The sequence below is a fragment of the Coregonus clupeaformis genome, unplaced genomic scaffold (genome assembly GCF_020615455.1).
Source record: "Coregonus clupeaformis isolate EN_2021a unplaced genomic scaffold, ASM2061545v1 scaf0647, whole genome shotgun sequence".
NCBI lineage: Eukaryota > Metazoa > Chordata > Actinopteri > Salmoniformes > Salmonidae > Coregonus > Coregonus clupeaformis.
In genome coordinates this window covers 172,612-244,700 of record NW_025534102.1, presented here as the reverse complement: position 1 = coordinate 244,700, position 72,089 = coordinate 172,612, and the positions used below count along the sequence as shown (strand labels likewise).

General features: G+C 42.0%; 1 long non-coding RNA gene and 1 pseudogene across 1 annotated transcript; both read right to left on the bottom strand.

Annotated features, from left to right (window-relative positions):
• Nucleotides 1–26,144: 26,144 nt before the first annotated feature.
• On the bottom strand, nt 26,145–27,927 carry LOC123485332 (annotated as a pseudogene).
• Nucleotides 27,928–28,394: 467 nt separating this feature from the next.
• Nucleotides 28,395–44,822, bottom strand: LOC121555258. The gene is made up of 4 exons (XR_006658960.1): nt 44,806–44,822; nt 42,966–43,085; nt 40,300–40,419; nt 28,395–28,423 (listed from the first exon to the last, which is right to left on the bottom strand). It is a non-coding gene; the product is annotated as an uncharacterized LOC121555258 (long non-coding RNA).
• Between the last annotated feature and the right edge of the window lie 27,267 nt (nt 44,823–72,089).

Here is a 72,089-nt window from a genome sequence, read left to right as displayed (position 1 = left end):
GATTCTCCTGGTAGGTCTGGCAGAGAAACCTTCACCTTTTCAAAAGAAAGTCTGCATAACATTGTTAGTTGAGACACAGCATGCTACTTCATCCTGTCTTCTTATCAGTCCTGATAAGCCTTTTAGATAGGAAGTGCACTTTCTTGCAGCTTGTTGCAGTCCACTCATGTTATAGAAAAGACCCCCTCTACATTCTTCCTTCTACCACCAATACATTTTCCCTTAAAACATTTCATCTAACCCATAACACATTACTTACTACTGCTCCTATACTTAATACAATATGCAAATATACCAATAAATCCTCATACCATCAATACTACCCCCTTTTTTGAACATGAGTCACAACGTGATTCATGCTTTCAAAAACAAAACACCAACATTGTTTATTAAACCCTATTAAAAATGAAATTAAAATGACAACATTTGATAATACCTTAACTTACTTCTATCCCGTAAAGTAATCCTAGATTAGTACAATTAAACTATCAACAGGTATCCCTCATCCAGGATAACTCCCTCTCTCTTTAGTTATTTTATGGTTCGATTCATATATATTATTACCAAATTATAAACTTCTTCACAATTATCCTTATCATAACTAACCCCAATTCAGCATGCCTCTAGGATTTACAGTGCGGGTGATCAAGTCACACTATAAAGCCAGTGTCAAGGTAGATGTAGGTGGGTGTGGTGGTGGAATCAGGCGCAGGACGCAGAACGTTAGTCCAAAAGACTTTAGTAGAGCACAACAAAACAATCACGAATAAATGCCCTGAGGCAAAACTCCGCACGTAGGTGAAAACGGGCGCACAAACAGGTGCGCCAAAACACTCCAAACAAATTGGAGAAAATGCTCAACCGAGCAAACAGTGGAAATACAGCCTACCGCACGAACAGTAAAACAATCACACACAACACTAGACAAACACAACGAGAACTTATAGGACACTAATTACACTAAACGATAACAGGTGATACAACAATCAGACAAAAGCAAACGAACATAGAAACATGCAACGGTGGCAGCTAGTATTCCAGAGACGACGCCGAAGCCTGCCCGAGCAAGGAAGAGAGGCAGCCTCGGCCCGAAACCGTGACAGCCACGACAGATTGCAGAGGTCATTGAAATCATTCAATGAAATGTTCCATCCACAGTATACTAATCATTACCAATATTGAAAACATTTCATAAATGTTGTGTATCCCAAATGTATCTTTAAATCCTCATGACAGTGATTCTCATAAGAAATCATGTATACCTAAAGCTCAGTCAAAAAATAAAAAACTTCATAAAATGCTCCTTTAAGACGTATCACCTTTGACCTGTTGAAACTCCTAACACTCAAAATAACAACCCTTTATAACATCATACTAGGTGTGTTGTGTTTTTATTTGAAAAACCCATTTGGAAAAAAACATTAAAAAAAAAAACATGGCCAGGCCTTAATTTGGTAGCTCCCTATTACAACCTAAAAATAACTACTTAATTTGACTAACTGTTCCACCCTAGCCCTGGGCAATATTCCAATGAGATAAGGAAATCCCTTGTTCCTGGAATAGAAATTATACATGTTGTTAACATTCAATTACAATCAATAATCCAAAAAAAAGTAAGTACAGTGAGGGAAAAAAGTATTTGATCCCCTGCTGATTTTGTACGTTTGCCAACTGACAAAGAAATGATCAGTCTATCATTTTATTTGAACAGTGAGAGACAGAATAACAACAACAAAATCCAGAAAAATGCATGTAAAAATTTTTATAAATTGATTTGCATTTTAATGAGGGAAATAAGTATTTGACCCCCTCTCAACCAGAAAGATTTCTGGCTCCCAGGTGTCTTTTATACAGGTAACGAGCTGAGATTAGGAGCACACTCTTAAAGGGAGTGCTCCTAATATCAGTTTGTTACCTGTATAAAAGACACCTGTCCACAGAAGCAATCAATCAATCAGATTCCAAACTCTCCACCATGGCCAAGACCAAAGAGCTCTCCAAGGATGTCAGGGACAAGATTGTAGACCTACACAAGGCTGGAATGGGCTACAAGACCATCGCCAAGCAGCTTGATGAGAAGGTGACAACAGTTGGTGCGATTATTCGCAAATGGAAGAAACACAAAAGAACTGTCAATCACAAAATCAGCAGGGGATCAAATACCTTTTTCCCTCACTGTATGTGTGTATGTATGTGTGTATATATGTATATATATGTATATATATATATATATATATATGTGTATATATATATATATATATATATATATATATATATATATATATATATATATATATATATATATATGTATATGTATGTGTATGTGTATTATCTCCCGAGTGGCGCAGTGGTCTACTAGAGATCCTGGTTCAAATCCAGGCTCTGTCGTAGCCGGCCGTGACCGGGAGACCCATGGGGCTGCTCACAACTGGCCCAGCGTCGTCCAGGGTAGGGGAGGGAATGGCCGGCAGGGATGTAGCTCAGTTGATAGAGCATGGCGTTTGCAACGCCAGGGTTGTGGGTTCGATTCCAACGGGAGGCCAGTATGGAGAAAAAAAATTAAACAATGTATGCACTCACTCACTCTGGATAAGAGTGTCTGTAAATGAGGTAAATGTAAATATGTGTATGTGTGTATATATATATATATATATATATATATATATATATATATATATATATATATATATATAAAACATGGGGGACTGGAAGTGATGCAGACAATTACATTGATGGAAGATACAATCTATCTGCAATATTAAGCTGATCTACCCCCTTAAAAAAAACTAATAAATAAAATAATATTAATTACCTGAAAATTGTATGTCACCCAGTCTTAAAATGTCTGCAAAACCAAATATTGAAATACTGTTCAATATTTTAAAAAACTATTGTTATACATTGAGTGAATTGTTATCCATTGAGAGAGGGATATAGAATAGTATACTAACGTGCTAGGTAATTTATTTCTACAACTGTGATGTAACTGAAAATCCACTAGGTGGAGCCAGTGGTCCACTCTTGATTAGACACTTCACATAAAATAGAAATTTGTTTGGTAAAAACAGTAGGATAAATACATATGTAGGTAGATATATAATATTATACTAACATTCTAGATACACACACACACACACACACTAATCAATTGACTAGTAATTTTTCTATAACTGTGATGTAACTGTATATCCACTAGGTGGAGCCAGTGGTCCACTCTTGAGTAGAGACTTGGTTTGGCATGCATTTTCATGGGTTCTGAGACACCTTGAGACATGTCACATAAAATTGACATTTGTTTGGTATAAACAGTAGGATATATACATATGTAGGTAGAGTCCATTCGTTTAAAAAAATCAATAACACAACATCTCATTAATTATATATTATATCATTTTATACAATACATTATTAAAAACATTCATTTATAATATACAACATAAATAATATATATATATATGCATAGTTAGATATAGAAGCCTTCATCATATTGAAAATTCAACTCACCTTCAAATGCTCCATGAGGAATAAATGATTCAAGGAGTCTCTTTAAGATGTATGTCTTCAGGCCTTCTGGTCCTCTGGGTCTTTTTTTCTTGGTTGACTGAGACATCCCACGTGACGCTCTTTTTTATGGGGTCAAATGGATCTGTTTAGGTCAGCAGTAAAACGGGACATCTTTAAGTATACAATTACCTTTTTGTTTTTAATTGACTGAGACATCCACTGGACATTCCATCCTCGGACGCCTCCCGGACATTCCCGGACCCCCTCCCGAGACTATTTTTTAAAAGGTTAAAGGATAAACAGGTTTAAAAAGTAGTTTCAAAGACACTTGGGGACCCCATGTACATACAGTTCCCTTGTGTGTGTGAAAATCTTCACTGTTGAATCGTCCGGTTGACCTCCACTCATATCAATCCCACCATTAAACAATCAGGTGCATCACAAAGAATGGCATCGATGGTTTTGTCCTTGTGGCCCAGACATGAAGGACACAACACACCTAGAATTGGTCTAGGATACGTGTTTTCTGGAGTTTTCTGTGGTTCATCTCTCTTGAGGTTTCTTGTCACTCGTAGTGTTCACAGGACAAGTCTAACACTTACTTTCTCAGGCAGACCTACCCAGAAATTACTTTTTCATTCTACAAGGGGTCACAAGCTCACTACACAGCAGCTCCATAAGTTCACTACAAAATTCCCAACTGTTTCACATTTTTCAAACAGTTCAAACTTTAAGTCAACTAGGTCAGTACCACGACACATCAATCACCAGGCCATTACTTTTTATTTCCAAACATGTTGTAGAGGGTTCTTTGCACAGTGCTGATATTCTCTTATTCTTAAACTAACTTTACACTTTAGAAAATGACACAGACAACGGCTTCTGTGTATATGTAAAATATCTTTAGTTATGCAATTGCAGGCAGAAGTTAATACAGAGTCAACAGGATTTGTATAGCTCTTCATAAGTTCTGCAAATTGTCCAAAACAATCTCTGCTTTTCATCCAAGCACGTGTCGTATCGGGTGAATGGTGGCAATTATTGCTGTCAACAAAGAGTCCGCTTATGCTGCACCAATGATTAGAGGCTTTTATTAATATCACAATGTTACAGCATAAGTTACAGACCCGCGTGTCCGGAGAACGACGTCCCAGATTGCATGGCTGCCCAACTTTCTTCTTCGTTTAACCCCTACTTATAAACAATGCAAAAATATGGGCTCCCTCTTCTGGCCAATCACCAGTCTCCCCTGTCTACAACACACTTCCTGTCTGTTGTATGTGGCGTTACACTAAAACATTCCCTTTTGATATTAACATAAACAACATTCCATTTCTTCATGAAAAACATTTAACAAAGACATAATCTTCATATACGATACACGCCCCTCCCTGGCAGATCAGGAGCCACCATGTTTTTCTTCTTGTGGCTGTGTGGAAGCAATCGAGAAATTGAAACAATCCAGGTCTACCTGTTCCTCCAGTTGATCTCTATCCCATGTCCTTGACTACACGCCCAGACCAGCTGCAGGGAGCTAGAGGGAACCATCCTTACCAAAAGCACAGCATTGGTAGTTCAGAAATGTCTCTACTATTGTTAATCATATTCATTGTTAACTATTAATATTTAACAAATCAGGTAAATATGTGCTCTTTCTCTCACAGCATAATAGATCATATATTCCCCATCAATGTGCTTTACTTCAAAGAAACAGCTGCACTATCAAGTTACATAAGCACACCCTAAATAGTGAAGAGAACGTCCGGACAGGATGTCCTTAAAAGGTCATAAACACAGGACACAGGAAAACTCACCAATCACTTTTTGACAGCAACCGTCTACTATATTCTCTCTCACAGGAGTCTGTGAAACAAGACAGTTGGAGATTGAAACATTGTATGTGTATTCCTTCCCCCAACTGCTCTGTTCACTCAGACAAACAAACCAGACTGCAGTTTCCCACGCAATAATTGACTTCAAATCCTAAATTAGTTGATATCTTTCAGAAATACATAATTTTCAAACATTTCTAGTGCATAATACTTATATTTGAACTATTGTATAGTTAACACTCTTACTATCAGATTTGATAAATAACAGATTATAACATGAAATGCTCAGTGTTGATTTTAAATATAAACATTAACAGTCCACAAAAAGGGTGTGTAAAACAGTATGTTGCCTTGGCTGAAAAAAAGGGTAGATTGAATTTCTCTTGGCAGTTGTGGCTCCCAGGTCTACAGCCAATCAAGGACTAGCTACCCATCCCCACTGCTGCTCTCACCCCCCACCCCCCCCACCCCATCCCCTGACATGCTGGACTCTCAGGTTCTGTTCAATAAAGTGCAGCACAGCACAGTACAGTACAACTTTATTAGTCCATGTTACAGGGAACAAAGGGAATTTGTCTTTCTGAAAGGGGTTGGTCACAGATCTGCCAGTTCAGATCAAATCCCACGTTTTGTTGTCTGGCTCAGGACTCAAACCAGTGACCTTTCAGTTACTGGACTAATTCTCTAACTTCCACCTCCTAACACTTCTAGCATGGGCTTCCTAGGCAAAGTTCCTTTTACACTATCCCATGTGTGTAGAAAACATGAGTCTGTCTCATGATCTGGTAATGAGGTAGTCCTGCCTTCAACTTCAAAATCAGTGTCACCCTCAGGTCAAGAGGGCATTACCTCTTGGTCTAATGGTCAAGACACTGGTTTTTCCCATGGGACACCTGGGTACAGATCCCGCCCATGAAATGTGCACACCTCTCCCAAGGCACCATTCCACTGCTTCCACCAATGTAGTGTTTTTTTGCAAACAGCAACGGTGTAATGCCCCTTTCGTCTCAAACCCGGGTCTCCTGCCCGTAGGCAAACAAATATATTGTAGTGAATTCAGGGGTAGCCCCAAACGGGTTTTGAACCTGTGTCCATCAACTGTCAAGCCAACACCTTAAGCGTGTTAGGTTCTAAATGAACCTAGTAAAACTCAGGGGACGTTTAGTAAAGCTCAAACCAAGTTTATTCACCCATTGGATCATACAGCTGCATAAGACAAAGAACATATTCACACAAGCACTGGTATTTAACCCTTTCTCCTATGCTGAGCCCCCTCCTTCCACATCTGAACAGCCAACACACCTCTGTTGCTATCCAGAAGATTAGTGATATACAGTATGTTCTTCTCACTTCATCTAACCTGACCTCTGCCCAAATTGCTCACTCCTCCCCAACTCACGGCTGTCATGTTGACTTGTACCAGACTGTGTCTCTTCTCCTCCAATAGGATCCCTGATGGCTAACAATAGCATATCCTGACAGAAAGGAAACGTTATACATTCCCCTCTCTCCCTCAGTGACATGAATAAGTCTATTTCATGTTTAGAAGTCAGAACCCAACAAGCGCTACGCCAACAGGTCCGAACCTTTCGATGATGTCGCTAGGTGTTGGATTAAGGTCGCTACATTACCCCCTTCCTTGGGGAGAGCATGCCCCCACACTTCTTTATAGCAAGTCTCTACGTGTACGCGCCTCTTTGATGGCCTCACAGGTACTATCCCACTTCTGACACCAATGTAACGATTAAGGGATAGCTCCAACCGGGACTCGAACCCGGTCCAGTGACTATCAAGCCAACACCTTATCCATTACACCAAGAGATCAGAAGGTGTAATTGGTAGGTGTTGGGTTCAGCTTGCTACAGTATATACTTATATAGGGCAATGTGTGATCTGGGAGCGGCAGCACTACCACTAGTGCTCCTGACACAGCCTAACACAATCTTACCTTCTGAACCTTAAAAACTGACCTAAAGTCAGATACATTTAGACAAACCACCATGTGAGCAGCAAGTGTAGGGGTTAATGGAGTGAAGTGGGGGATGGGTAGACCACCAGTATCAACTATATGTCTATGAATGCACTACTATTAATGCAGTACTAAAACGGATGGATGCTCTTCATCAACACCATCTCACCTGTGAAACTAGATATCAGCAATCAATCAACAAGACTAATGAAATGGAGCAAATGAAGACATTAGAACTGCTAAAGGTCAGATATTATATTCTGACACCAATTTCCTACTGGTAGATTTTGTACATGATCTGTCAATCCTGAGAGCAACGCTCTCTCTCCTCCTCTTCCCCCATCTCTCTTTGCTGGGGTGAAGTTTCCCCTAGATACAGATCTAGGATCAGCTTCCCTCCCCCAAACCTAACAAGGATCATTAGTGGGAGGAATTTAAACCTGATCCAAAGCCAGTGTCTATTAGGGAAACTTGTCCCCTCCCCCACAACTCTACATGTGGATGCGGCTTCCTCCATCTCACCATGTTCACAAAGAAAACGGCAGTGTATTTTAGCTGTAAGTATTTTTAAGTGACTAGCTATATTATTTGAATTGAATCGACCTAGCTTCATTATTATTCAACAATAACTGGGCCAATGTAGCCGTAGCAGCAGTGGTGGTTCTAGAACATTCCCAGTGGGAGGGCCAGGCTGGGGCCAGTTGTACTGTTAGAGGGGCCAGTTACATCACACATTATTGTTGTCATGTCGTTTTCTTCACTGCATTGCAGGCATCAATAGACAAATGACCATGTTTATAATCATTCAACTATTTATTATTTGCATTTACATTACATTTTTTACATTTGCATTACATATTCAGTATCAGTTACATCAACTGTATTCTACGATTTTTGTGTTTTCTTGCAAAAAGATCCGCCAATTCATCTGGATTCAAGGCCTTTGCCCTCCTTGACTCAATACTTAATACACCTAAATTGCTTAATCTCTCATCTGACATTGTGGACCTAAGATACGTTTTCACCAGCTTTAGTGCAGAAAAACTCTGTTCACAAGAAGCGGTACTAACAGGGATTGAAACAGCTATTCTGCATAGTTTAAAGAGCTGAAAGAAAACTTCTTTATAAGGCTGAATGAATAATGCTATCTCTACTACACTGGAGGGTCTCTGCATGCCACTCTGGATTTTCCTTTGTAAAATTATTCTGAACTGATGTAGTTCATGCCCCAAGTCCTCAATATTTGATTCATACATTCTAGCAAATGGAAACAGGGACTTCTCTTTGAGAAATGCATCACTTTTGGGGTTTAGAGTTTGGACGCCATTCATTATGTCACAGTTTCTGCTAGAGAACCGTCTGTTGAGCTCATTGAGCATCTGATCTAAGACAGGGTAGAAAAAGGTTGTACGACAACTGTCTTTAATCTATTTCTGGATCTGACCTCTGACCTACTGTACTGAGTAGACAGTCTCCATTAAATTGAGAGCTTAGCTTTTTTGGTGGTTTTGCAGGGGGCTGTATTGCAGTATCACATTGCTCAGCTGTGTTCAACACTTCATTCCATTGGTCATCAGAAAATGACTCATCCCTGCAGTCATTCAAAGTTTGAACTAAGGCTTCAACTAAATCAACAGCCTTTGACAGGTCAAGTGATGAAGACTGTAGCATATCTGAATGAAATGTTGCTTCTCCAAAAACTTTATGGAGTGGAACAAGGAACACAATGAATTGTAAATCTATCTGTGCAAGCAGACCTCGTGCCTCAACAGATCTGTCACCGTTGTGTTCTTGGACTATGTCTTGCAGGACTCGCTTAACGGCAGGCAATCTATCCATAATAGTGTGTAGAGCCATATATCGACATGCCCAGCGAGTGTCACTTAGTCTCTGAAGCTCTCTAGGTGCACCTGGGTACATCTCTCTTTGTACGCTAAGCCATTTTTGATGCACATTTATGACCCAGATGTGAAGACATACAGTCTTTCTAGTAAGGAGAAGAACTGTCCTACCTCAGGGACAGCTTTGACTGTATCCACTAAAACTAAGTTTAGACAGTGTGCACTGCAGTGGAGGTAAAAGGCTTTGCTTGTTCTTTAATGCGTTGCCTGGACGCCTGAATGCTTGCCACTCATAACTGAAGCACCGTCATATGCTTGGCCTACTAGGTTGGTTTTGTATTCAAGACCATGACTTTCTAATATGTGTATGATTTAGTCAGTAAGCCCTGCTGCATCTAGTGGATCAGCCAATTCAAAGTGGAGACAGCTCTCATGGACAGCTCCACTGAAATAGTACCTGAGTACTGGAGATATCTGATCCTTTTGTTTTTAACATCTTTGTTTTCCGTCTGCCATTATGCTGAAGACCTCACTGTCTTCCACTTCTTCTATCATCTCTGTTGGAACCATGTCTGCCAAACAACTCAGAACCTCATTCTGAATCCCTTTGCTTGTGTATTTTGCATTATGAATGGAAGTCAACCTTTTTTCCACAGTTGTGTCATGCTTAGCTATTGTTTCTAGGATTGCCATGAAGTTCCCTTTGTTATCAGACTCTGCAGACTCATCGTGTCCTCTTTGTGCAATGTTTTGTGTGGCTGTAAGTAGTAGTACTTCTCCTATTGTTTTAATATAGTCCCCATTTTCTTGAACCTGTTTGTTGTGTTCCTTGTTTAGGGCATTTACCAGTGTTGCATTACTTTTTACAGCTTTCTGATAGACTCTCCATGTAATCATTGCTTGTTTGTGCCGCTCAGCCCTTGCAATCTCCCCGTCTTTGTAAGTTGCCTTCTTCCAGTTGTTAAAACCCCATTTTGAATCAAATACAGTCTCTGAGACAGGCGTAACAAAACACAGAGTCTGGATTTGTTTGAATATTGAAGCCAGGGGGTGGATGTGGTACCAGGCCGCCTTGAAGCTCCTCCTCCTGTCCCCCATCAGAGTTCTTGGGTCCATGTTCATCACTGGCTGCACCGGTGGCTCCTCCCGGGATTGGCTGACATCACTCTCAGTCTCTCCAATGGTCTTCCTGCTGTCTCTCTCTCTGCTCTCTCTTGCTCTCTCCACACCTGAACCCTCTCGGTCTGTCTGACTTTCTGCCTTGTCCTTTCTTTGGAAGAAACATGAAGTCCTTTTTTCTCTTCATGTTGGTGACAACTATAGAGCAAAAGCAATGGGGACCAAGCTTATTCATTCATTTACTGAACATAAATGACTTGCTAGGCAGCTAGCTTTCATGTATGCAACATGCGTTTTTGATCAAATATTATATCCTTTTTCATATTGCCATACATTTTCAATGACTGACTGTTAGAATTAGCTACAAAACTAAACCAAAAACAGTGCAAACAAATACATAGCCCAGGATTCAAGCCAATTCCTTCATTAATTCACAAAGAAAATAACAAACGGACAGGTTAACATTAGCTGATCTAACGTTACACTTCTGTAATGCATTTAATAGTTAACGATGTTACAAATACAACATATTCAACATGTTGCTCACCTCTCATTATTTTCTTCTTCTTGCTTGAACGATATTATTCGCGGCAAATTTCTTTCAACTTCTGAATAGAAAAAAACTTGCAGATCCATGTGGTACGATACTGTTGTGTTCCGCCTAAAGGAGTCCCACTAGAAAATGTGTTGGGTTACTTTAGTGTTCCGATTTGCCACTGTCAAATAACGGATGTAAAAAAAAAAAAAACTATATAATTAATTCTGTGATAATATTTCAGACTCCGCATTTAGGGGGGCCACAAGGGGGTCCAAGCTTGTTGTCACAGGGGCACTGCCCCCCAGAACCGCTAGTGTCTCACAGCCCTTCTTCGGCCTCGGCGGATGCTAGCTCGGAAGAAGCACCAGCATGGTTCAGAATGGTGATGGACAAGGGTACAACAAACATCCAAGAGACACTTTCTGAACGCCTCAGCAAAATTGATGTGCTTGTCGATTAACTCCACGAAGACCAGAAAGTCACAAAGGGAACGAGTGACAAAGTTACAAAAAGACCATGCTGACCAACAGGCTGTCATCCTGGACGTCCGCGGAAGTGGCTCAAAAGCACAAGGAGTTGGAAGACGCCATCTCTAAACTTGAGAAATTAGATTCTTACGTAAATGTCCAAAAGTGCTTGAATTTGAGATTTCAATGTTTCCCAGAGGCCGTGGAGGGACAAGATGCCATCTCCTTTCTACAGGAATGGATTCCCAAAATTCTGGATCTACCCCCTTCCGCGCACCCACTGGAAATGGAGAGGGTCCATCGCACCCTACGGAGGCGGCTGCCTGGCCAGGTTGCACCCAGGGCATTTGTCATTACATTTCACGGTACCAGGACACTGTCCGAATCCTCTCTGCTGCCCAAGCAAAGGGAGAGCTCAAAGTACGGAGATGCCAGAATCATGATCTTTCCGGATCTTTCTCCCATACTACACAAGAGGAGGATGGCTTTCTCCCCACTGAAGAGGCTTCTGCGGCAGGCTGGCTCGGCATACGGCCTGCTGCTACCCGACGACTTTGTGGACGTAAACCAAGAATGGTGAGCGCACATTTGACTATGTGAAGACGGCTGAAACATACATGAGGAAAGAACTCCCTGACTTGTTCCCGTCTACTACATCAGGAGGAACTGTCTTTTGAACTTGGATACAGTGGATTGTGAACTGTTAGAACATGAGGATACAACCAAATGACTCATAGGATCGGCTGGCTGGCTGGCTAGATGGCTAGCACCATAATGACAGGCCAGGTAAAGTTGGATCATAGCTAATGTTGCCTGCGGTATTTAGCCAGCTCGCTAAGTTTACCAGGGTGTTACTATAGCTACAGCCACACTATGCCAGGTAGTTACATTTTCTTTCTGGATACTTTTATTTTACCCATAGAGGTCCAGTGGGGTTTGGTTAAATAGTGATGTGGCTTTTGACTGGGTTTCAAGCCTAACTATGGTGTTTATATTACTTCAGGGAATTGTAGCTACTATTACGTTTGCTGGCTTGTTTATTGTTAGAGATGTATGCTAGCGTTAGTGATACCGAGGCAGGGAGAAGCTACTCACTGGCTGGACACCTAATTGCCAGCTAGCTGATAGCTGTACAGTTGTGTGTGTGTGTGTGTACATGTGTATATAAATATTTATAATGGGGGGTTGGGAGGGTGAACTCAGGAGGATGGTGATTGTGTAACTAATTGTCTCTATTTTATATTTGAGGGATAATAGTTATCGTCTGGTAAAGGTTTTCATTTATTCATCATAGCTTGATGTCTTTTTTTCCTGTGCTGCTTGGGTGCATTGTTTCACAGCGCAGGTTTCAGGGTGCCTTGGTGCTTTATCTTGACCAGGTCGCAATTGTAAATGAGAACTTGTTCTCAACTGGCTTCTTACCTGGTTAAATAAAGGGAAATATAAATAAAATAAATAAAAATGCAGATTGGTTGACGTTTGTGTGTGCGGGTAGGCGCTGTTGGTGACTATGAACACATCCTCTGTTGTTGTTGTTGTTGTTGTTGTTGTTGTTGTTGTTGTTGTTGTTGAGACATGCTCACGTGGGGATAAATAGTCCAGTCATTATTGTTGCCGATGTTTGTCGCTTTGATTCATATTGTATTTTGTGACTCGACTAACAATATATTCATGTTACAGGGAACAGTCAATGCACTTCTAATGCCATATACATATAATTTAGAATGAACCTCTTTGGGGCGATGCTATGCATAGCAGGTACATCTATCTTAAAGACTAGCGTCTAAGGGTATGGTTTATTAACTCCCTCAGTTGGGGAGGGGGTTGGTGGGTTTGGGGTAGGGTCAGGGTATTAGCTCACCAGATGGTTACTATTTTATACTTTCATCATTTCATTTAGTTTCTATCTTTTTCCCTCTTTCTTATTATCTTTAAAGATGTCTGCTCCTAATAACTATACATTTATGACACTTAACATTAGGGTACTGTAATGAATACTCAGGGAGAAAAAGGTGTAGATTCACGCGCAGAGCGCGGCCGGTATTTATTACGCCTTTACAGAAGACAGGAATCGTGGTCACAGGCAGGCAATGGTCATACACAGGTAGGCAAACAGGCAGGTGAAACAAAACTAGGACTGAAGGCTATAACTGGTTCTCACAAACGAGCTAGAAAAAGTCTTAGTAGAGTCAAAACGAACAATACCTCACAAGACACAAACAGAACGAACTGAACTATATAAGAAGCTGATGAGACCAGGTGAGTAACTAACACAGGTGGAATCAATGAACAAAAATAAAAGACAGGGCTACGTTCAAGAACACAAAGAAACAGGGCTATGTTCAAGAACACAAAGAAACAGGGCTACGTTCAAGAACACAAAGAAACAGGGCTACGTTCAAGAACACAAAGAAACAGGGCTATGTTCAAGAACACAAAGAAACAGGGCTACGTTCAAGAACACAAAGAAACAGGGCTACGTTCAAGAACACAAAGAAACAGGGCTACGTTCAAGAACACAAAGAAACAGGGCTAGGTTCAAGAACATAAAGACACAGGGCTACGTTCAAGAACACAAAGAAACAGGGCTACGTTCAAGAACACAAAGAAACAGGGCTACGTTCAAGAACACAAAGAAACAGGGCTACCTTCAAGAACACAAAGAAACAGGGCTACGTTCAAGAACACAAAGAAACAGGGCTACGTTCAAGAACAGAAAGAAACAGGGGCTACGTTCAAGAACAGAAAGAAACAGGGCTACGTTCAAGAACACAAAGAAACAGGGCTACGTTCAAGAACACAAAGAAACAGGGCTACGTTCAAGAACACAAAGAAACAGGGCTACGTACAAGAACACAAAGGAACAGGGCTACGTTCAAGAACACAAAGAAAAAGGCTACATTCAAGAACACAAAGAAACAGGGCTACGTTCAAGAACACAAAGAAACAGGGCTACGTTCAAGAACATAAAGAAACAGGGCTACGTTCAAGAACACAAAGAAACAGGGCTATGTTCAAGAACACAAAGAAAAAGGGCTACGTTCAAGAACACAAAGAAACAGGGCTACATTCAAGAACACAAAGAAACAGGGCTACGTTCAAGAACACAAAGAAACAGGGCTTCGTTCAAGAACACAAAGAAACAGGGCTACGTTCAAGAACACAAGGTGAACTGAGAAAAATATATTCAGAACCTTACATTGATTACATAGATCACACAGAAGAGAGGTTAATATGTTCATTAAACTATGTTTTCTAGGTGGAAGGTTTACCCTGTGTATGAGATTAAAATGTATCAGCTGATGATTAGGATTGTTATATGAACCCACTAAGTTCCTGATGAACTCAACTGGTGAGCCTCTTTAGCAGCTAGTTCCATGGACACACTGATTTCAATGTCCTTTGCCAAGGTCAGATGACTTTCAGTCAACAGTCTCTTTTGTGTAGCTTCACTCCGTAGCCCACATACTAGTCTGTCTCTAATGATGTCATTTAGAACAGCATTAAACTCAGTGTTCTGGTAGTTTCTTTAATGCAGCAGCAAACATTGTTACTGATTCTCCCTCTTCCTGATGTCTCCTGTGGAACCTGAACCTTTCAGCATTAACTAGTGGTTCTGGTGAAAAATGTCCTTTAAGTATCTCCACAATATCCCCATACGTCTTATTACCTGTTCTGTCTGGCTGTAGCAGGCTGCCTAGTAAATTAAATGTATTTGGCCCCATTACACTAAAACATGTAGGCACAATATTGTCCTCATCCATGTCATTTACAAGAACAAAATATTCAAACTGTTCTGTATATGAGCTCCACTGATCAATACTTTTATCAAACTGACCAATGTTTCCAACAATTCCAATAATTTTTGTTTCTCAATAAGCTCCCGATTGTCACTCACTTCAATATTGTCCTCAAACACAGCAATATTTTCCACTTTTAATCACGTTGTTTTCCAGCTCCGTTGTCCGTCTCGAGTCCTTTTTCTGCCGTCCATGACGATGTTAACTCCAGTGGTGGAAAAAGTCCCCAATTGTCATACTTGAGTAAAAGTAAAGATACCTTAACAGAAAATGACTCAACTAAAAGTGAAAGTCACCCAGTAAAATACTACTTGAGTAAAAGCCTAAAAGTATTTGGTTTTAAATATACTTAAGTATCAAAAGTAAATGTAATTGCTAAAATATACTAAAGTATCAAAAGTAAAAGTACAAGTATAAATCATTTCAAATTCCTTACATAAAGCAAACCAGACGATTGTCTTGTTTTAAAATGTACATTCAGCCAGAGGCACACTCCAACATTCAGACAATTTACAAACAAAGCATTTGTGTTTAGTGAGTCCCCCAGATCAGAGGCAGTAGGGATGTTCTCTTGATAAGTGTGTGAATTGGACCATATTCTGTCCTGCTAAGCATTCAAAATGTAATGAGTACTTTTGGGTGTCAGGGGAAAGTGTATGGAGTAAAAAGTACATTATTTTCTTTAGGAATGTAGTGAAGTGAAAGTAAAAGTTGTCAAAAATATGAATAGTAAAGTCAAGTACATATACCCCCAAAAAACTACTTAAGTAGTACTTTAAAAGTATTTTTACTTAAGTACTTTACACCACTGGTTAACTCTCTCTTAGCTAGCTCGACTATGCACTTGCCTCTGCTAGCAATACACTGTGCTAACATTAGCCTATACTGTACCACAGAAAATAACAGTTTTAAACAGTTGTAAAAACCCACTTCTTCCAGACAGAATAGTTCCTGTAGATTCAGACTTACTCATCACCAATCTGTTGTTATGTCTCGTGGGTTTCATAACCACGTCTGTATAACAATTCAATAATGATGAGACAGGAGACAGGAATCAGTTCAACCATTTATCTGGAACGTGATCATCTCAACACATACAAACCCCCATGATGCTCTGCAGCACAACCCCAATATACAACAAATACATGGATAAGTAAATGGACACTAAACAAAACTCATAGAGGAATTTAAATGTTCAGTTGTACAAAGTAGGGCCATGGGATAGGGTCAGAAAGGTCAGTATGTTTGAAAACTGGTTACAGAGGTGACATAACAAGCATAAGGTCCATTATAACACAGTGAAGTAGAGGTGGGAGCTAAAAGCAGACATGGACAGTGAGACGGTGTGAGGAGGTCAGGGGTGAAACACTAGAACAGGACAGGTAGAAATGTCAAGTGTGTGAGTGTGTGTGTCCAGTGTGTGTGTGTGTAGTGTGTGTCAAGTGTGTGTGTGTGTGTGTTAAGTGTGTGTGTGTTCAGCGTGTGTGTGTCCAGTGTGTGTGTGTGTGTGTGTGTGTGTCCCAGTGTGTGTGTCCAGTGTTTGTGTTCAGTGTGTGTGTGTGTGTCCAGTGTGTGTGTGTGTGTGTGTGTGTGTGTCCAGTGTGTGTGTGTGTGTGTGTCCTGTGTGCATGTGTGTTCAATGTGTGTGTGTCAAGTATGTGTGTGTGTTCAGTGTCAGTGTGTGTGTGTGTGTTCAGTGTGTGAGTGTGTGTGTTTCCAGTGTGTGTGTGTGTGTGTGTGTGTGTGTGTGTCCAGTGTGTGTGTGTCCAGTGTGTGTCTGTCCAGTGTGTGTGTGTGTGTTTGTGTGTGTGTGTGTGTGAGTCCTGTTTGTGTTTGTCCAGTGTGTGTGTGTGTCCAGTGTGTGTGTGTGTGTGTGTATCCAGTGTGTGTGTGTCCAGTGTGTGTGTGTGTGTCCAGTGTGTGTGAGTGTGTGTGTAAGTGTGTATGTGTGTGTGTCCAGTGTCTGTGTGTGTGTCCAGTGTGTGTGAGTGTGTGTGTCCAGTGTGTGTGTGTGTGTGTCCTGTGTATGTGTCCTGTGTGTGTGTGTGTGTCAGGTGTGTGTGTTGTCCAGTGTGTGTGTGTGTGTGTGTGTGTGTGTGTGTGTGTGTGTGTGTGTGTGTGTGTCTTGTGTGTGTGTGTGTCAGGTGTTTGTGTGTCCAGTGTGTGTGTGTGTGTGTGTCCTGTGTGTGTGTGTGTCCAGTGTGTGTGTGTGTGTGTGTGTGTGTGTGTGTCCAGTGTGTGTGTGTGTCCTGTGTGTGTGTGTGTGTCAGGTGTGTGTGTGTGTGTGTCCAGTGTGTGTGTGTCCTGTGTGTGTTTCCTGAGTGTGTGTGTGTGTGTGTGTCCAGTGTGTGTGTGTGTGTCCAGTGTGTGTGTGTGTCCTGTGTGTGTGTGTGTTTGTCCAGTGTGTGTATGTGTGTGTGTCCAGTGTGTGTGTGTGTGTCCAGTGTGTGTGTGTGTCCTGTGTGTGTGAGTGTGTGTGTCCAGTGTGTGTGTGTGTGTCCAGTGTGTGTGTGTGTCCTGTGTGTGTGTGTGTTTGTCCAGTGTGTGTGTGTGTGTGTCCAGTGTGTGTGTCCAGTGTGTGTGTGTCCTCTGTGTGTGTGTGTGTGTCCAGTGTGTGTGTGTGTGTCCAGAGTGTGTGTGTCCAGTGTGTGTCCAGTGTGTGTGTGATCAATGTATGTGTGTCCTGTGTGTGTGTGTGTGTGTGTGTGTGTGTTCATTGTGTTTGTTCAGTGTGTGTGTGTGTCCAGTGTGTGTGTGTCCAGTGTGTGTGAGTCCAGTGTGTGTGATCAATGTATGTGTGTCCTGTCTGCGTGTCCAGTGTGTGTGTGTCCTCTGTGTGTGTGTGTGTGTGTGTCCAGTGTGTGTGAGTCCAGTGTGTGTGTGTGTGTGTCTAGTGTGTGTGTGTGTCCAGAGTGTGTGTGTCCAGTGTCCAGTGTGTGGGTGTGTTTGTCCAGTGTGTGTCCAGTGTGTGTGTGATCAATGTATGTGTGTCCTGTGTGTGTGTGTGTGTGTGTTCAGTGTGTTTGTTCAGTGTGTGTGTGTGTGTCCAGTGTGTGTGTGTGTCCAGTGTGTGTGTTTGTCAGTGTGTGTGTGTGTGTCCAGTGTGTGTGTGTGTGTGTCTAGTGTGTGTGTGTGTGTACAGTGTCCAGTGTGTGGGTGTGTTTGTCCAGTGTGTGTGATCAATGTATGTGTGTCCTGTGTGTGTGTGTGTGTGTGTGTGTGTGTGTGTGTGTGTGTGTGTGTGTGTGTGTGTGTGTGTGTGTCCAGTGTGTGTTTGTCCGGTGTGTGTGTGTTCAGTGTGTTTGTTCAGTGTGTGTGTTTGTGTGTGTGTGTGTGTGTGTGTGTGTGTGTGTGTACAGTGTGTGTGTATCAAGTGTGTTTGTGTGTCCAGTGTGTTTTAGTGTGTGTGTCCAGTGTGTGTGTGTGTCAGTGTGTCAGTGTGTCTGTGTGTGTGTGTGTGTCTAGTGTGTGTGTGTGTGTGTACAGTGTCCAGTGTGTATTTAACATAGGGACACCGAGTCCCAAATCCTAAACCCTGGATAGAGGGACTCAGTGAATGTGGAGTGGAATGTGTTCAGGTGGGTCAGTGTGTCAGAGGAGACTCTGTAGAAGGACAGAGTGCCGGCTGGCCAGTCCAGATACACTCCTACTCTGTGGGATCTGGAGGAGGGGACGTCTATGGTAGTGGACTTATTATTGTGCCAGGCAGTGTAACGGTTGTCAGAGCAGAACAGACTCCAGGACTTGTCATTCCATCCAATCAGACAGTCCTTACCCTCTCCTCTCCTGCTGATTCCTTTATATGTCACTCCTATATCAACCCCTAACCCACTCCACTCTACCTCCCAGTAACAGCGCCCAATCAGACCCTCTCTACACAGCACCTGTCTATGGCCCTCAAATCTCTCTGGGTGATCAGGATACGGCTGCTTCTCTCTCCTCCATGTCACCTTTCTGTTCTCCTCAGACAGAGAGAGGTCTCTGTTTACTGTGTTTAGGTCCAGTGTGAGATCACAGACATCTGATGGATGAAACCAAACACAATATTAGAAATCATCATCATTGACATTAGAATGTTAACTCACTTTTCACTAATTCATTTAATGTAGATGTTTCTAGGTATCAAAAGGAGAAGTTAAGGTAACTTGAGATTTGTTCAATGATCATATGTTCTACTGTATGGTAATATAAAACACACTTATTCCCATTAATTACACACACACACACATCCTGAACACACACACACTGGACACACACACACACACATTTCTAACGTAACACGAACATGCAACACACACACACAGACATTAATTACATACACACACACACACATCCTGAATACACATACACCCTGAACACACACACACACACACACACACACACACACACACCTTCATGCATGCATGCATGAACACACACACACACACATTTCTAAAGTAACACAAACACGCCACACACACACACAGACACACACATTGTCAAAGCAACTCTTTGTAAACTTTGGTGTCCCTGATTTGTGCTTCTGTAGAACTACAGCTGATATTTAATATGACCAAGTAAGTAATGATGGTGGTCTTTGACTTTGACTTCACTTGAATTAAGACTTATTCTTAGTCATATTCTTCACAGCAGTCAACACTCACATTTTCTAAGTCCAGGTTTCATTGTGATCTCTACACCATGTTCCACACTGTAGCGGTAAGCAGAAGAACAGACAGTCATTGAGGGATACACCTGAACTCACACACACACACACACACACACACACACACACACACACACACACACACACACACAGTCAGCATGTAACTTTGTCCAAGTGTGTGTGTGGGTCCAGTGTGTGTGTGCGTGTGTGTGTGTGTGTGTGTGTATTTGTGTGTGTGTTTCCTTTTTGTGTGTCTAGGACCAGTGTGTGTGTGTGTGTGTGTGTGTGTGTGTGTATCCAGTTTGTGTGTGTATGTGTGTCAAGTGTGTGTGTGTCCAGTGTGTGTGTGTGTGTGTGTGTGTGTCCAGTGTGTGTGTGAGTCCAGTGTGTGTCCAGTGTGTTTGTGTCCAGTGTGTGTGTGTCCTGTGTGTGTGTGTAGCTGTGTGTGTGTTTGTCCAGTGTGCGTGTGTGTCCAGTGTGTGTGTGTGTGTGTGTGTGTCCATTGTGTGTGAGTATGTGTGTGTCCAGTGCGTGTGTGTGGGTCCAGTGTGTGTGTGTGTGTGTGTGTGTGTGTCTGTGTGTGTGTGTGTGTGTGTTTCCTTTTTGTGTGTCTGGGACCAGTGTGTGTGTGTGTGTGTGTGTCCAGTTTGTGTGTGTATGTGTGTCAAGTGTGTGTGTGTGTCCAGTGTGTGTGTGTGTGTGTGTGTCCAGTGTGTGTCCAGTGTGTTTGTGTGTGTGTCCAGTGTGTGTGTGTGTCCTGTGTGTGTGTGTAGGTGTGTGTGTGTTTGTCCAGTGTGCGTGTGTGTCCAGTGTGTGTGTGTGTGCCCAGTGTGTGTGTGTGTCCAGTCTGTGTGTGTGTCCAGTCTGTGTGTGTGTCCAGTGTGTGTGTCTAGTGTGTGTGAGTGTGTGTGTGTGTGTGTCTAGTGTGTGTGTGTGGGTCCAGTGTGTGTGTGTGTGTCTGTGTGTGTGTGTGGGTCTAGTGTGTGAGTGTGTGTGTGTGTCCAGTGTGTGTGTGTGTGTGTGTCCACTGTCTGTGTGTGTGTGTATTTGTGTGTGTGTTTCCTTTTTGTGTGTCTGGGACCAGTGTGTGTGTGTGTATGTGTGTCAAGTGTGTGTGTGTCCAGTGTGTGTGTGTGTGTGTGTGTGTGTGTCCTTTGTGTGTATGTGTCCAGTGTGTGTGTGCGTGTCCAGTTTGTGTGTGTGTGTCCAGTGTGTATGTGTGTGTCCAGTGTGTGTGTGTGTGTGAGTCCAGTGTGTGTCCAGTGTGTTTGTGTGTGTGTCCAGTGTGTGTGTGTCCTGTGTGTGTGTGTAGGTGTGTGTGTGTTTGTCCAGTGTGCGTTTGTGTCCAGTGTGTGTGTGTGCGTGTGTGTGTGCCCAATGTGTGTGTGTGTCCAGTGTGTGTAGGTGTGTGTCCTGTGTGTATCCAGTGTGTTTGTGTGTCCATTGTGTGTGTGTGTGTGTGTGTCCAGTTTGTGTGTTTGTCAGTGTGTGTGTGTGTGTGTGCACGTGTATCAGGACACACACTGGACCCACAAACACACACACACACACTCACGCACTGGACACACATCACACACACACACACACACACACACACACACACACACACACACACACACACACACACACTAACACTAACACTACACACACTGGACACACACACACGCACTGACACACACACACACTGAACTCACACACACACACACAAACACACACACACACACACACAGTCTTTATATAACTTAGTCCAAGTGGTGGTCAGAATGTTTGTCTTAACTAGCCTGATAACTCCAACATGTCTGATATGAACATTGACATAAACCCTCTACATACTTGAGTTTCTCCAGTCTGCAGTGTGGATCCTCCAGTCCAGCAGAGAGCAGTCTGACTCCTGAGTCTCCTGGGTGATTGTAGCTCAGGTCCAGCTCTCTCAGGTGTGAGGGGTTTGACTTCAGAGCTGAGACCAGAGAAGCACAGCCTTCCTCTGTGACTAGACAGCCTGACAGCCTGCAAAGAGTCAAATCATATTAAAATCACACTGCTATTCTTTGGTGGTGAAAATAGTGGCAGTATATTTTTTTCACCGTTTAGAAATGAAAGCACTTTATGTATCTATTCCCCCTATTTGAAAAAGTCATAAGTATTCTGACCATTTGACTTATAGTGTATTAAAGTTGTCAAAAGTTGAGTATTTGGTTGTGAACTCATTGGTTGCATTTGCAGTTTGTTTTGGTTGTGTTTTGGGTTATGTTTTGTCCAATAGTAACTGAATGATGGATGATGACTGGAGTAATTTTCTGTCTAAGTGAGTAGATAACATGTTTCTAAACACTACTAAATTAATCCTGATGATGACATGATTAAGAAAGATCATGAATGAATCATGAATAATAATGAGTGAGAAAGTTACAGAGGCTACAACAAAACATGCTAACCTCTCACCATCACCAATAACAGAGGGGGTATGATCCTTGTTCCTCTGTAACTTTCTCATTCTTCATCATTCACAATTCATTCATGATTATTCATAATCATGGTAGCATCCACATGAATGTAGAAGTGTTCAGAAACATCTTCTATTCTTACTGACAATACAAGTGAAGTGACTCCAAAATGACAGGACATTATTCACCATTCAGTTTCTATTGGGAAAAACATCATTCAAAACACAACCAAGACAAACTGCAAATGTATTCAACAAGTTTGTAGAATCACAAGCTTGATGTAATCACTGCAGGAAAGGAATATGGGACCAAATACTAAACTTATGACTACTTTAATACAATATAAGTGAATATGTCCAAATAAATAAGACCTTTTCAAATGGGAGAACTAGATACATAAAGTGCTTTCATTTCTAAACAGTAACACAGATATGTATGAATACCCTCAAATAAAAGGTGACATTATATACTGTCACCTGATATGAAACATTCTATCTCAAATCCAAAAGGCTGGAGCATAGCACCAAATTTAAAACGGTAAACTTCACTGTCCAAACACATATGGTGTGGACTATGTGTGCCTGGTAAACACATGTGGATCTGGTGAACAGTTATCACTTGTTGACCAACTACAGGAATACTGACCTCAGAGTCTCCAGTTTACAGTGGGGATTCCCCAGTCCAGCAGAGAGCAGCTTCACTCCTGAATCATTCAGGTCATTGTTACTCAGATCCAGCTCTCTCAGGTGTGAGAGGTTTGACTTCAGAGCTGAGACCAGAGAAGCACAGCCTTCCTCTGTGACTAGACAGCCTGACAGCCTGCAAAGAGTCAAATCATATTAAAAAACCACACTGCTATTCTTTGGTGGTTAAAATAGTGGCAGTATATTTTTTTCAACATATTTAGATATATCAGTGTCCTGAAACCTGCCATATCTATTCATAAATGAATGTTTCATTATTAGAAATGACAAATTATCAAAGTATTGCTTGTAGATAGAAAAATGCATATTACAAATATTTGAGTAGACTGACCAGAGCAGTTTAAAAAGCAGTATCAGTCAAAAAGATAGACAGTGAGGTATCAGATTTAGATTGTATTGAGTATACAGTCCACAGTATATCTATTTTGACAGTGAAACTGACATTTTAAATGTGACTCTATACTCCACCATTTTGGATTTGAGATCAAATGTTTCATATGAGGTGACAGTATATAATGTCACCTTTTATTTGAGGGTATTTTAATACATATCTGTTTCACCGTTTAGAAATGAAAGCACTTTATGTATCTAGTCCCCCTATTTGACGAAGTCAAACGTATTCTGACCATTTGACTTATAGTGTATTAACGTAGTCAAAAGTTGAGTATTTGGTTGTGAACTCATTGGTTGCATTTGCAGTTTGTTTTGGTTGTGTTTTGGGTTATGTTTTGCCCAATAGTAACTGAATGGTGGATGATGACTGGAGTAATTTTCTGTCTAAGTGAGTAGATAACATGTTTCTAAACTAGGGTGTAACGATCCATCTACTACATCGATGTATCGATTTATATTCATATGATCCAACTATATCGATCTGTGCTCGGCGAGTTGGCCTTTTGGACAACATATATCGATCTAACATCGTTTTTAAAATGTAATAAATCGATTGTATCGATACTAGAAATAACCCATTGGATTTAAGCACGTCAGACTTTATATGCAGGGGTGCACATAACTGGTACGCAGATACGCAAGCGCGACAAAAATCAGGAATGCGTAATGCCACTTGTGTTACTACGCGCCTTTGCGTACTTGACCGATCTTCTCATCTAACCTTACACATGACATGTTGCTTGTCAACTACTGTCAGGGATGTCCAAAAAGCAACAGACATTAAGCAGCTTCTTTGCGTTTCGCCACCTACAAAGAAACGCCAACTGGAGCCAGAGCCGAAGAAAATACTTTTTTCGGAAAAGTGGCTTGAAGCTAACGATGAGCGCACTGAAATGTGGTGCAAGATTTGCCGCTCAAATCCACATCTAGCAGACAAAACAGGTGCATTTTATAAAGGCTCAAAGAATTTCAACCATCCTTTATTTGACAAACATGAAAAGAGCAAGGAGCACACGAATGTGGCGCAAGCCATTGCTAAAAGCTAGCCGAGAATAAATGTCCAGTCGCAAAGCTGAATGAAGAACAGCGGCAAGCTCTGTTTAATATTTTTCTCTTTCCATAAAGCTAAACACGCACGTCCCATGTCTTCCTATTCTGAGGATGTTCATTTACTGAATGCTTTTTGATGGATCTGAGGACATCACAAAAACTGAGCAGGAAATAGTTTACATTGTGTCTGTGTCCAGCAACGGAGAGTTTACTTCGGACTTTATTGGACTGATTGAATTGGGTGCTGACCGAACCGCACAGGCCATAACAGACGGACTTGTGAGACTTTTGGTAAGTTTCATAATACCAGATGGTCTGCATGGAGTCATGAAACACTGTTAAAAAATATCAAGACTATTGCCAGCCATTAAAATGAAACTGGTTACCAGGTATTTATTTCAGTCACACTGGTTGAATTTTTGGCTAAAAGGTTACTGAATCGATTTCAAGTCACTGAATCGTTTCGGATCGTATCGTTCTAAATGAACCAATATCGTCCTTGAATCGTATCGACAACCACGAATCGTGATACAAATCGAATCGTTGTTAAAACGAATCGTTACACCCCTATTCTAAACACTACTAAATTAATCCTGATGATGCCATGATTAAGAAAAATCATGAATGAATCATGAATAATAATGAATGAGAAAGTTACAGAGGCTACAACAAAACATGCTAACCTCACACCATTACCAATAACAGAGGGGGTATGATCCTTGTTCCTCTGTAACTTTCTCATTCATCATCATTCACGATTCATTCATGATTATTCATAATCATGGTAGCATCCACATGAATGTAGAAGTGTTCAGAAACATCTTCTATTCTTACTGACAATACAAGTGAAGTGACTCCAAAATGACAGGACATTATTCACCATTCAGTTTCTATTGGGAAAAACATCATCCAAAACACAACCAAGACAAACTGCAAATGCATTCAAAAGTTTGTAGATTCACAAGCTTGATGTAATCACTGCAGGTAAGGAATATTCAAAGACCAAACACTAAAACACTAAACATTGGACTAAATTAATTTGTCCAAATACTTATGACTTTTTCAAATGGGAGAACTAGAGAACTACATACATAAAGTGCTTTCATTTCTAAACAGTAAAACAGGTATGTATGAATACCCTCAAATAAAAATGTACATTCTGTACTGTTGCCTAATATGAAACAATTTCAAATCCAAAATGATGGAGCATAGCGCCAAATTTAAAACTGTAAGCTTCACTGTCCAAACACATATGGTGTGGACTATGTGTGCCTGGTAAACACATGTGGATCTGGTGAACAGTTATCACTTGTTGACCAACTACAGGAATACTGACCTCAGAGTCTCCAGTTTACAGTGGGGATTCCCCAGTCCAGCAGAGAGCAGCTTCACTCCTGAATCCTTCAGGTGATTGTTACTCAGATCCAGCTCTCTCAGGTTTGAGGGGTTTGAACTGAGAACTGAGGCCAACACTTCACAGGATGTGTCTGTGAGTTTACAGCCAGTGAGTCTGTCAACAGAGTAAATACCATGAGGGACAGGTTGTATTAAAATGTTACATTTAGCTTCCCCTGCTTACAGTTACCTCTGCACTAATAATGTGAACACTGTGTATAGATGTCTCAATGCTACAACTTTTCTGATCCGTTTGTATTACAGTTTGTTTAAGTCTTTTCAGCTGATAGAAAGTTTAGTCAGCCAATGAAAATATTGTTGTTCTTACATACAGTAAAGTTTGGTCTTAGGGATAGTCACATGAGTACTTACAGAGCCAGTCAGCCAATAAAAATGCTGCTGTACCTACAATGTATTTTGGTGTGGGATATTTCCATGAATACTTACAGAGCTTTCCTGTAGCCTCTCACAGCTGGGAGCAGTCTCCTACGACCCTCCTCTGATGTAGTGTATACCTTCGGGTCAAACACATCCAGAACCTCCTCTGATATCTGTAGCATGTAGGCCAGTGCTGAACACTGAGAAAGTGTGAGGTTTTTGGATCTCTTCTCTGACCTCAAGTACGCTTGGATTTCCTCTTGTACTGAATGGTCTTTCATCTCTATCAGACAGTGGAAGAGATTGATGCACCTCTCAGGGGAGATGTTCTTCCTCTGCATCACCTTAAGGGATCGGATTGTTTTCTGGACACTGTCTGGACTGCTTTCTGTCTGTGTCACCAGACCTCGTAGGAGTTTCTGATTGGACTCCAGTGACATGCCATGAAGGAAGCGGACAAAGAGGTCCAGGTGTCCGTTCTTGCTCTCCAAGGCTTTATCCACGGTACTCTTCAGCACCTCATGCAAGGTTAGCTCTTCAGATGCAGCTCTAGACTTTCCCTTGAGGAAGGGCTTCAGTGCATCCATGTTCTTGGTTGTGTAACAATGGTACATGTAGACAGCTGAGAGAAACTCCTGAATGCTCAGATGAACAAAGCAGTACACCACTCTCTGAAATAACACAGACTCTTCTTTAAAGATGTGTGTGCACACTCCTGAGTACACTGAGGCTTCTTTGACATCAATGCCACACTCTTTCAGGTCTTCTTCATAGAACATGAGATTACCCTTCTCCAGATTTTCAAACGCCAGCTTCCCCAGCTTCAGAAGAATTTCCTTATCTGACTCCATGAGCTCCTGTTGATCCATCTCATCTCTTCCATGATATTTCTGGTTCTTCAGGCTGGTCTGAATGAGCAGGAAGTGTATTGCCATCTCAGTCAGAGTCGTGGGCATCTCTCTCCTCTTGTCTGTACTCAACATGTGCTCAAGGACTATTGCAGAAATCCAACAGAACACTGGCATGTGGCACATGATGTGGAGGCTCCTTGATGTCTTTATGTGTGAGATGATTCTGCTGGCCAGGTCCTCATCACTGAATCTCTTCCTGAAGTACTCCTCCTTCTGTGGGTCATTGAACCCTCGTACCTCTGTCACCTGGTCAACACACTTAGGGGGGATCTGATTGGTTGCTGCTGGTCGGGAGGTTATCCATAGGAGAGCAGAGGGAAGCAGATTCCCCTTGATGAGGTTTGTCAGCAGAACATCGACAGATGATGTCTGGGTGACATCAGACACCTTTTCATTGTGCTGGAAATCCAATGGAAGTCTGCTTTCATCCAAACCATCAAAGATGAACATAGCTTTACAGGCAGTGAGTTTCTTTGCATTGCCTATGTCTAGTTCTGTGTGGAAGCCATTTAAAAGTCTGAGAAGACTGTACTGGAGATCTTTAATCAAGTTCAGCTCCCGGAAAGGAAGCACAAATATGATATCCACATCTTGGTTCGCCTTCTCTTCAGCCCAGTCTAGGATGAACTTCTGCACCGAGACTGTTTTTCCCGATGCCAGCGATGCCCTTCGTCAGCACAGTTCTGATGCTTCTCTCTTGGCCTGGTAAGGGTTTAAAGATGTCATTGCAGTGGATTGCTGTGTCATGTGAGGTTGGTGTCCTGGATGCTGTCTCTAGCTGCCACACCTCATGTTCATTGTTAACCCCTTCACTCTCTCCCTCTGTGATGTAGAGCTCTGTGTAAATCCTGTTGAGGGGAGTTTGGTTCCCTGCTTTTTCCATACCTTCTATCACACATTCATACCTCCTTTTCAGACTGTCTTTATGGTTTACTATAGCTCTCTTGCAGGCTGTCATCCACTACAAGGGAAGAAGAACAATGATGTGTATCAGAAACATTCATTGACAGGATGAAAAGTGGGCCTTCCACAACTACAGTAACTTCTATTATCTCATAATATTGTAGTTAACTACTGTAAATCATATTAAGGTCTTGACTTGGCCCACGTGTGCAAGTGGTCTTACTGTTTTCAGAGCCTCGTGTTTTATTGGGTTGACTCAGGTGCTGTAGTACAGGCCGTGTTCTGGATCTCTTTCTACACTGAGGACAGTCATAGTCTCCTGAAGGAGCAGGTTTCTCCCAGTATCTGGTGATGCACTGTCTGCAGAACCTGTGTCCACAGGTGATAGAGACTGGATCCCTCAGCACCTGCTGACACACTGCACACCTGGACTGATCCTCTAACAGAGTAGACCATCCACTACAGAGATAAAGGAGAGAGAGAGAGATTGTAGATGTTAATACTGATCCTCTAACAGAGTAGACCTTCCACTACAGAGATAAAGGAGAGAGAGATTGTAGATGTTAATACTGATCCTCTAACAGAGTAGACCATCCACTACAGAGATAAAGGAGAGAGAGATTGTAGATGTTAATACTGTTCATAGACAGACAGCTGGGAACAGAATACTCTGCTCTCTGAGTGTGGTAGTAGCCTCTGGAAAGGATAACATGTCCACAGTGGTATTACTAAACTATATGAACTCAGAAGGTTGTAGAAACATGTCCACAGTGGTATTACTAAACTATATGAACTCAGAAGGTTGTAGAAACATGTCCACAGTGGTATTACTAAACTATATGAACTCAGAAGGTTGTAGAAACATGTCCACAGTGGTATTACTAAACTATATGAACTCAGAAGGTTGTAGAAACATGTCCACAGTGGTATTACTAAACTATATGAACTCAGGTTGTAGAAACATGTCCACAGTGGTATTACTAAACTATATGAACTCAGAAGGTTGTAGAAACATGTCCACAGTGGTATTACTAAACTATATGAACTCAGGTTGTAGAAACATGTCCACAGTGGTATTACTAAACTATATGAACTCAGAAGGTTGTAGAAACATGTCCACGGTGGTATTAGTAAACTATATGAACTCAAAAGGTTGTAGAAACATGTCCACAGTGGTATTACTAAACTATATGAACTCAGGTTGTAGAAACATGTCCACAGTGGTATTACTAAACTATATGAACTCAGGTTGTAGAAACATGTCCACAGTGGTATTACTAAACTATATGAACTCAGAAGGTTGTAGAAACATGTCCACAGTGGTATTACTAAACTATATGAACTCAGAAGGTTGTAGAAACATGTCCACAGTGGTATTACTAAACAATATGAACTCAGAAGGTTGTAGAAACATGTCCACAGTGGTATTACTAAACTATATGAACTCAGAAGGTTGTAGAAACATGTCCACAGTGGTATTACTAAACTATATGAACTCAGAAGGTTGTAGAAACATGTCGACAGTGGTATTACTAAACAATATGAACTCAGAAGGTTGTAGAAACATGTCCACAGTGGTATTACTAAACTATATGAACTCAGAAGGTTGTAGAAACATGTCCACAGTGGTATTACTAAACTATATGAACTCAGAAGGTTATAGAAACATGTCCACAGTGGTATTACTAAACTATATGAACTCAGAAGGTTGTAGAAACATGTCCACAGTGGTATTACTAAACTATATGAACTCAGGTTGTAGAAACATGTCCACAGTGGTATTACTAAACTATATGAACTCAGAAGGTTGTAGAAACATGTCCACAGTGGTATTACTAAACTATATGAACTCAGAAGGTTGTAGAAACATGTCCACAGTGGTATTACTAAACTATTGAACTCAGAAGGTTGTAGAAACATGTCCACAGTGGTATTACTAAACAATATGAACTCAGAAGGTTGTAGAAACATGTCCACAGTGGTATTACTAAACTATATGAACTCAGAAGGTTGTAGAAACATGTCCACAGTGGTATTACTAAACTATATGAACTCAGAAGGTTGTAGAAACATGTCCACAGTGGTATTACTAAACAATATGAACTCAGAAGGTTGTAGAAACATGTCCACAGTGGTATTACTAAACTATATGAACTCAGAAGGTTGTAGAAACATGTCCACAGTGGTATTACTAAACTATATGAACTCAGAAGGTTGTAGAAACATGTCCACAGTGGTATTACTAAACTATATGAACTCTGAAGGTTGTAGAAACATGTCCACAGTGGTATTACTAAACTATATGAACTCAGAAGGTTGTAGAAACATGTCCACGGTGGTATTACTAAACTATATGAACTCAAAAGGTTGTAGAAACATGTCCACAGTGGTATTACTAAACTATATGACCTCAGAAGGTTGTAGAAACATGTCCACGGTGGTATTACTAAACTATATGAACTCAGAAGGTTGTAGCAACATGTCCACAGTGGTATTACTAAACTATATGAACTCAGAAGGTTGTAGAAACATGTCCACAGTGGTATTACTAAACTATATGAACTCAGAAGGTTGTAGAAACATGTCCACAGTGGTATTACTAAACTATATGAACTCAGGTTGTAGAAACATGTCCACAGTGGTATTACTAAACTATATGAACTCAGAAGGTTGTAGAAACATGTCCACAGTGGTATTACTAAACTATATGAACTCAGAAGGTTGTAGAAACATGTCCACAGTGGTATTACTAAACTATATGAACTCAGAAGGTTGTAGAAACATGTCCACAGTGGTATTACTAAACTATATGAACTCAGATTGTAGAAATCTTCAAAAGTATAGAATGTACACACTAAGAAAAGAGGGTTCCGCAAGGGTTCTTTGGGAAGGTGATGGTTCTATGTGGAACCATAATGACTCAAAGAACCCTTCAAGCCATTCAATGGTTCTTTGCAGTTCACAAAAAGGGTTATTTGCGTTTTAGTGATAATTAAAATGTAGAGGCAGTGGCTCATTAGAATATTTTGCGGAGTGGTTTGTTCAAAGCTCTTTTTGTGTAACAGTGAGTGAGTGCCATTGACGTTTATCTAATGTGTTGTGTTCTGCAATGACTGTTAATACACACAGTTATGTAGGACTATGGCCAGTGACGGTGTCTTGTGAATGACTCACGTATGGCCTTGTCAATTGAGAACGGTTGACTAAGTCAGTGGTTCTCAATTCTCTCCTCAGTGATCTAGTGATGTTACGTTTCATACTGAAGCTCCAAGGCATGCGTTGAAATCGCTAAGCAGCTAACTTCGAATCAGTGTTCCGATAAGTGTATCACTTTATCAGAAGTACTTCATCAATGATGTCCGAAGCTTTGTTTAATCACATGCTTTTTCAAACCGTGTGTTGCAAAATGCGAGATCCCACTGATTTCACCGTGGTTCCGATGCTTTCTTCGATTAAGCTGCTTTCAAACACCGACCACTACGGGATATCATACTTATACATTTAGTTAGGATTTTGTACAAGTAATTTCAACTGACTGGTGTCTTAGCTGGTAGAGTAGGGAACTATGGAACATTCCAGGATGTGGGGGGTATGAGTTCGAATCCCGTTGAAGAGACACTATTTAGAAAATAGTTTTGCGAAACCACACTTTCTGCACTGTTCAAATCATTTGTTTTATTTAGTATAGTATAAGCTTCTCTCTTAAGCATCCTCAATAATGCCATTGATTCCATTTTTGAAAAATAGTCAACTTGAAGGCAGAAAAATAAGCATGTGTCACGCCCTGACTCTGGGGACTCGTATTTGTTGAGTCAGGGTGTGTATATTCATTGTGGTGATGTTCTATGTAAGCATTTTCTATGTTTAGATCTAGTATGTGTAGATCTATGTTGGCCGGTGTGGTTCCCAATCAGAGGCAGCTGTAGCTCGTTGTCTCTGATTGGGGCCCATACTTAGGCAGCCTATTGGCACTAGTGGGTTGTGGGATCTTGTTCCGTGTTATGGTATGGTATGGTATGGTATGGTATGGTATGGTATGGTATGGTATGGTGTGTTGTGCTGTGCTGTGCTGCCTTGGACTTCACGTTACGTTTGTTTATTGTTTTGTCGTTGTGTTTATTCGTTAATAAACATGTATGCATATCACGCTGCGCCTTGGTCCGTCCCGTCTATAAACGATCGTGACAGAAGATCCCACCAAACGAGGACCAAGCAGCGTGTTCAGGAGCAAATGCCGGGAATTCAACAGGAGGTTACATTAGTAGATGTCCTCCTCGGTTGGGGGAGAAATACGGAGGAGGAGGCCGTCCGTTACCGGAAGGCGATGAAGGAGGATGCCCAGGTAGGAGAGGAGAAACGGCGCCAACAGTGCCGATGCGACGGAGACCCGAGAGGCAACCCAAGAACATTTTGGGGGGCACACGGTGTGCAGACGAGGCAGCAGGAGGCCGTTAAAGGGCGGATCTGCAGGTTAGGAGAGGAGGCCACCATGTTACGGGGGCTATTGGTTCAGAGGGAGCAGGAGTTATTCGGTCAGAGGGAGGAGCTACAGGGGGCAAAAAGGAAGAAGGAAGGTGTAGAGGCACGGCGAGAGGAGCTGGTTAGGTAGCAGAAGCAAGTGGTGCGTGTCGCCAGTCCGGTCCGGCCCGTTCCTGCTCCCCGCACTAAGCCAGTGGTGCGTGTTCCCAGTACGGCCTGACCCGTTCCTGCTCCCCGCACTAAGCCAGTGGTGCGTGTTCCCAGTCACGGTCCGGCCCGTTCCTGCTCCTTGCATCAAGCCAGTGGTGCGCGTCGCCAGCCCGGTCCGGCCTGTTCCTGTCCCTCGCACCAAACCAGTGGTGCGCGTCGCCAGCCCGGCCCGGCCTGTTCCTGTCCCTCGCACCAAGCCAGTGGTGCCCGTCGCCAGCCCGGTCCGGTCTGTTCCTGTCCGTCGCACCAAGCCAGTGGTGCGCTGTCGCCAGCCCGGCCCGGCATGTTCCTGCCCCTCGCACCAAGCCAGTGGTGCGCGCGCCAGCCCGGCCCGGCCTGTTCCTGTCCCTCGCACCAAGCCAGTGGTGCGCGCCGCCAGCCGGCCCGGCCTGTTCCTGTCCCTCGCACCAAGCCAGTGGTGCGCTGTCGCCAGCCCAGCCCGGCCTGTTCCTGTCCCTCGCACCAAACCAGTGGTGCGCGTCGCCAGTCCGGTCCGGCCTGTTCCTGCTCCTCGCACCAAGCCAGTGGTGCGTGTGTCCACTACGGCACGGCCCGTGCCTGTCCCACCGGTGCCTAATCCAGCTCCGGTTAGCTGCTCCACTCCGGAGCCAGAGCAATCCGCTACACCGTCGTCGGGTCCAGCTCCGGTCAGCGGCTCCAGTCCAGACCCAGACGCCAGCCCCTCTCCAGGTTCGGGGTCTCCCACACCAGGGTCCAGACAGGGCTTGGTACTTCGTGGGAGGAAGGAGAGGGGAAGCAGCGCGCCGAGGTCCAGACCAGACCAGGGGTGCAACAGGGAGGCGGAGAGTAAGTGGTCGTCACGCCCTGAGCCGGATCCGCCTCCAAGTGGAATGCCCACCTGGCCCCTACCCTGTTATGTTTATGTTGTGCGGTCGGAGTCCGCACCTTTGGGGGGGGGGGGTATTGTCACGCCCTGACTCTGGGGACTCGTATTTGTTGAGTTAGGGTGTGTATTTTCTGTGTAGTAATTTCTATGTTGCATTTTCTATGTTCAGATCTAGATCGTGTAGATCACTAGTTGGTTGTGGGATCTTGTTCTGTGTTAAGGTATGGTATGGTATGGTATGGTATGGTATGGTATGTTGTGCTGCCTTGGACTTCACGTATCGTTTGTTTATTGTTTTATCGTTGTGTTTATTCGTTAATAAACATGTATGCATATCACGCTGCGCCTGGTTCCGTCCCGTCTATAAACGATCGTGACAGCATGATGTAAAGATGTGAACTGACTGGAGGCTATTAAAGCCAACGACTTACCGCTAAAGAGTTTTGATCAAATCAGTGGAGAAAAAATGACCTTTATCTGATAATCACACATTGCTATTTATTGCTGACCAGCAGATGTCACTAATGTGCATTGTGAATGAATAAAGAAGCTCAGAGCAATTAACCTAATTGACACAATTGGCTGGAAAGCCTCATTAGCAAACTAAGTTTCCTGAAGCAATCACTACAGTGACCCACAGCAGTTTGAGAGCTAGCACATCTGATGCAACTTGTCACGGCAGGTAGCTTAGCATTAAGAGCCAGTAACTGAAATGTCGCTGGTTTGAATCCCCGAGCCGACTAGGTGAAAAATCAGCCAATGTGCCCTTGAGCAAGGCACTTCACCCTAATTGCCCTATGTTGCTCTGCATAAGAGCGTCTGCTAAAATGTTAAATATAACACCTATGGAATTTTAACAATATAGTATGGCTAACCAGAATACAAAAAAAACCTGTAATGTAAAATTTAGATGGATAAATCCTTCCTTCTGTCACTACAGATTTAGATGGAGAACTCCTTCCTTCTGTCACTACAGATTTAGATGGAGAACTCCTTCCTTCTGTCACTACAGATTTAGATGGAGAACTCCTTCCTTCTGTCACTACAGATTTAGATGGAGAACTCCTTCCTTCTGTCACTACAGATTTAGATGGATAACTCCTTCCTTCTGTCACTACAGATTTAGATGGAGAACTGCTTCCTTCTGTCACTACAGATTTAGATGGAGAACTCCTTCCTTCTGTCACTACAGATTTAGATGGAGAACTCCTTCCTTCTGTCACTACAGATTTAGATGGAGAACTGCTTCCTTCTGTCACTACAGATTTAGATGGAGAACTGCTTCCTTCTGTCACTACAGATTTAGATGGAGAACTCCTTCCTTCTGTCACTACAGATTTAGATGGAGAACTCCTTCCTTCTGTCACTACAGATTTAGATGGAGAACTTCCTTCTGTCACTACAGATTTAGATGGAGAACTGCTTCCTTCTGTCACTACAGATTTAGATGGAGAACTCCTTCCTTCTGTCACTACAGATTTAGATGGATAACTCCTTCCTTCTGTCACTACAGATTTAGATGGAGAACTCCTTCCTTCTGTCACTACAGATTTAGATGGAGAACTCCTTCCTTCTGTCACTACAGATTTAGATGGATAACTCCTTCCTTCTGTCACTACAGATTTAGATGGAGAACTCCTTCCTTCTGTCACTACAGATTTAGATGGAGAACTCCTTCCTTCTGTCACTACAGATTTAGATGGAGAACTCCTTCCTTCTGTCACTACAGATTTAGATGGAGAACTCCTTCCTTCTGTCACTACAGATTTAGATGGAGAACTCCTTCCTTCTGTCACTACAGATTTAGATGGAGAACTCCTTCCTTCTGTCACTACAGATTTAGATGGATAACTCCTTCCTTCTGTCACTACAGATTTAGATGGAGAACTGCTTCCTTCTGTCACTACAGATGTAGATGGATAACTCCTTCCTTCTGTCACTACAGATTTAGATAGAGAACTCCTTCCCTTCTGTCACTACAGATTTAGATGGATAACTCCTTCCTTCTGTCACTACAGATTTAGATGGAGAACGGCTTCCTTCTGTCACTACAGATTTAGATGGAGAACTCCTTCCTTCTGTCACTACAGATATAGATGGAGAACTCCTTCCTTCTGTCACTACAGATTTAGATGGAGAACTCCTTCCTTCTGTCACTACAGATTTAGATGGAGAACTGCTTCCTTCTGTCACTACATATTTAGATGGAGAACTGCTTCCTTCTGTCACTACAGATTTAGATGGAGAACTTCCTTCTGTCACTACAGATTTAGATGGAGAACTCCTTCCTTCTGTCACTACAGATTTAGATGGAGAACTCCTTCCTTCTGTCACTACAGATTTAGATGGAGAACTCCTTCCTTCTGTCACTACAGATTTAGATGGAGAACTCCTTCCTTCTGTCACTACAGATTTAGATGGATAACTCCTTCCTTCTGTCACTACAGATTTAGATGGAGAACTGCTTCCTTCTGTCACTACAGATGTAGATGGATAACTCCCTTCCTTCTGTCACTACAGATTTAGATAGAGAACTCCTTCCTTCTGTCACTACAGATTTAGATGGATAACTCCTTCCTTCTGTCACTACAGATTTAGATGGAGAACGGCTTCCTTCTGTCACTACAGATTTAGATGGAGAACTCCTTCCTTCTGTCACTACAGATTTAGATGGAGAACTCCTTCCTTCTGTCACTACAGATTTAGATGGAGAACTCCTTCCTTCTGTCACTACAGATTTAGATGGATAACTCCTTCCTTCTGTCACTACAGATTTAGATGGAGAACTGCTTCCTTCTGTCACTACAGATTTAGATGGAGAACTCCTTCCTTCTGTCACTACAGATTTAGATGGAGAACTCCTTCCTTCTGTCACTACAGATTTAGATGGAGAACTGCTTCCTTCTGTCACTACAGATTTAGATGGAGAACTGCTTCCTTCTGTCACTACAGATTTAGATGGAGAACTTCCTTCTGTCACTACAGATTTAGATGGAGAACTGCTTCCTTCTGTCACTACAGATTTAGATGGAGAACTCCTTCCTTCTGTCACTACAGATTTAGATGGAGAACTCCTTCCTTCTGTCACTACAGATTTAGATGGAGAACTCCTTCCTTCTGTCACTACAGATTTAGATGGATAACTCCTTCCTTCTGTCACTACAGATTTAGATGGAGAACTCCTTCCTTCTGTCACTACAGATTTAGATGGAGAACTCCTTCCTTCTGTCACTACAGATTTAGATGGAGAACTCCTTCCTTCTGTCACTACAGATTTAGATGGAGAACTCCTTCCTTCTGTCACTACAGATTTAGATGGAGAACTCCTTCCTTCTGTCACTACAGATTTAGATGGATAACTCCTTCCTTCTGTCACTACAGATTTAGATGGAGAACTGCTTCCTTCTGTCACTACAGATTTAGATGGAGAACTCCTTCCTTCTGTCACTACAGATTTAGATGGAGAACTCCTTCCTTCTGTCACTACAGATTTGGGTAAAACAGCTTTTCATTTCTTTGCACCTCACTTATGGAACAATCTTCAAAATACCGTACAGTTTGATGCATGGGTGACTTTCGGTCAATTCAGATTGTTAGTAGAGGACCTATTCACTGAGGAATGTGGTTGATTTTTATCATGGGGTTTTTTATCATGGTTTTTTTTGTATTTTTCTTTTTGTGTTTCCGCCTGCCTTGATTGTAGCATCTGTCAGTCTAACTTGTATTGTGTAATTGCTGTAATTACTTTTGTGTAATTGCTGTATTTCCTTGTATTGTGTAATTGCTGTAATTACTTTTATTGTGTAATTGCTATAATTACTTGTAGTGTAATTGCTGTAATTACTTTTATTGTGTAATTGCTTTAATTACTTTTATTTTGTTCTTGCTTGGTCTTGTCATGCAGGTCTCCATTTAAAAAGACCTTGGTCTCAATAGGCCCTTTTCACGATGACGTCATCTAACTTCCGCCTTTCCGCGTAGCAGGTTAACTTCACTTCCGTTCGCCCGTAACCTGAGACTTCTCAACGAAAATACAACTGTTGACCACTAACTAGCAAGCTAGCTACTTGAAGAAATTCCAAAAGGTACGTTTAAGTTAAATTAGTAAAGTTAAGAGTAATAATGTTTACGTATATGCAATGGTTTGTAACTTGCTAACGTTATTGTTAATTCATAATTGTTCACTGCCTTAGTTACTTAAAAGTGGGCTAACGTTAGCTAACAACAACTTAGTACCAGATACCCGATAACGTTAAAGGTAGCGTTACATTGCTGCCTGGCTGTAATGTAACAAGTTTACTTAGCTAGCTATCTAACCCTTTGTTAGGCAGTTAGTTTATTCATGAATGTATAGTAACTCACCTATTCAAATACTGTTGTGCATGATAGCTAGATAAATATTGATTCCTGGTCAAAGCTGAATGTTAATTTAGCTGTTTCTTTTCTCCCGGTGTCTGTATCGCAACAGTATCCCATCCAACACCGAAGCTATGGCACAATCTTCGAGAAGATGCTATTGCAGTGTACCATTTTGTTCAAACAACAAACAGAAATTCCCGTATCTGAGTTTTCACGATTTCCCTGTTGATGGAGAAATCGTGCCCGTTGGGTGAGGGGCGATCAGGAGAGATGAGGGACCAAGTTTTAAGATTCTTCGTGGGAGCACCTTTGTTTGCAGTCAGCACTTTCCCCCTGAGGATAGATACACATCGGCCAGTGGACGGATCCGTATTAAACAGGGATCAGTGCCGTCTAGATTCCACTGGAATGATTGGGGTAAGGATAGGTAGACAGCGTTAAACGTAATACTACTGTAATCCAATAATATATTACTTGTACAAAATGTTTAATAATTTAATCCTGATGCAATATAGCTGCTACATTTTGTCATTTTAGGGACTGAAAAGTGATTACCAAAATGTATCATGACAAGCATATGGTTAATTTCACACATATAGGAGGCGGCTCACAAGCTCGGGAGTCAGTTTACCAGCCGAGCAAGAAAGCGTCTTGGTGTTGCTGTCCTGGATGATTCTGATCATGAGATGCCTGACAGCACAGAGGGTGCTTTGCCTGCAGTGACAAACGATCACGACTATGCCTGCCGTCCTTCTCCTGGTTAGTATTACAAATAAGAGTAACCATGTATCTGTTTTGGCAAAAAAAGTAAAAGTATATGGCAGTTAAGTAAAAATAATATTTTTATACTACGATTTGGAGTAACTGGTCTCTCTGTGAAAAGACTTGGCGTTTTAAACCTCATCCATCTTAGAAGCTTCTTCAGTTTTATTTATTGAAAATGGGATGGGATAGATGAGTAATAACTAACCTACCAACATGTATGCTTTTTCTTCCCCTTAAGGTAAACTGGAAAGTGCTACTCAAAGAATTCGAGAGTTGGAGCTGCAAGTGTTGTCCCTAGAAATTGAGATCCAGCACCTGACAGTTAAGAAGCAGCATCCACTCCTTTTTAATTTTTGTGTCACAGATGAGGACTATCGCTACACACACGATTCAGCTCAAAGGAGGTCTTCACTGTGTTTTGGGATTCTGTTTATCCCTCTGCTTCACGGCATGTTAGAGAACTGTTTATCTGAGAAACCTGAAGCCGATGAGCCTCCTCATTTTTCTTCATGGACCTGTAACATCGCCCTCTCACTGTCACCTCACCGTTAACTACACTTGAGACTGTTTCAATACAGTGATTGGGAGAAAGGGCGCAGCATTAGCCATTAATACATTACTGACTCTTATCTTACGGTCGATACAAACAGCAGTAATATTAAAAAGAGGCTGCAAAACAGAAACTCGTCAGCTCATAACCTTCGCTAGCATAGGGCTAATTTAAGCTAAATAAAGATAAACACGTACCTTCATAATCAAACAGGTAACCTTCAACGAAGAACTTGTAGCCTTTATCAAGCTTCGATCTTGAAGTAAGGGACCACTTGTCAGCAAGTCGTTCTACGTCGTTAAGTCGTATTGGTGGCAGATGTGAAAGGGACTGGGTGAACTCCATAATGATGTGCTACTAGCTAAGCGTTCCTAAGCGACACCGGATGTAAACATAACCTGCATCGCGGCAGAACGGAAGTTGTCTGACGTCACGTGAAAAGGGCCTATCAGACTACCTTGCCTTAAATAAAGGTTAAAAGGTGCAATATGTAACTTTTTGGGTGACCCGACCAAATACATATAGAAATCGTAAGATCTGGCATTCAAAGCAAGTCTAGGAAGCGGTAGATCTGTTCTATGTGCGCTATTTCTTTGCTTCCCGGTCTTAAGTTTCGGTTTTGCGCTCTTTTAATTTCGGTTTTGTACACCAGTTGAAAATACAATATTTTTGTTTATGGAAAATATATTTCATATCGGTTTGATGATACAATGATTCTCTACACTATACTTGCTTGTTTTGTCACATAAACTGAAATAACGTGAACAATTAGAATTTTAGCAACCAGCAACTGGCAGAGCGATTTTTGCAAAACATATGATGTTTGATTTAGTATCAAGGGCGATTGGATTTGTCTCGTTTCCACAAGAGCTACTGTATCTGTGTTATATCAATACAATAATATGTATCTGTAACAACAAGGGCCATGACTGATATCTTGGTTGGCTATACTCTCTACTACAGGGGGAATAAATAAACCACTATGAAACAACATGTTAAAATATACACTGATTGGACAAAACACACAAAGCCCCCTCCTGCTTTACAGTATATACTCAGATACACAAAATACATCTGGTTTCAGATCTAGAAGATTTTCATCTTCAATAGTATCAGATACACAAAATACATATTTGTTCAGATCTTGAAGATTCTCCTCTTCAATAGTAATATAGAAAATTCTGACCAGTACTTACCTAGGGTCAAAGGTCACTGGTCCATCCTTAAAATGTATAGGACGATCCATAGATAAGTCACTCTTCATGGACAGATGACTGGGTACTGGAGAGACTGATCTCCGAATTTGGTTGGAGATTCTGGAAAACATAATAAATCCCCATGAAACTACATTTTAAAATATATCAAAACTATATTTCAATAGATAAAATACATTACATGAAGCAATAAAATATATGCCATTACATAAAGCAAAAAGCATACACTGAGTATACAAAACATTAAGAACACCTTCCTAATATTGAGTTGCACCTCCCCTCTCTTTTGCCCTCAGAACAGCCTCAACTCGTCAGGGCATGGACTCTACAAGGTGTCGGCGTCCCACAGGGATGCTGGCCCATGTTGACTCCAATTAGTCCCACAGTTGTGTCAAAATGGCTGGATGTCCTTTGGGTAGTGGACCATTTTTGATACACACAGGAAACTTTTGAGCGTGAACAACCCAGCAGCGTTGCAGTTCTTGACAAAAACCTGTGTGCCTGGTACCTACTACCATACCCCGTTCAAAGGCATACCCTGTCCATTCACCCTCTGAATGGCACATTTACACAATCCATGTCTCATTTGTCTCCAGGCTTAAAAATCCTTCATTAACCTCTCTCCTCCCCTTCATCTACACTGATTGAAGTTGATTTAACAAGTTACATAAATAAGAGATCATATCTTTCACCTAGATTCACCTTATCAATCTATGTCATGGAAAAAGCAGGTGTTCATAATGTTTTCTACACTCAGTGTATTAAAATATATTACATAAACAACTAATTATAAGCAGATGCTTTACAGTATATACTCAGATACACAAAATACATCTGGTTTCAGATCTAGAAGATTCTCATCTTCAATAGTAATATGATACATTTTTACCTAGGGTCAAAGGTCACTGGTCCATCACTAAAATGTATAGGACGATCCATAGAGAAGTCACTCTTCATGGACAGATGACTGGGTACTGGAGAGACTGATCTCAGAGTTTGGTTGGAGATTCTGGAAAACATAATAAATCCCCATGAAACTACATTTTAAAATATATCAAAACTATATTTCAAGAGATAAAATACATTACATGGAAGCAATAAAAGATATGCCATTACATAAAGCAAAAACATACACTGAGTATACAAAACATTAAGAACACCTTCCTAATATTGAGTTGCACCTCCCCTCTCTTTTGCCCTCAGAACAGCCTCAACTCGTCAGGGCATGGACTCTACAAGGTGTCGAAAGCCTCCCACAGGGATGCTGGCCCATGTTGACGCCAATGCGTCCCACAGTTGTGTCAAAATGGCTGGATGTCCTTTGGGTAGTGGACCATTCTTGATACATACAGGAAACTTTTGAGCGTGAAAAACCCAGCAGCGTTGCAGTTCTTGACAAAAACCTGTGTGCCTGGTACCTACTACCATACCCCGTTCAAAGACACTTAAATATTTTGTCTTGCCTATTCACCATCTGAATGGCACATTTACACAATCCATGTCTCAATTGTTTCAAGGCTTAAAAATCATTCATTAACCTCTCTCCTCCCCTTCATCTCCACTGATTGAAGTTGATTTAACAACTTACATAAATAAGAGATCATATCTTTCACCTGGATTCACCTTATCAATCTATGTCATGGAAAAAGCAGGTGTTCATAATGTTTTCTACACTCAGTCTATTAAAATATATGACATAAACAACTAATTATAAGCAGATGCTTTACAGTATACAGTGGGGAAAAAAAGTATTTAGTCAGCCACCAATTGTGCAAGTTCTCCCACTTAAAAAGATGAGAGAGGCCTGTAATTTTCATCACAGGTACACGTCAACTATGACAGACAAATTGAGGATAAAAAATCCAGAAAATCACATTGTAGGATTTTTAAGGAATTTATTTGCAAATTATGGTGGAAAATAAGTATTTGGTCACCTACAAACAAGCAAGATTTATGGCTCTCACAGACCCGTAACTTCTTCTTTAAGAGACTCCTCTGTCCTCCACTCGTTACCTGTATTAATGGCATCTGTTTGAACTTGTTATCAGTATAAATGACACCTGTCCACAACCTCAAACAATTTCGGTTTTGTACACCCGTTGAAAATACAATATTTTTGTTTATGGAAAATATATTTCATATCGGTTTTGATGATACAATGATTCTCTACACTATACTTGCTTGTTTTGTCACATAAACTGAAATAACGTGAACAATTAGAATTTTAGCAACCAGCAACTGGCAGAGCGATTTTTGCAAAACATATGATGTTTTGATTTAGTATCAAGGCGATTGGATTTGTCTCGTTTCCACAAGAGCTACTGTATCTGTGTTATATCAATACAATAATATGTATCTGTAACAACAAGGGCCATGACTGATATCTTGGTTGGCTATACTCTCTACTACAGGGGGGGGGAATAAATAAACCACTATGAAACAACATGTTAAAATATACACTGATTGGACAAAACACACAAAGCCCCCTCCTGCTTTACAGTATATACTCAGATACACAAAATACATCTGGTTTCAGATCTAGAAGATTTTCATCTTCAATAGTATCAGATACACAAAATACATATTTGTTCAGATCTTGAAGATTCTCCTCTTCAATAGTAATATAAAAAATTCTGACCAGTACTTACCTAGGGTCAAAGGTCACTGGTCCATCCTTAAAATGTATAGGACGATCCATAGATAAGTCACTCTTCATGGACAGATGACTGGGTACTGGAGAGACTGATCTCAGAGTTTGGTTGGAGATTCTGGAAAACATAATAAATCCCCATGAAACTACATTTTAAAATATATCAAAACTATATTTCAATAGATAAAATACATTACATGAAGCAATAAAATATATGCCATTACATAAAGCAAAAAACATACACTGAGTATACAAAACATTAAGAACACCTTCCTAATATTGAGTTGCACCTCCCCTCTCTTTTGCCCTCAGAACAGCCTCAACTCGTCAGGGCATGGACTCTACAAGGTGTCGAAAGCGTCCCACAGGGATGCTGGCCCATGTTGACTCCAATTAGTCCCACAGTTGTGTCAAAATGGCTGGATGTCCTTTGGGTAGTGGACCATTCTTGATACATACAGGAAACTTTTGAGCGTGAAAAACCCAGCAGCGTTGCAGTTCTTGACAAAAACCTGTGTGCCTGGTACCTACTACAATACCCCGTTCAAAGGCATACCCTGTCCATTCACCCTCTGAATGGCACATTTACACAATCCATGTCTCATTTGTCTCCAGGCTTAAAAATCCTTCATTAACCTCTCTCCTCCCCTTCATCTACACTGATTGAAGTTGATTTAACAAGTTACATAAATAAGAGATCATATCTTTCACCTAGATTCACCTTATCAATGTATGTCATGGAAAAAGCAGGTGTTCATAATGTTTTCCACTCAGTGTATTAAAATATATTACATAAACAACTAATTATAAGCAGATGCTTTACAGTATATACTCAGATACACAAAAATACATCTGGTTTCAGATCTAGAAGATTCTCATCTTCAATAGTAATATGATACATTTTTACCTAGGGTCAAAGGTCACTGGTCCATCACTAAAATGTATAGGACGATCCATAGAGAAGTCACTCTTCATGGACAGATGAATGGGTACTGGAGAGACTGATCTCAGAGTTTGGTTGGAGATTCTGGAAAACATAGTAAATCCCCATGAAACTACATTTTAAAATATATCAAAACTATATTTCAAGAGATAAAATACATTACATGAAGCAATAAAAGATATGCCATTACATAAAGCAAAAAAACATACACTGAGTATACAAAACATTAAGAACACCTTCCTAATATTGAGTTGCACCTCCCTCTCTTTTGCCCTCAGAACAGCCTCAACTCGTCAGGGCATGGACTCTACAAGGTGTCGAAAGCCTCCCACAGGGATGCTGGCCCATGTTGACGCCTAATGCGTCCCACAGTTGTGTCAAAATGGCTGGATGTCCTTTGGGTAGTGGACCATTCTTGATACATACAGGAAACTTTTGAGCGTGAAAAACCCAGCAGCGTTGCAGTTCTTGACAAAAACCTGTGTGCCTGGTACCTACTACCATACCCCGTTCAAAGACACTTAAATATTTTGTCTTGCCCATTCACCATCTGAATGGCACATTTACACAATCCATGTCTCAATTGTCTCAAGGCTTAAAAATCATTCATTAACCTCTCTCCCCCTTCATCTCCACTGATTGAAGTTGATTTAAAAACTTACATAAATAAGAGATCATATCTTTCACCTGGATTCACCTTATCAATCTATGTCATGGAAAAAGCAGGTGTTCATAATGTTTTGTACACTCAGTGTATTAAAATATATGACATAAACAACTAATTATAAGCAGATGCTTTACAGTATATACTCAGATACACAAAATACATCTGGTTTCAGATCTAGAAGATTCTCCTCTTCAATAGTAATATCATAAATTCTGACCAGTAACTTACCTAGGGTCAAAGGTCACTGGTCCATCACTAAAATGTATAGGACGATCCATAGAGAAGTCACTCTTCATGGACAGATGACTGGGTACTGGAGAGACTGATCTCAGAGTTTGGTTGGAGATTCTGGAAAACATAATAAATCCCCATGAAACTACATTTTAAAATATATCAAAACTATATTTCAATAGATAAAATACATTACATGAAGCAATAAAATATATGCCATTACATAAAGCAAAAAACATACACTGAGTATACAAAACATTAAGAACACCTTCCTAATATTGAGTTGCACCTCCCCTCTCTTTTGCCCTCAGAACAGCCTCAACTCGTCAGGGCATGGACTCTACAAGGTGTCGAAAGCGTCCCACAGGGATGCTGGCCCATGTTGACTCCAATTAGTCCCACAGTTGTGTCAAAATGGCTGGATGTCCTTTGGGTAGTGGACCATTTTTGATACACACAGGAAACTTTTGAGCGTGAACAACCCAGCAGCGTTGCAGTTCTTGACAAAAACCTGTGTGCCTGGTACCTACTACCATACTCTGTTCAAAGACACTTAAATATTTTGTCTTGCCCATTCACCCTCTGAATGGCACACATACACAATCCATGTCTCAATTGTCTCAAGGCTTAAAAATCCTTCATTAACCTGTCTCCTCCCCTTCATCTACACTGATTGAAGTTGATTTAACAAGTGACATCAAGAAGAGATCATATCTTTCACCTGGATTCACCTGTCAATCTATGTCATTGAAAAAGCAGATGTTCATAATGTTTTGTACACTCAGTGTATATAAAGCATTAAAATATATGCCATTGCATAAAGCATTAAATTATGTGACATTACACAAAGCATTTAAATATATGCCATTACATAAAGCATTAAATTATGTGACATTACACAAAGCATTTAAATATCTGCCACTACATAAAGCATTTAAATATCTGCCACTACATAAAGCAACAAACAAACAGTGTAAAAAACATGAAGAACACCCTCCTAATATTGAGTTGCAACCCCCCCTACCAGTCTCTTCCTTTGCATCTACACTGACTGAAGTGGATTTAACAAGTGGAACTTACTTGTAACATCATCACATTGTAACATGGTCACATTGGCCTACTGATTCACTTCCTCATCTCAGTTCCACTTTAATCATTAAGAGTCTATTCATGCACATACTTTATAATATGTCCATATATAGTTATAATCTGTTCTAGGAACATCTACCCAAAATATTACACCTTCTTTATTACTTCACCAAACATACACTACATGATCAAAAGTATGTGGACACCTGCTGGTTCAACATCTCATTACACCTGCTGGTCCAACATCTCATTACACCTGCTGGTCCAACATCTCATTACACCTGCTGCTCCAACATCTCATTACACCTGCTGGTCCAACATCTCATTACACCTGCTGGTCCAACATCTCATTACACCTGCTGGTCCAACATCTCATTACACCTGCTGGCCAACATCTCATTACACCTGCTGGTCCAACATCTCATTACACCTGCTGGCCAACATCTCATTACACCTGCTGGTCCAACATCTCATTACACCTGCTGGTCCAACATCTCATTACACCTGCTGGTCCAACATCTCATTACACCTGCCGGTCCAAAATCTCATTACACCTGCTGCTCCAACATCTCATTACACCTGCTGGTCCAACATCTCATTACACCTGCTGGCCAACATCTCATTACACCTGCTGGCTAACATCTCATTACACCTGCTGGTCCAACATCTCATTACACCTGCTGCTCCAACATCTCATTACACCTGCTGGTCCAACATCTCATTACACCTCCTGGTCCAACATCTCATTACACCTGCTGGTCCAACATCTCATTACACCTGCTGGTCCAACATCTCATTACACCTGCTGCTCCAACATCTCATTACACCTGCTGGTCCAACATCTCATTCCAAAATCATGGCCATTAATATGGAGTTGGTTCCCCCTTTACTGCTATACCAGCCTCCACTCTTCTGGGAAGGATTTCCACTAGATGTTGGAACATTGTGCGGGACTTGCTTCCCATTCCATGGTCCTCTGTTAACGCCAAGGTAGTGGGTTCGATCCCCGGGACCACCCATACACAAAAATGTATGCACGCATGACTGTAAGTCGCTTTGATAAAAGCGTCTGCTAAATGGCATATTATTATTATTATTATTATAAGATAATTAGTGAGGTCGGGCACTGATGTTGGGCGATTAGGCCTGGCTCGCAGTAGGCATTCCAAAGGTGTTCGATGGGGTTGAGGTCAGGGCTCTGTGCAGGCCAGTAAAGTTCTTCCAGTTCAAACCATTTCTGTATGGACCTTGCTTTGTGCACAGAATCGTCTAGAATGTCATTGTATGCGGTAGCGTTAAGATTTCCCTTCACTGGAACTAAGGGGCCTAGCCCGAACCACGAAAAACAGCCCCAGACCATTATTCCTCCTCCACCAAACTTTACAGTTGGAACTATGCATTAGGGCAGGTAGCGTTATCCTGGCATCCGCCAAACCCCAGATTTGTCCGTCGGACTGCCAGATGGTGAAGCGTGATTCATCACTCCAGAGATCGTGTTTCCACTGCTCCAGAGTCCAATGGCGGCGAGCTTGTTGGAAATGTTGCATCCTATGACCGTGCCACGTTTAAAGTCACTGAGCTCTTCAGTAAAAGCCATTCTACTACAAATGTTTGTCTATGGAGATTGCATGGCTGTGTGCTCGATTTTATACACCTGTCAGCAACGGGTGCGACTGAAATAGCCGAATCCACTAATTTGATGGGGTGTCCACATACTTTTGTATATATAGTGTATGTGTAAAAATAAATACATATATACAGTACCAGTCAAAGGTTTGGACACAGCTACTCATTTAAGGGTTTTTCTTAATTTTTACTATTTTCTACATTGTATAATAATAGTGATGACATCAAAACTATGAAATAACACACATGGAATCATGTAGTAACCAAAAAAGTATTAAACAAATCAAAAAATATTTTATATTTGAGATTCTTCAAAGTAGCCACCCTTTGCCTTTATGACAGCTTTGCACAATCTTGAGCAATTTCCAAACGCCTGAAGGTACCACGTTCATCTGTACAAACAATCGTACGCAAGTATAAACACCATGGGACCATGCAGCTGTCATACTGCTCAGGAAGGAGACGCGCTCCTGTCTCCTAGAGATGAACGTACTTTGGTGCGAAAAGTGAAAATCAATCCCAGAACAACAGCAAAGAACTTTGTGAAGATGCTGGAGGAAACGCGTACAAAAGTATCTATATCCACAGTAAAACGAGTCCTATATCGACATAACCTGAAAGGCCGCTCAGCAAGGAAGAAGCCACTGCTCCAAAACCGCCATAAAAAAGCCAGACTACGGTTTGCATCTGCACATGGGGACGAAGATCATACTTTTTGGAGAAATGTCCTCTGGTCTGATGAAACAAAAATTGAACTGTTTGGCCATAATGAACATCGTTATGTTTGGAGGAAAAAGGGGGGATGCTTGCAAGCCAAAGAACACCATCCCAACCGTGAAGCACAGGGGTGGCAGCATTATGCTGTTGGGGTGCTTTGCTGCAGGCGGGACTGGTGCACTTCTCAAAATAGATGGCATCATGAGGAATGAAAATTATGTGGATATTTTGAAGCAACATCTCAAGACATCAGTCAGGAAGTTAAAGCTTGGTCACAAATGGGTCTTCCAAATGGACAATGACCCCAAGCATACTTCCAAAGATGTGGCAAAAATGGCTTAAGGACAACAAAGTCAAGGTATTGGAGTGGCCATCATAAAGCCCTGACCTCAATCCTATAGAAAATGTGTGGGCAGAACTGAAAAAGCGTGTGCGAGCAAGGAGGCCTACAAACCTGACTCAGTTACACCAGCTCTGTCAGGAGGAATGGGCCAAAATTCACCCAACTTATTGTGGGAAGCTTGTGGAAGGCTACCCAAACGTTTGACCCAAGTTAAACAATTTAAAGGCAACGCTACCAAATACTAATTGAGTGTATGTAAACTTTTGACCCACTGGGAATGTGATGAAAGACATTTCACATTCTTAAAATAAAGTGGTGATCCTAACTGACCTAAGACAGGGAATTCTTACTAGGATTAAATGTCAGTTTAAATGTATTTGGCTAAGGTGTATGTAAACTTCAGACAAACTGTAGATTGTAATATGTATTTTTCTGGCTTGTCTTCCCCAGTGATTTGACCCACGCACTCCTACTGCTTATTATGTGACTTGTTAAGCGCATTTCTACTCCTGAAACTTTTCAGGCTTGCCATAACAAAGGGGCTGAATACTTACTGATTCAAGACATTTCAGCTTTTCATTTTTAATTACATTTGTAAAGACTTCGTAAAACATAATTCCATTTTGACATTATGGGGTATTGTGTGTAGGCCAGTGACCAAATAAATCTGAGTTTTATCCATATTAAATTCAGGCTTTAACATAACAAAATGTGGAAAATGTCAGTCAAGGGGTGTGAATACTTTCTGAAGGCACTTTATATACCTAAAATCCGGCAAATTGAGAGCCCTCCACTAAAGTTTTACAAAACAATAAAAACCTTGGCGCGCCCGAAAATATTATTAAAAAGTTTGGTCCTTGGACACAGAGGGGTTAAACACTAAAGTTACCGTCCATCTAGTGAAGAGAGAGAACCGGACAGAGGCCAGCATCCGTCAACGAGAGAGAAGCCCTCCACGGTATTTAACAGGTGGAAGAAACAACCCGGGGAGCTCCATCGGTCCACAAGAAATGCAGGCAGCCGGTGATGATGTAGTGGTAGCTAGGATAACTAGGATGCTGCTGGTAGAGTAGCTAGCTTAGCTAGCTGTACCGACTAGCTTGGCTAGCTAGCAGGTCGTTCGTCTGCCCCTCGAGGATGATGTCAAATACGGTGAACCACAAAATTAAACAAGAATAGCGAGTGAAAAGGATCTGGCTACACTCATACTGTCCCTGACCAAAAAGCAAATTGAACAATAAACTTCGGCGTCTCAACACTGTACGAACTCCGTCGTTATTCCCCAACATCACCTCAGACCACTCTGCGCGTAACTGGACAATATGCTTGGCGCCAAACCGTACGTGGACGCGGGCAGTTCTGTACGGGGACGCGGGCAGTTCTGGACGGGGACGCGGACAGTTCCAGAACGCGGACATGAGCAGAGCAACACAATACATTTACATTTACATTTACATTACATTTACATTTTAGTCATTTAGCAGACGCTCTTATCCAGAGCGACTTACAGGAGCAATTAGGGTTAAATGCCTTGCTCAAGGGCACATTTACGTCGTTAGCAGACGCTCTTGACCAGAGCGACTCTCAAATTGATGCATTCACCCTATGGCCAGTGGGATAACCACTTTACAATTTTTGGGGGGGTAGAAGGATTACTTTCTCCTATCGCAGGTATTCCTTAAAGAGGTGGGGTTTCAGATGTCTCCGAAGGTGGTGAGCGACTCCGCTGTGTGTGTGTGGGGGGTAGAAGGATTACTTTATCCTATCCCAGGTACTCCCCAAAGAGGTGGGGCCTCAAATGTCTCCGGAAGGTGGTGAGTGACTCCGCTGTCCTGGCGTCGTGAGGGAGCTTGTTCCACCATTGGGGTGCCAGAGCAGCGAACAGTTTTGACTGGGCTGAGCGGGAACTATGATTCCGCAGAGGAAGGGAGCCAGCAGGCCAGAGGTGGATGAACGCAATGCCCTCGTTTGGGTGTAGGGACTGATCAGAGCCCGAAGGTACAGAGGTGCCGTTCCCCTCACTGCTCCATAGGCAAGCACCATGGTCTTGTAACGGATGCGAGCTTCAACTGGAAGCCAGTGGAGTGTGCGGAGGAGGGGGGTGACGTGAGAGAACTTGGGAAGGTTGAACACCAGACGGGCTGCGGCATTCTGGATGAGTTGTAGGGGTTTAATGGCACATGCAGGGAGGCCAGCCAACAGCGAGTTGCAGTAATCCAGACGGAAGATGACAAGTGCCTGGATTAGGACCTGTGCCGCTTCTGTGTAAGGCAGGGTCGTACTCTCCGAATGTTGTAGAGCATGAACCTGCATGAGCGGGTCACCGCCTTGATGTTAGCGGAGAACGACAGGGTGTTGTCCAGGGTCACGCCAAGGCTCTTCGCACTCTGGGAGGAGGACACAACGGAGTTGTCAACCGTGATGGCGAGATCATGGAACGGGCAGTCCTTCCCCGGGAGGAAGAGCAGCTCCGTCTTGCCAGGGTTCAGCTTGAGGTGGTGATCCGTCATCCATACTGATATGTCTGCCAGACATGCAGAGATGCGATTCGCCACCTGGTTATCAGAAGGGGGAAAGGACAAGATTAGTTGTGTATCGTCAGCATAGCAATGATAGGAGAGGCCGTGTGAGGATATGACAGAGCCAAGTGACTTGGTGTATAGGGAGAAAAGGAGAGGGCCTAGAACTGAGCCCTGGGGGACACCAGTGGTGAGAGCACGTGGTGCGGAGACAGCTTCTCGCCACGCCACTTGGTAGGAGCGACCGGTCAGGTAGGACGCAATCCAGGAGTGAGCCGCGCCGGAGATGCCCAGCTCGGAGAGGGTGGAGAGGAGGATCTGATGGTTCACAGTATCAAAGGCAGCAGACAGGTCTAGAAGGACAAGAGCAGAGGAGAGAGAGTTAGCTTTAGCAGTGCGGAGAGCCTCCGTGACACAGAGAAGAGCAGTCTCAGTTGAATGACCAGTCCTGAAACCTGATTGGTTTGGATCAAGAAGGTCATTCTGAGAGAGATAGCAAGAGAGTTGGCTAAAGACGGCACGCTCAATAGTTTTGGAAAGAAAAGAAAGAAGGGATACTGGTCTGTAGTTGTTGACATCAGTGGGGTCGAGTGTTGGTTTTTTTGAGAAGGGGAGCAACTCTCGCTCTCTTGAAGACGGAAGGGACATGGCCAGCGGTCAAGGATGAGTTGATCAGCGAGGTGAGGTAGGGTAGAAGGTCACCGGAGATGGTCTGGAGAAGAGAGGAGGGGATGGGGTCAAGCGGGCAGGTTGTTGGGCGGCCTGCAGTCACAAGTCGCAGGATTTTATCTGGAGAGAGAGGGGAGAAAGAAGTCAAAGCATAGGGTAGGGCAGTGTGAGCAGGACCAGCAGTGTCATTAGACTTAACAAACGAGGATCGGATGTCGTCAACCTTCTTTTCAAAGTGGTTGACGAAGTCATCCACAGAGAGAGAGGGGGGGATTCAGCAGGGAGGAAAAAGTGGCAAAGAGCTTCCTAGGGTTAGAGGCAGATGCTTGGAATTTAGAGTGGTAGAAAGTGGCCTTAGCAGCAGAAACAGATGAAGAAAATGTAGAGAGGAGGGAGTGAAAAGATGCCAGGTCGGCAGGGAGTTTAGTTTTCTTCCATTTCCGCTCCACTGCCCGGAGCTCTGTTCTGTGAGCTCGCAATGAGTCATCAAGCCACGGAGCTGGAGGGGAGGACCGAGCCGGCCGGGAGGATAGGGGACACAGAGAGTCAAAGGATGTAGAAAGGGAGGAGAGGAGGGTTGAGGAGGCAGAATCAGGAGATTGGAGGGAGAAGGATTGAGCAGAGGGAAGAGATGATAGGATGGAAGAGGAGAGAGTAGTGGGAGAGAGAGAGCGAGGTGCGCGGCGGCGCATTACCATCTGTGTAGGGTTAGAGTGAGTAGTGTGGGAGGAGAGCGAGAGAGAAAAGGAAACAAAGTAGTGGTCGGAGACATGGAGGGGAGTTGCAGTGAGATTAGTAGAAGAGCAGCATCTAGTGAAGATGAGGTCAAGCGTATTGCCTGCCTTGTGAGTAGGGGGACGGTGAGAGGGTGAGGTCAAAAGAGGAGAGGAGTGGAAAGAAGGAGGCAGAGAGAAATGAGTCAAATGTGGACATAGGGAGGTTGAAATCCCCCAAAACTGTGAGGGGTGAGCCATCCTCAGGAAAGGAACTTATCAAGGCGTCAAGCTCATTGATGAACTCTCCAAGGGGACCTGGAGGGCGATAGATGACAAGGATATTAAGCTTAAATGGGCTAGTGACTGTGACAGCATGGAATTCAAATGAGGAGATAGACAGATGGGTTAGGGGAAAAATTTAGAATGTCCACTTGGGAGAGATGAGGATTCCTGTACCACCACCCCTCTGACCAGATGCTCTCGGGGTATGCGAGAACACATGGTCAGACGAGGAGAGAGCAGTAGGAGTAGCAGTGTTTTCAGTGGTAATCCATGTTTCCGTCAGCGCCAGGAAGTCGAGGGACTGGAGGTTGGCATAGGCTGGGATGAAGTCAGCTTTGTTGGCAGCAGAACGGCAGTTCCAGAGGCTGCCTGAGACCTGGAACTCCAGGTGTGGGGTGCGTGCATAATCACTTAGCAGACGCTCTTATCCAGAGCGACTTACAGTTAGTGAGTGCATACATAACCCAGTCTTTACACTGGCTTACATTAGTAATATTCATTTATTTATTTTTATATGTAAAACAAACATTCAAAGTTTTTTTATAACAATATTTATAACAATATTTTGAGATCCGGGCCCATATCCACAAAGTGTCTCAGAGTAGAACATTGGTCGTATAAGTGCTGAGAATAAAGACTTCTTCTCTTATGGGTATAAATTAAAGCTATGCATGAAGCCTCTAGTCCCACCTAGTCGGCAGATATTTAGGACACCTCATGAGCTGTCCTAACCAGTTAAGAGTTAACAGCAGGTGTCTTGATAATACTATAGAATAATGCAGTGAGTCAGTGGTTCCTGTGTCACATGTAATTGCTTTGGAGTAGTTTAAATAATGTTTCTATATTTCTAAATGATCAATCCATAAATAATATAGACCTACATGGAACAGTTTCTCTTCAGCTTTTGACAATGATTTCTGTATAATAATGATGTATAATAAGTGTTGGTGATTCAATAGCCTAGTTAATCATTCCATGACTTTTAACACACTATCTATGTTTTCTCAGTCTGGCAAATGAGTTGGAGCTGTGGCAGGTGTTGGACCTGTGGCCGAAAAGTGTCCAGTTTGAATCCCGGGCCAGGCGCTGGAAAGAACGGGCGGAATTGATCTGACCACTGGAGGGCTGCTGGGTTCACATCCTCAAAACATTCACTTTTCGTTGATCAGAACTCTAGAGGTTCTTCTTCACTGAACCCCAAAATATATCTAACTTTTAGTGGTTCCATATATTAAGGAAGTGATAGAAGCATTTCTGGTTCTATAAGGAACCTTCTTTTCTAAGTGTATAATAAACACGTTTTTCTTTTGATTATTTAATTACCTACATCATGTTACTTCAAGTTATCCCTTTGGAGCGCAACATCACGTTGTTAAAAAATAATCCTAAATTGGCCATGGCTATAAATTGGGCAATTGAAGGCATCTAGGGCGAAATATGTGTTCGATGAAAATGAACATTGCATGCAAAGTTGTAGGCAACATTATTGACAAGGGACTTGATGCATACGATGTTAGAGCTATTTAGAGTTGTTAAACGGGTGTGAAGAGTGTGTTGGTATAACGGTAATATTGTCAAAATTCCGCTTGTAACAACCATCAGAATTGGTTAAAGAAATATGCATTCCATTATATTAGGCAATAATGAAGAGTAGGAAAAGTGTTCGTGTCGTGAAAATGTGATCAAATGTTTTACATTACAACGAGTCCAGTCAGGGTGCTGCAGAACCCCTGCAGTACCTCCACTGACCCCGGATTGAGAACTCCTGATTTAGCAGATGCTCTAATCCGGAGTGATTTACAGTAAGTGCATTCATCTTAAGATAGCTATTTATTTTGTAAATAAAATTAATACATTCTTCATAAAATTGTAATCTCACCTCTTAGCTTTGGTGTCATGTCCCCCAGAGAGACTCATTTTAGAGGCAGGGACCCCCTCCTCTCTCTCCCCAGACAGACTCATTTTAGAGGCAGGGCCCCCCTCCTCTCTCTCCCCAGAGAGACTCATTTTAGAGGCAGGGCCCCCCTCCTCTCTCTCCCCAGAGAGACTCATTTTAGAGGCAGGGCCCCCCTCCTCTCTCTCCCCCAGAGAGACTCATTTTAGAGGCAGGGCCCCCTCCTCTCTCTCCCCCAGAGAGACTCATTTTAGAGGCAGGGCCCCCCTCCTCTCTCTCCCCAGAGAGACTCATTTTAGAGGCAGGGCCCCCTCCTCTCTCTCCCCCAGAGAGACTCATTTTAGAGGCAGGGACCCCCTCCTCTCTCTCCCCAGAGAGACTCATTTTAGAGGCAGGGCCCCCTCCTCTCTCCCCCAGAGAGACTCATTTTAGAGGAAGGGACCCCCTCCTCTCTCTCCCCAGAGAGACTCATTTTAGAGGCAGGGCCCCCTCCTCTCTCTCCCCAGAGAGACTCATTTTAGAGGCAGGGCCCCCCTCCTCTCTCTCCCCCAGAGAGACTCATTTTAGAGGCAGGGCCCCCTCCTCTCTCTCCCCAGAGAGACTCATTTTAGAGGCAGGGACCCCCTCCTCTCTCTCCCCCAGAGAGACTCATTTTAGAGGCAGGGCCCCCCTCCTCTCTCTCTCCCCAGAGAGACTCATTTTAGAGGAAGGGACCCCCTCCTCTCTCTCCCCAGAGAGACTCATTTTAGAGGCAGGGCCCCCCTCCTCTCTCTCCCCAGAGAGACTCATTTTAGAGGCAGGGACCCCCTCCTCTCTCTCCCCAGAGAGACTCATTTTAGAGGCAGGGCCCCCTCCTCTCTCTCTCCCCAGAGAGACTCATTTTAGAGGCAGGGACCCCCTCCTCTCTCTCCCCAGAGAGACTCATTTTAGAGGCAGGCCCCCCATCCTCTCTCTCCCCAGAGAGACTCATTTTAGAGGCAGGGACCCCCTCCCTCTCTCTCCCCAGAGAGACTCATTTTAGAGGCAGGGCCCCCTCCTCTCTCTCCCCAGAGACTCATTTTAGAGGCAGGGCCCCCCTCCTCTCTCTCTCTAGATAGACTCATTTTAGAGGCAGGGCCCCCCCTCTCTCTCCCCAGAGAGACTCATTTTAGAGGCAGGGCCCCCCTCCTCTCTCTCCCCAGACAGACTCATTTTTCCATTGTTCTCTTTTACTTTACTTTCTTTTTACTTTTCTCTTTTTTACATTTTAAATTTGAAAATGAATTTTCCCACACAGCAGGAAATGTATTCAAGGTTTAAAAAGGCTTCTAAAGTTTATAATTTCCACTTCAAAATGTCAGACTTATTTTGCTATAATGAAAAATGTATCAACCCCTACAAAAAATGTCCATTAATTATAATCCACATAATAATTCACATTTCCTGTTGCTGCAGGATTATTTTCCTGCTGAGAGAAACTGGGTGAAATTAAGATATGGCATCTGTAAATGCATTCATCTTACGATAGCTAGGTGAGACAACCACATATCACAGTCATATATACAGGATATAAACATTTTATTCTAGCTAAACAATGGAATTGTAGTGTTTTGCAAACAACAACAAAAAAATGCATACACATTTAAAATCTATGAATTAAAAATCTGAGAAAAGTAATATTAGCAATAAATTATATATTTTTTAAAAACACAAATGTGATTTTTTGGGGGAAATAGCGTTTTGGAAATAAACATAATAAATTATTCCTAATATTGTCAGCTCACCTCTTAGCTTTGGTGTCATGTTCCCCAGAGAGACTCATTTTAGAGGCAGGGGCCCCCCTCCTCTCTCTCCCCAGAGAGACTCATTTTAGACCACTGACCCCTAAACAGAGATGCAGCATGTTGGTTGTGGTGAACACAGTGACAACTCATTCTAGAATGTCCATTGTTCTCTTTTACTCATGATCTCTTAGAAATAAAACATTTACTAACAGACATATCCAAACAGTCGGGTGATTTAATTTAATCACATGAACATTGTTACGTTCCTCAACAAGAAATAAAACATTGTCTCTCAAACAGAAGAAGGAACTAACAAAGAGTCACTAACAACAACCAAAACGAAACAGGTGGTTTTAGGAGGGGTTCTGAAAGACACTCATGGGGGTGTCCACTAGTGATGGGAATCAGAGGCTTTCTGAACGCTTTGGGGCTTTCAACAAATTTTGCAGAAAACGCCATTGATAGATTTGAGGACTAATAAACAACATTTAGTTAGTTATGTTTTCAAAAACGATGCATCTGTGGTATTATTTAGGATACTAAATACAGAAGATTATCAAAGGTTACACTAAATAAAACAAATGATTTAAACAACAATGGGAAATCCCAATCCCCGTCCCTACCTGCTGAGCTCCCATTCAGGGGCTACAAACTGGAAGACATCAAACTAAATGTATAAATAAGGTGTCCAGTAGAGGTCAGTGTTTGAAAGAGACTTTGCATCTAAAAAAAAAGCACTGGCACCAGGGAGAAATCAGTGAGATCTCGCATTTTGAGAGGCCGGTTGGACGTACTGCCATATTCTCTAAAACAACGTTGGAGGCAGCTTATGGTAGAGAAATTAACATTCAATTATCTGGCAACAGCTCTGGTGGACATTCCTGCAGTCAGCATGCCAATGGCACGCTCCCTCAAAACCTGAGACATCTGTGGCATTGTGTTGTGTGAGAAAACTGCACATTTTCGAGTGGCCTTTTATTGTCCCCAGCACAAGGTATACCTGTGCAATTATCATGCTGTTTAATCAGCTTCTTGATATTCCACCCCTGTCAGGTGGATGGATTATCTTGGCAACTGAGAAATGCTCACTAACAGGGATGTTAACAAATTTGTGCACAAAATTTGAGAGAAATAAGCTTTTTGTGCGAATGGAACATTTCTGGAATCTTTTATTTCAGCTCATGAAACATGGGACCAACACTTTATTTGTTGCGTTTATATTTTTGTTCAGTAACGATAAAAACACAAAGCTTCCAGCAGAGGTCAGTGCTCTTCTGACACCTGTCAGATGGTAGTGTGATGTCCAAGCTTCGACCGTCATCATCACGTAGTATTGTTACTTTGATACAAGCATTGATACGTTGTGTCAAATCAGTAGAGATTTTGAAAACTGCAACGGTGCATCAGACCTCCGGTTTTAATCGTCCAATCCCTAGTGTCCACTGAATGTTGACTAGCAACAAGAAAGTGGTACCTAAAAGACTCCCACCATGAGTGCCCATTGAAGTGGCTCCAGACGAGGACATCTGAAATAAAAACCCTCCAACTTACAATATGGAGTAAAAAAACAAGTGGAGCAAACCAAACCAAACCAGACCAAACCAGACCAAACCAGACCAAACCAGACCAAACCAGACCAAACCAAACCAGACCAGACCAGACCAAACCAGACCAAACCAAACCAGACCAAACCAAACCAGACCACACCAGACCACACCAAACCAGACCAAACCATACCAGACCAAACCAGACCAAACCAAACCACACCAAACCAGACCAAACCAGACCAAACCAGACCAAACCATACCAGACCAAACCAGACCAAACCAAACCAAACCAAACCAAACCAGACCAAACCAGACCAAACCAGGCCAAATCAGACCACAACAAACCAGACCAAACCAGACCAAACCAGACCAAACCAAACCAGACCAAACCAGACCACACCAAACCAGACCAAACCAGACCAAACCGGACCAGACCAAACCAAACCAAACCAGACCAAACCAGACCACACCAAACCAGACCAAACCAGACCAAACCAAACCAAACCAGACCAAACCAGACCAGACCAAACCAGACCAAACCAGACCAAACCAAACCAAACCAGACCAAACCAAACCAAACCAAACCAAACCAAACCAAACCCTGGGAGATACAAGACAGAAAGACTTTGTTCATCAACTTAAAGAAGCAGAGCTACAAAGAGGTGCCAGTCTTCTAACATCTCTAAGGCCAACCAGAACACTGGACCAGCTGCTCTTCAATATCACATAAAAAGATGGAACCCTTCTGACTAAAGAGATGACAAGCAGAACACTGGGCCAGCTGCTCTTCAATATCACATAACAGATGGAACCCTTCTGACTAAAGAGATGACAAGCAGAACACTGGACCAGCTGCTCTTCAATATCACATAACAGATGGAACCCTTCTGACTAAAGAGATGACAAAGCAGAACACTGGGCCAGCTGCTCTTCAATATCACATAACAGATGGAACCCTTCTGACTAAAGAGATGACAAGCAGAACACTGGACCAGCTGCTCTTCAATATCACATAACAGATGGAACCCTTCTGACTAAAGAGATGACAAGCAGAACACTGGACCAGCTGCTCTTCAATATCACATAACAGATGGAACCCTTCTGACTAAAGAGATGACAAGCAGAACACTGGACCAGCTGCTCTTCAATATCACATAACAGATGGAACCCTTCTGACTAAAGAGATGACAAGCAGAACACTGGGCCAGCTGCTCTTCAATATCACATAACAGATGGAACCCTTCTGACTAAAGAGATGACAAGCAGAACACTGGGCCAGCTGCTCTTCAATATCACATAACAGATGGAACCCTTCTGACTAAAGAGATGACAAGCAGAACACTGGGCCAGCTGCTCTTCAATATCACATAACAGATGGAACCCTTCTGACTAAAGAGATGACAAGCAGAACACTGGGCCAGCTGCTCTTCAATATCACATAACAGATGGAACCCTTCTGACTAAAGAGATGACAAGCAGAACACTGGACCAGCTGCTCTTCAATATCACATAACAGATGGAACCCTTCTGACTAAAGAGATGACAAGCAGAACACTGGACCAGCTGCTCTTCAATATCACATAACAGATGGAACCCTTCTGACTAAAGAGATGACAAGCCAGCACAGGCATAAGCATACTGTCTATTGAGGTGGCGCCAAGAGTTGCGGCCAACGTGCTAACGTCCAACCTCAAAATATAAATGGAAATACCAAAGCCTGTAACAACATGTAGTCGTGACTGATATCTTTCACCTCATCTCCCTGTTACTGTTTGTTTAGGTAGTTATAGACAGTGCAGCAACACAAGGCCACATTCCTCTCAGCCCTTCCACTCTCTCAGGCTAATGTGTATTTATTAAAAGTAGACTATTTCTTTCAATCTGTTATTTTCTAAACGTATCTGAGAATGTAGACAGAATGGCTAAAACAGGCATGATTGATCTGAGGGGAAATCATTGATACATTCAGAAAGTATTTTTGCAACAAGTAGGAAATTTATATTATGTAAAGTAGGCTAGGTTATAATATATAAAAGAGGTTTGTTAGTGATATGCAGATGGAGGTCTATACCTCAGCTATAGCCTACATATCCTAGATGACCAGCCTATACCGGTTCATATCAGTTCACATAGGCTATCAGTAGCAGGATTGATCACCTACAAATCGGTTTTAAGTCCAAATAACAGGGCATGTAGCCTAGGCCAAATATTTTCAAAACATTTCCTAAAGAGACCACCTGGGCCCGGTTTCCCAAAAGCACCTGAAGGCTAAGTTAATCGTTAGAACCTTTGTAGGAGTATTGTTAAATCTCCAAGCTGTTTCCCAAAACCATTGTTTCTTTATTTTTACTATTTTCTACATTGTAGAATAATAGTGAAGACATCAACACTATGAAATAACACATATGGAATCATGTAGTAACCAAAATATATGTAATATTTGAGTTTCTTTAAATAGCCACACTTTGCCTTGATGATAGCTTTGCATACTCTTGGCATTCTCTCAACCAGCTTCACCTGGAATGCTTTTCCAACAGTCTTGAAGGAGTTCCCACATATGCTGAGCACTTGTTGGCTGCTTTTCCTTCACTCTGCGGTCCGACTCATCCCAAACCATCTCAATTTGGTTGAGTCGGGTGATTATGGAGGCCAGGTCATCTGATGCAGCACTCAATCACTCTCCTTCTTGGTAAAATAGCCCTTACACAGCCTGGAGGTGTGTTGGGTAATTGTCCTGCTGAAAAACCAATGATAGTCCCACTAAGCGCAAACCAGATGGGATGGCGTATCGCTGCAGAATGCAGTGGAAGCCATGCTGGTTAAGTGTGCCTTGAATTCTAAATAAATCACAGACAGTGTCACCAGCAAAGCACCCCCACACCATAACACTTCCTCCTCCATGCTTTACTGTGGGAACTACACATGCAGAGACCCACACCGTCTCACAATGACACAGCGGTTGGAACCATACATCTCAAATTTGGACTCCAGACCAAAGGACAAATTTCAACCCGTGTAATGTCCATTGTTCGTGTTTCTTGGCCCAAGCAAGTCTCTTCTTATTATTGGTGTCCTTTAGTAGTGGTTTCTTTGCAGCAATTCGACCATGAAGGCCTGATTCACACAGTCTCCTCTGAACAGTTGATGTTGAGATGTGTCTGTTACTTGTACTCTGTGAAGCATTTATTTGGGCTGCAATTTCTGAGGCTGGTAACTCTAATGAACGTATCCTCTGCAGCAGAGGTAACTCTGGGTCTTCCATTCCTGGGGCAGTCCTAATGAGAGCCAGTTTCATCATAGCGCTTGAGGGTTTTTGCGACTGCACTTGAAGAAACTCTCAAAGTTCTTGAAATGTTCCGTATTGACTGGCCGTCATGTCTTAAAGTAATGATGGACTGTCGTTTCTCTTTGCTTATTTGAGCTGTTCTTGCCATAATATGGACTTGGTCTTTTACCAAATAGGGCTATCTTCTGTATACCCCCTACCTTGTCACAACACAACTGATTGGCTCAAACGCATTAAGAAGGAAAGAAATTCCACAAATTAACTTTTAAGAAGGCACACCTGTTAATTGAAATGCATTCCAGGTGACTACCTCATGAAGCTGGTTGAGAGAATGCCTAGAGTGTGCAAAGCTGTCATCAAGGCAAAGGGTGGCTATTTGAAGAATCTCAAATATAAAATATATTTTGATTTGTTTAACACTTTTTTGGTTACTACATGATTCCATATGTGCTATATTATAGTTTTAATGTCTTCACTATTATTCTACAATGTAAAAAATTAGTAAAAATAAAGAAAAACACTGGAATGAGTAGGTGTGTCCAAACGATGTCGGGAAGATTATGATATCAATAGTGTAGAAAACAGCGGGCAGGGCGGTAAACCCAGGTCGCTGGCGAAAACAGGCAAACACCCTACGCATTGCAGAAATGGGAATTGTAACCTGACTCACACTGTCCCCTACAAAAGTCCTGTGCTTCGACTACTCAGACCCCTCACATGTCCGGGGCCATAAATTCTGATGGCCTCACAGACACCATACCACTTCTGACACCAATGTAGCGAACAGCGGGGCAGGGAAGCGAACCCAGGTTGCACGTGTAAAAGGTAAACATCCTACGCATCGCGCTGTTGGCGCCAATTGGGTTACTTGGTTGGAATTGTGACGTGGCTCATTTAGCGAGGATCACTACAATATAGTAGAACTATGATACAATTACATTTATCATATGAAATGTTAAATGTAGAACTATAATATATGAATATATTGAATTTGACTTGTCCACATTCAGTTAGCTCCATTTCGTATGATTAAACTGACACGTACCTGTCTCAGTAGAAGTCGACTGTTAGGTCTGAGTGTTTTACTTCCATTCACTGTACTAAAATTACACCATACATTTAATTTCTCTACACACTTTACAATCATTCCTGGCAGGATTCTCACCTTGTAGCCTGAATTCACAACCAGAACATGTCAAGTCATTGAGATATCTACTGTTCTGCTGAGAGAGCACCTTCCTGATGACTAGCGCTCTGTATATTTTTATGGGTGAAGTCTGATCTGGAATGTGAAGCTAACTGAAATGTAGATAAGCTTTAGAAAACCAGTATATCTAGCTTGCATCATAGTCCACCCCTCAGGCTAAGTTCAGGTTACAGCATGAGGCAGACATCAACAGTCGAGTTGTAGGCTACTACCTGGGTCGTATTCATTAGTTTACACCGCAGCCAACAGTTTTAAAATGTTGCAATAAACCCTTTTTTTTTGTCATTTAGCAGACACTCTTATCCAGAACGACTTACAGTTAGTGAGTGCATACATTATTTTTCATACTGCCCCCCCATGGGAATCGAACCCACAACCCTGGCATTGCAAACACCATTCTCTACCAACTGAGCTACATCCCTGCCAGCAATTCCCACCCTTACCCTGGGCTAATTGTGCACCACCCCAGGGGTCTCCCGGTCGCAGCCGGCTACGACTTTACTTTCTTTTTACTTTTCTCTTTTTAAATTTGAAATTTGAAAAGGAATTTTCCCACACAGCAGGAAATGCATACTTGTAATGTATTCAAGGTTTAAAAAGGCTTCTAAAGTTTATAATTTCCACTTCAAAATGTCAGACTTATTTTGCTATAATGAAAAATGTATCAACCCCTACAAAAAATTTCCATTAATTATAATCCACATAATAATTCACATTTCCTGTTGCTGCAGGATTATTTTCCTGCTGAGAAAAACTGGGTGAAATTAAGATATGGCATCTGTAAGTGCATTCATCTTACGATAGCTAGGTGAGACAACCACATATCACAGTCATATATACAGGATACAAACATTTTATTCTAGCTAAACAATGGAAATGTAGTGTTTTGCAAACAACAACAAAAAAATGCATACACATTTAAAATCTATGAATAAAAAATCTGAGAAAATGTAATATTAGTAATAAATTATATTTAAAAAAACACAAATGTGATTTTTTTGGGGAAATAGCGTTTTGGAAATAAACATAATAACTTCTTCATAAAATTGTCATCTCACCTCTTAGCTTTGGTGTCATGTTCCCCAGAGAGACTCATTTTAGAGGCAGGGACCCCCTCCTCTCTCTCTCCAGAGAGACTCATTTTAGACCACTGACCCCTAAACAGAGATGCAGCATGTTGGTTGTGGTTAACACAGTGACAACTCATTCTAGAATGTCAATTGTTCTCTTTTCCTCATGATCTCTTAGAAATAAAACATTTACTAACAGACACATGCAAATAGTCGGGTGATTTAATTGTATCACAGGAACATTGTTACATTCCTCAACAAGAAATAAAACATTGTCTCTCAAACAGAAGAAGGAACTAACAAAGAGTCACTAACAACAACCAAAACGAAACAGGTGGTTTTAGGAGGGGTTCTGAAAGACACTCATGGGGGTGTCCACTAGTGATGGGAATCAGAGGCTTTCTGAACGCTTTGGTGCTTTCACCAAATTGTAACCGAAAATGCCATTGATAGATTTGAGTGCTAATAAACAACATTTAGTTAGAATGTGGGGTTCGCTTTTTGCCTCCAGGTTCACTATGTTTTCAAAAAACGATGCATCTGTGGTATTATTTAGGATACTAAATACAGAAGATTATCATAGGTTACACTAAATAAAACAAATTATTTAAACAACAATGGGAAATCCCAATCCCCGTCCCTACCTGCTGAGCTCCCATTCAGGGGCTACAAACTGGAAGACATCAAACTAAATGTATAAATAAGGTGTCCAGTAGAGGTCCGTGTTTGAAAGAGACTTTGCTTTGGAAAAAGCACCGGAGCCAGGGAGAAATCAGTGAGATCTCTCACAATTTGTGAGGCCGGTTGGACGTACTGCCAAATTCTCTAAAACGACGTTGGAGGCAGCATATGGTAGAGAAATGAACATTCAATTCTCTGGCAACAGCTCTGGTGGACATTCCTGCTGTCAGGATGCCAATGGCACGCTCCCTCAAAACCTGAGACATCTGTGGCATTGTGTTTTGTGACAAAACTGCACATTTTCGAGTGGCCTTTTATTGTCCCCAGCACAAGGTGTACCTGTGTAATGATCATGCTGTTTAATCAGCTTCTTGATATTCCACCCCTGTCAGGTGGAAGGATTATCTTGGCAACAGAGAAATGCTCACTAACAGGGATGTTAACAAATTTGTGCACAAAATGTGAGAGAAATAAGCTTTTTGTGCGAATGGAACATTTCTGGAATCTTTTATTTCAGCTCATGAAACATGGGACCAACACTTTATTTGTTGCGTTTATATTTTTGTTCAGTAACGATAAAAACACAAAGCTTCCAGCAGAGGTCAGTGCTCTTCTGACACCTGTCAGATGGTAGTGTGATGTCCGAAGCTTCGACCGTCATCATCACGTAGTGTTGTTACTTTGATACAAGCATTGATACGTTGTGTCAAATCAGTAGAGATTTTGAAAACTGCAACGGTGCACCAGACCTCCGGTATTAATCGTCCAATCCCTAGTGTCCACTGAATGTTGACTAGCAACAAGAAAGTGGTACCTAAAAGACTCCCACCATGAGTGCCCATTAAAGTGGCTCCAGACGAGGACATCTGAAATAAAAACCCTCCAACTTACAATATGGAGTAAAAAAAACAAGTGGAGCAAACCAAACCAAACCAGACCAAACCAGACCAAACCAGACCAAACCAAACCAGACCAGACCAGACCAAACCAGACCAAACCAGACCAAACCAAACCAGACCACACCAGACCACACCAAACCAGACCAAACCATACCAGACCAAACCAGACCAAACCAAACCAAACCACACCAAACCAGACCAAACCAGACCAAACCAGACCAAACCATACCAGACCAAACCAGACCAAACCAAACCAAACCAAACCAAACCAGACCAAACCAGACCAAACCAGGCCAAACCAGACCACAACAAACCAGACCAAACCAGACCAAACCAAACAAGACCAAACCAGACCACACCAAACCAGACCAAACCAGACCAAACCAAACCAGACCAGACCAAACCAAACCAAACCAAACCAGACCAAACCAGACCACACCAAACCAGACCAAACCAGACCAAACCAAACCAAACCAGACCACACCAAACCAGACCAAACCAGACCAAACCAAACCAAACCAAATCAGACCAAACCAGAACAAACCAAACCAGACCAAACCAAACCCTGGGAGATACAAGACAGAAATACTTTGTTCATCAACTTAAAGAAGCAGAGCTACAAAGAGGTGCCAGTCTTCTAACATCTCTAAGGCCAACCAGAACACTGGACCAGCTGCTCTTCAATATCACATAACAGATGGAACCCTTCTGACTAAAGAGATGACAAGCAGAACACTGGACCAGCTGCTCTTCAATATCACATAACAGATGGAACCCTTCTGACTAAAGAGATGACAAGCAGAACACTGGACCAGCTGCTCTTCAATATCACATAACAGATGGAACCCTTCTGACTAAAGAGATGACAAGCAGAACACTGGACCAGCTGCTCTTCAATATCACATAACAGATGGAACCCTTCTGACTAAAGAGATGACAAGCAGAACACTGGGCCAGCTGCTCTTCAATATCACATAACAGATGGAAACCTTCTGACTAAAGAGATGACAAGCAGAACACTGGACCAGCTGCTCTTCAATATCACATAACAGATGGAACCCTTCTGACTAAAGAGATGACAAGCCAGCACAGGCATAAGCATACTGTCTAATGAGGTGATGCCAAGAGGTGCGGCCAACGTGCTAACGTCCAACCTCAAAATATAAATGGAAATACCAAAGCCTGTAACAACATGTAGTCGTGACTGATATCTTTCACCTCATCTCCCTGTTACTGTTTGTTTAGGTAGTTATAGACAGTGCAGCAACACAAGGCCACATTCCTCTCAGCCCTTCCACTCTCTCACGCTAATGTGTATTTATTAAAAGTAGACTATTTCTTTCAATCTGTTCTTTTCTAAACGTATCTGAGAATGTAGACAGAATGGCTAAAACAGGCATGATTGATCTGAGGGGAAATCATTGATACATTCAGAAAGTATTTTTGCAACAAGTAGGAAATTTATATTATGTAAAGTAGGCTAGGTTATAATATATAAAAGAGGTTTGTTAGTGATATGCAGATGGAGGTCTATACCTCAGCTATAGCCTACATATCCTAGATGACCAGCCTATACCGGTTCATATCAGTTCACATAGGCTATCAGTAGCAGGATTGATCACCTACAAATCGGTTTTAAGTCCAAATAACAGGGCATGTAGCCTAGGCCAAATATTTTCAAAACATTTCCTAAAGAGACCACCTGGGCCCGGTTTCCCAAAAGCACCTGAAGGCTAAGTTAATCGTTAGAACCTTTGTAGGAGTATTGTTAAATCTCCAAGCTGTTTCCCAAAACCATTGTTTCTTTATTTTTACTATTTTCTACATTGTAGAATAATAGTGAAGACATCAACACTATGAAATAACACATATGGAATCATGTAGTAACCAAAATATATGTAATATTTGAGTTTCTTTAAATAGCCACCCTTTGCCTTGATGACAGCTTTGCATACTCTTGGCATTCTCTCAACCAGCTTCACCTGGAATGCTTTTCCAACAGTCTTGAAGGAGTTCCCACTATGCTGAGCACTTGTTGGCTGCTTTTCCTTCACTCTGCGGTCCGACTCATCCCAAACCATCTCAATTTGGTTGAGGTCGGGTGATTATGGAGGCCAGGTCATCTGATGCAGCACTCAATCACTCTCCTTCTTGGTAAAATAGCCCTTACACAGCCTGGAGGTGTGTTGGGTAATTGTCCTGCTGAAAAACCAATGATAGTCCCACTAAGCGCAAACCAGATGGGATGGCGTATCGCTGCAGAATGCAGTGGAAGCCATGCTGGTTAAGTGTGCCTTGAATTCTAAATAAATCACAGACAGTGTCACCAGCAAAGCACCCCCACACCATAACACTTCCTCCTCCATGCTTTACTGTGGGAACTACACATGCAGAGACCCACACCGCGTCTCACAATGACACAGCGGTTGGAACCATACATCTCAAATTTGGACTCCAGACCAAAGGACAAATTTCGACCCGTGTAATGTCCATTGTTCGTGTTTCTTGGCCCAAGCAAGTCTCTTCTTATTATTGGTGTCCTTTAGTAGTGGTTTCTTTGCAGCAATTCGACCATGAAGGCCTGATTCACACAGTCTCCTCTGAACAGTTGATGTTGAGATGTGTCTGTTACTTGTACTCTGTGAAGCATTTATTTGGGCTGCAATTTCTGAGGCTGGTAACTCTAATGAACGTATCCTCTGCAGCAGAGGTAACTCTGGGTCTTCCATTCCTGGGGCAGTCCTAATTAGAGCCAGTTTCATCATAGCGCTTGAGGGTTTTTGCGACTGCACTTGAAGAAACTCTCAAAGTTCTTGAAATGTTCCGTATTGACTGGCCGTCATGTCTTAAAGTAATGATGGACTGTCGTTTCTCTTTGCTTATTTGAGCTGTTCTTGCCATAATATGGACTTGGTATTTTACCAAATAGGGCTATCTTCTGTATACCCCCTACCTTGTCACAACACAACTGATTGGCTCAAACGCATTAAGAAGGAAAGAAATTCCACAAATTAACTTTTAAGAAGGCACACCTGTTAATTGAAATGCATTCCAGGTGACTACCTCATGAAGCTGGTTGAGAGAATGCCTAGAGTGTGCAAAGCTGTCATCAAGGCAAAGGGTGGCTATTTGAAGAATCTCAAATATAAAATATATTTTGATTTGTTTAACACTTTTTTGGTTACTACATGATTCCATATGTGCTATATTATAGTTTTAATGTCTTCACTATTATTCTACAATGTAAAAATTAGTAAAAATAAAGAAAAACACTGGAATGAGTAGGTGTGTCCAAACGATGTCGGGAAGATTATGATATCAATAGTGTAGAAAACAGCGGGCAGGGCGGTAAACCCAGGTCGCTGGCGAAAACAGGCAAACACCCTACGCATTGCAGAAATGGGAATTGTAACCTGACTCACACTGTCCCCTACAAAAGTCCCGTGCTTCGACTACTCAGACCCCTCACATGTCCGGGCCATAAATTCTGATGGCCTCACAGACACCATACCACTTCTGACACCAATGTAGCGAACAGCGGGGCAGGGAAGCGAACCCAGGTTGCACGTGTAAAAGGTAAACATCCTACGCATCGCGCTGTTGGCGCCAATTGGGTTACTTGGTTGGAATTGTGACGTGGCTCATTTAGCGAGGATCACTACAATATAGTAGAACTATGATACAATTACATTTATCATATGAAATGTTAAATGTAGAACTATAATATATGAATATATTGAATTTGACTTGCCCACATTCAGTTAGCTCCATTTTGTATGATTAAACTGACACGTACCTGTCTCAGTAGAAGTCGACTGTTAGGTCTGAGTGTTTTACTTCCATTCACTGTACTAAAATTACACCATACATTTAATTTCTCTACACACTTTACAATCATTCCTGGCAGGATTCTCACCTTGTAGCCTGAATTCACAACCAGAACATGTCAAGTCATTGAGATATCTACTGTTCTGCTGAGAGAGCACCTTCCTGATGACTAGCGCTCTGTATATTCTTATGGGTGAAGTCTGATCTGGAATGTGAAGCTAACTGAAATGTAGATAAGCTTTAGAAAACCAGTATATCTAGCTTGCATCATAGTCCACCCCTCAGGCTAAGTTCAGGTTACAGCATGAGGCAGACATCAACAGCCGAGTTGTAGGCTACTACCTGGGTCGTATTCATTAGTTTACACCGCAGCCAACAGTTTTAAAATGTTGCAATAAACCCTTTTTTTTTTTTTGTCATTTAGCAGACACTCTTATCCAGAACGACTTACAGTTAGTGAGTGCATACATTATTTTTCATACTGCCCCCATGGGAATCGAACCCACAACCCTGGCATTGCAAACACCATTCTCTACCAACTGAGCTACATCCCTGCCAGCAATTCCCACCCTTACCCTGGGCTAATTGTGCACCACCCCAGGGGTCTCCCGGTCGCAGCCGGCTACGACTTTACTTTCTTTTTACTTTTCTCTTTTTTAAATTTTAAATTTGAAAAGGAATTTTCCCACACAGCAGGAAATGCATACTTGTAATGTATTCAAGGTTTAAAAAGGCTTCTAAAGTTTATAATTTCCACTTCAAAATGTCAGACTTATTTTGCTATAATGAAAAATGTATCAACCCCCTACAAAAAATTTCCATTAATTATAATCCACATAATAATTCACATTTCCTGTTGCTGCAGGATTATTTTCCTGCTGAGAAAAACTGGGTGAAATTAAGATATGGCATCTGTAAGTGCATTCATCTTACGATAGCTAGGTGAGACAACCACATATCACAGTCATATATACAGGATACAAACATTTTATTCTAGCTGAACAATGGAAATGTAGTGTTTGCAAACGACAACAAAAAAATGCATACACATTTAAAATCTATGAATAAAAAATCTGAGAAAATATTAGCAATGAATTATATTTTAAAAAAACACAAATGTGATTTTTTGGGGGAAATAAGCGTTTTGGAAATAAACATAATACATTCTTCATAAAATTGTCATCTCACCTCTTAGCTTTGGTGTCATGTTCCCCAGAGAGACTCATTTTAGAGGCAGGGACCCCCTCCTCTCTCTCTCCAGAGAGACTCATTTCAGACCACTGACCCCTAAACAGAGATGCAGCATGTTGGTTGTGGTTAACACAGTGACAACTCATTCTAGAATGTCAATTGTTCTCTTTTCCTCATGATCTCTTAGAAATAAAACATTTACTAACAGACACATGCAAATAGTCGGGTGATTTAATTGTATCACAGGAACATTGTTACATTCCTCAACAAGAAATAAAACATTGTCTCTCAAACAGAAGAAGGAACTAACAAAGAGTCACTAACAACAACCAAAACGAAACAGGTGGTTTTAGGAGGGGTTCTGAAAGACACTCATGGGGGTGTCCACTAGTGATGGGAATCAGAGGCTTTCTGAATGCTTTGGTGCTTTCACCAAATTGTAACCGAAAATGCCATTGATAGATTTGAGTGCTAATAAACAACATTTAGTTAGAATGTGGGGTTCGCTTTTGCCTCCAGGTTCACTATGTTTTCAAAAACGATGCATCTGTGGTATTATTTAGGATACTAAATACAGAAGATTATCATAGGTTACACTAAATAAAACAAATTATTTAAACAACAATGGGAAATCCCAATCCCCGTCCCTACCTGCTGAGCTCCCATTCAGGGGCTACAAACTGGAAGACATCAAACTAAATGTGTAAATAAGGTGTCCAGTAGAGGTCAGTGTTTGAAAGAGACTTTGCTTTGGAAAAAGCACCGGAGCCAGGGAGAAATCAGTGAGATCTCTCACAATTTGTGAGGCCGGTTGGACGTACTGCCAAATTCTCTAAAACGACGTTGGAGGCAGCATATGGTAGAGAAATGAACATTCAATTCTCTGGCAACAGCTCTGGTGGACATTCCTGCTGTCAGGATGCCAATGGCACGCTCCCTCAAAACCTGAGACATCTGTGGCATTGTGTTTTGTGACAAAACTGCACATTTTCCAGTGGCCTTTTATTGTCCCCAGCACAAGGTGTACCTGTGTAATGATCATGCTGTTTAATCAGCTTCTTGATATTCCACCCCTGTCAGGTGGAAGGATTATCTTGGCAACAGAGAAATGCTCACTAACAGGGATGTTAACAAATTTGTGCACAAAATGTGAGAGAAATAAGCTTTTGTGCGAATGGAACATTTCTGGAATCTTTTATTTCAGCTCATGAAACATGGGACCAACACTTTATTTGTTGCGTTTATATTTTTGTTCAGTAACGATAAAAACACAAAGCTTCCAGCAGAGGTCAGTGCTCTTCTGACACCTGTCAGATGGTAGTGTGATGTCCGAGCTTCGACCGTCATCATCACGTAGTGTTGTTACTTTGATACAAGCATTGATACGTTGTGTCAAATCAGTAGAGATTTTGAAAACTGCAACGGTGCACCAGACCTCCGGTATTAATCGTCCAATCCCTACTGTCCACTGAATGTTGACTAGCAACAAGAAAAGTGGTACCTAAAAGACTCCACCATGAGTGCCCATTAAAGTGGCTCCAGACGAGGACATCTGAAATAAAAACCCTCCAACTTACAATATGGAGTAAAAAAAAACAAGTGGAGCAAACCAAACCAAACCAGACCAAACCAGACCAAACCAGACCAAACCAAACCAGACCAGACCAGACCAAACCAGACCAAACCAGACCAAACCAAACCAGACCACACCAGACCACACCAAACCAGACCAAACCATACCAGACCAAACCAGACCAAACCAAACCAAACCACACCAAACCAGACCAAACCAGACCAAACCAGACCAAACCATACCAGACCAAACCAGACCAAACCAAACCAGACCAAACCAGACCAAACCAGACCATACCAGGCCAAACCAGACCACAACAAACCAGACCAAACCAGACCAAACCAAACAAGACCAAACCAGACCACACCAAACCAGACCAAA